The sequence below is a fragment of the Carcharodon carcharias genome, chromosome 2 (assembly GCF_017639515.1).
Source record: "Carcharodon carcharias isolate sCarCar2 chromosome 2, sCarCar2.pri, whole genome shotgun sequence".
Lineage (NCBI taxonomy): Eukaryota > Metazoa > Chordata > Chondrichthyes > Lamniformes > Lamnidae > Carcharodon > Carcharodon carcharias.
Window position 1 is genome coordinate 96,508,090 of NC_054468.1, and position 72,089 is coordinate 96,580,178.

General features: G+C 47.2%; 1 protein-coding gene across 1 annotated transcript; it reads left to right on the forward strand.

The window, feature by feature from the left end:
* The first annotated feature begins 20,845 nt into the window (after positions 1-20,845).
* Positions 20,846-58,414, forward strand: LOC121291392 (lactosylceramide 4-alpha-galactosyltransferase-like). Its single transcript, XM_041212497.1, has 4 exons — positions 20,846-21,272; positions 37,486-37,615; positions 40,872-41,320; positions 56,578-58,414. Exons 3-4 carry the CDS (start codon positions 40,904-40,906, stop codon positions 57,199-57,201), a joined length of 1,041 nt encoding a protein of 346 aa, XP_041068431.1. The 5' UTR covers positions 20,846-21,272; positions 37,486-37,615; positions 40,872-40,903; the 3' UTR covers positions 57,202-58,414.
* The last annotated feature ends 13,675 nt before the right edge of the window (positions 58,415-72,089 follow it).

The following is a 72,089-nucleotide window of genomic DNA, read 5'->3' on the forward strand; positions in this document are numbered from 1 at the left end:
TTCCTCCTTATCTCACTAAGCAGACTCCTGTTCACTCTTGTGGCACCAGCAAGATAGATGGCGCTCCCAGAAAGTGCCCCTTATCTCAGCAGTGCACTCCTCCTGCATTGCCGGAGACTCCTCCCAATCAGATTGGCTGGTACTTTCGATTTGAGACAGTGCTATTGCTGTGGTGCAGCAAGATGGTGGTCCTCCACTATTACTTCAAAACACAATTTGACGCTCCCTCTCTCACTGTCTGTGTCCCAGGACTCTACTTGGAGTCTCATGATGTGAAGGTCGAGCTCCCTCCTGTTATTCTCCAGCCTCCCCCAAAATATACTGAATACCATTGTTGTTGTGCTTGACATTCCTACACTCCCCCCCACCCCCTCTAAGCTCATCAATTGTGGTGTGTCCATGTCCCATGTGGGCCTCTACCCACCCCATCCACAGGTTGTGTGCATGGTCACCTGCAGAGGTGAATTCCCCCCAGTAGAACTTCACATACCCTGCCACCCGCCACCACACCAGCCCCCCAGCTACCCCACCACCCACCCTACAACAGCTACCCCCCCCAACCTCCCCCCAACAGCTCCCCCCCACCCTCCCCCAAACAGCTCCCCTCCAACCTCCCCCCAACAGCTCCCCCTACCCTCCCCCAAACAGCTCCCCTCCACCCTCTCCCCAAGAGCTCTGCTCCCACCCTCCCACCAACCCACCCACCCCCCCCCCCCCTCACCTTCCCACCAACAGCTTCCCCCACAACGCCCCCCACGACCCCACCCCTTCCCGGTCCCCCCATTTATTACGTGTTTCCAATCTACAGGCTGTAAATGCCTCCAGTTAACATCACCATTCCATCTGGAGACCAGTACAAAGACATCCAAGCCCAAGGGTAGCGATTGTGATAGAGCCCCTCACACCAAGCTATGCTTTTTCCTCTGGAGCACACAGCCCTTGCTGCTCTTGGCAGTTGGAGCATACTATACTCCCAATGGTTCCACCTGCAGCATGTTCGCCTCACTCAAGGATTGTTTCCTGTCTCTGACTTCTGATTGTGAGGTACACATCAGCCCTAGACTGTCTGTGCTCCCTGACTCCTGTACACATTGCCCTAGACTGTCTGTATTCTCTGACACCTTTCCACATTGCCCAAGACTGTCTGTATTCTCTGACTCCTTTCCACATTGCCCCTAGACTGTCTATACTCACTGACTCCTTTCCACATTGTCCCTAGGCTGTCTGTGCTCGCTAACTCCTTTCCACATTGCCCCTAGACTGTCTGTACTCTCTGACTCCATTCCACATTGCCCCAGTAATGTCTGTACTCTATGACTTCTTTCCACAATGTCCCTTGACTGTCTGTGCTCTTTGACTCCTGTCCACATTGCCCCTAGACTCTCTCTGCTCTCTGACTCCTTTCCACATTGCCCCTAGACTGCCTGTGCTCTCTAATTCCTTTCCAAATTGCCCCCAGACCCTCTGTGCTCTCTGAATCCTTTCCACATTGCCCTTGACTTTCTGTACGCTCTGATTCCTGTCCACATTGCCACTAGACAGTCTGTGCTCTCTGACTCCTTTCCACATTGCCCCTGTGGTGTCTGTGCTCTCTGGCTCCTGAATACAAGCCCCAGACCAAGGGTTTGGACTTTCACAGAGTTCCCCATTGCACTGAAGACTGAGCACTACAATTTCCCCTCCCAAACCAGCCCCCCACCTCCTGACTCTGTGGGCGACCCATCCCTTTTGTGCCACACTAACACCTCCCCCTTGCCTATTCAAGAGTCTCCCTACATCCCCTTCCAGTCAAACGTGTGTTGTCCCTTTCAACCCCTTGAATATCAACATTTCATATTCCCCTTTCGGCTCCAGCATCCACCACCACCCCCCCCCACCCCCCACCACCTCCCCTCCCACCCCCCGGCCCCCCACCCGCCCCCCACCTTGATCTACCCTCTGCCTTCCATTGTTCCCCATTTTCCTCCACCTCCTTGCCCCATTGTAGTCCTGCCTACCACAAAACCTACAGCAGAAAGGATGGGAAGATTCTGCCCAGTGCTCCTGGTTTTCTAGAAAGTTCTGTGTCTCCCTGTCTCTGTATTTCAGAGTTCCTGCCCATCCCATTCCATTGTTTTTAACAGTTCCGAGATGCTGGGCATTTGTCCAACAATGTGGAAAATTGTCCAGGTATGTCCTGTACGCAAAAATCAGGACAAATCCTATCCAATCTACTACCGCCCATCAGTCTACTCTCCATCATCGGTAAAGTGATGGAAGGAGCCATAAACAGTGCTATCAAGCAGCATTTCACTGAATCACAGAATCACAGTGGAGAAGAGGCCCTTTGGCCCATCAAGTCTGCACTGACACGTGAGAAACACCTGACCTACTACCTAATCCCACTTACCAGCACTCGGCCCATAGCCTTGAATGTTATGATGTGCCAAGTGCTCATCCAAGTATTTTTTAAAGGATGTGAGGCAATCCGCCTCCACCACCCTCCCAGGCAGCGCATTCCAGACCGTCATCACCCTCTGGGTAAAAAAGTTTTTCCTCACATCCCCCCTAAACTTCCTGCCCCTCACCTTGAACTTATGTCCCCTTGTGACTGACCCTTCAACTTAGGGGAACAGCTGCTCCCTATGCACCCTGTCTATGCCCCTCATAATCTTGTACACCTCGATCAGGTCACCCCTCAGTCTTCTCTGCTCCATCACTTGCTCAGCAATAACCTGCTCACTGGCACTCAGTTTGGGTTTTACCAAGATCATTAAGCTCCTGACCTCATTACAGCCTTGGTTCCAACATGGACAAAAGAGCTGAACTCCAAATGAGCTGAGAGTGACTGCCCTTGACATCAAGGCCGCATTTGACCGAGTGTGACACCAAGGAGCCCAAGCAAAACTGGAGTCAATAGGAATCGAAAGAAAACTGTCCACCGGTTGGAGTCATACCTAGCACAAAGGAAAGTGGTTGTGGTTGTTGGAGGTCACTCATCTCAGCTCCATCATCAGTGCAGGAGTTCCTCAGGGTAGTGTCCTTGGCCCAAACATCTTCAGTTGCTTCATCAATGGCCTTCCTTCCATCATAATGTCAGAAGTGGGGTTGTTCGCTGATGATTGCACAATGTTCAGCATCACTCGCAACTCCTCAGATACTGAAGCAGTCCATGTTCAAATGCAGCAAGACCTGGAAAACATCCAGGCTTGGGCTGACAAGTAGCAAGTAACATTTGCACCACACAAGTGTCAGGCAATAACAATCTCCAACAAGAGAGAATCTCACCATTGCCCCTTGACATTCAATGGCATTACCATCGCTGAATCCCCACTATCAACATCCTGGGGATTACTATTGACCAAAAACTGAATTTGTCTAGCTATATAAATACTGTTGCTACAAGAGCAGGTCAGAGGCTAGGAATCCTGTTGCGAGTAACTCACCTCCTGACTCCCCAAAGCCTGTCCACAATCTACAATGCACAAGTCAGGGGTGTGATGGAATACTCTCCCCTTACCTGGATGAGTGCAGTTCCAATAACACTCAAGAAACTTGACACCATCCAGGACAAAGCATTCCACTTGATTGGTATCCCATCCACAAACATTCACTCCCTCCACCAATGCCATGCAGTAGCAACAGTGTGTATCATCTACAAGATGTGCAGTAGGAATTCAAGGTTCCTTAGACAGCACCTTCCAAACCCATGACCACCACCACCTAGAAGGACAGGGCAGCAGATAGATGGGAACACCACTACCTGGAAGTTCCCCTCCAAGCCACTCACTATCCTGACTTGGAAATATATCACCGTTCCTTCACTGTTGCTGGGTCAATATCCTGGGAGTCCCTTCCAAACAGCACTGTGGGTGTACCTACACCGCATGGATGCAGTGGTTAGAGAAGGGATTCTCAACCTTCTCAAGGGCAATTAGGGATGGGCATTAAATGCTGACCTAGCCAGCAATGCCCATATTCATTGAATGAATAAAAAAAAGTCTTGATGTACAGGAAATGGGAATCCAATCCTGTCTCTATAACCCCGTCTCTTGTTCTTCTCTTGAATAATGCATCGTGTTACATTCTGCTTGATTGGATAAGGTTCAATTAATCTTTGTTCCGCCATCCTCCTGCTCTAAGATCCCAGTGATTTTTCAGGAATCCTATCTCTTGGTGAAATATCCCACAATAAATTTTGGTCCCGTTCACTCTCCCTCTAGTTTCAGGATATCTTCACCATCTCCTCCAGCGCAGCATCTGAAAATCTTGGTGTACACTCTCTCACATGGCCAGCCATTGTTAGTTCTTCCATAGCATAATATTCAGAATGATCTCGGCACCTCCAACACTCACAATGCACCTCCCCTTTCAGAGATACAGGCTGGCTTTAAGCAGTTCTAGTCACTCATGGTATTGGGTCCTCCATTGATGTGCGCAGGGAATGAACAGCACAGGAAATGGTGGCTGCATGCTGTAATCGTTGGAATGAACAGGCAGCACACAGTTAGCACCCGCCTGCATTGTAATCCATGGGTGTGGGTTCATCCCACTTTTCCGTACATGAGGCTGTTTTTTGATGTCATACAATTTAATACCCAATAGCTTCGGTCTTCCTAATATCTAATTGGAGGGTATTTCCTCTCATCCAACACTGGATGTTGGGACATGCTGCATGATATCAAAGGCCTGGGAGGTTGGTTGGGATCATGGGGCATGATGAACAGGTGAGAACCACCTCTAAATCCCCAGGCTCTTTCTATCTAAGTGTGACCTTCTGGTTGCTGATTAACATTGGGATCAGTTGTTCAGTGATAAGCAGTCTGGGTCCTTTCTCCCAGATTCACGCGGAGCCATTTACCATATGGGATTGTTATCCCCTCTTGATTCTAACATTCCTTCCCTCAGTTCATTCTGGGCTCTTACTACTGACAGATCTCATCCCCACTTCATGCTGGGTGCTTCCCTCCAGTTAACACCAGATTGAGTGTCCCTCCAGTTTACAGGAGCTCTCCATTTCCCCTGTCTTATTCCAACTGCTTTGTCACGATGCAAATCCCTCCCGTGGGAAGTTAAGCTTCTCTAAAACCCATCCATTGTAATCTCACTCCTGGAGCTCCCAGCAGGTGTGCAGTGAAGGGCCAGTGGTTGGTTCCACAGTCTTTTGGTTCCCTCCCATGAGGAACCTCCTGCTGTGGCTGCCCACCTCTGAAATTTCCTAGACCCTGGGAGTTTTGCGCCCACATGTACTCTACCTCTCCTAATGAAATTTAATCGATAGCTCAGTCATGAGACAAAGTGGTGTTTCTCAGGCATGAGAATTGTAGATGTTGATGTTCAGAATGACTTGGATGTGCTCATAATGGGAACAGAGAAATTAAACACAAAGAAGATACATCAAGTAATTAGGAAAGTAAATAGCAAGCTGGCCTTTATTGTAAGGAAAATGGAGTACAGAAATAAAGAAGTCTTGCTACAATTGTACAGGGCTGTGGTTAAACCACACCTGGAATACTGTATACAGTTTTAGTCTCGATATTTTTTATGCATTAGAGGCTGCCCAACAAAGGTTCACTAGATTGGTCCCTGGCTTGAGATGTTGTGCTATGATGAGACGCTGAGTAAATTGGGTCGATGCTGTCTGAAGATTAGAGGGATTATAGGTGATCTCATTGAGCCAGACAAGATTCTGAAGGGGTTAGACAGGGTAGACACTGAGTTGCTTCCCCTGTCTGGGGAGAATGACCGATCATTTAGGACAGGGATGAGGAGAAATTTCTTCACTCAAAGGGTTGTGAATCTTTGGAATTTTCTACCCCAGAGGGTTGTGGACACACCATCACTGAATACAGTTTGAGATAGATGGATATAAAAACTGAAAATGCTGGAAGAGGTCAGCAGGTCCGGCAATATCTGTGGAGAGAGAAATGGAATTGATGTTGCGAGTCCAAGATGACTCTTCTTTTGAAGTTCTGAATAAGAGTCATATTACACTGAAACGTTAACTCTGTTTCTCTCTCCACAGATCCTGCCAGACCTGCTGAGCTTTTCCAGCACTTTCTGTTTTTATTTCAGATCTCCAGCATCTGCAGTATTTTGCTTTTAGATTATTGAGACAGACGGATTTTTGTTTTCTCAGGGATCACAATTGGGTCAGCCATGATCTTAATGAATGGTGGCACAGGCTTGAGAAGACAAATGACCTACTCCTGTTCCTGATTCACATGGTTATATGTGGTGAGTGGTACGAAAGTGCAGTTGAAGCCCAAGATCAGCAATGAACATATTGAATGGTGCAGCATACTCAATGGGCCACTTGGCCTACTCCTGGCCTAACAAGCTGTATGCTCTACTCCAGGACTGATGGGCCGTATGGTCTACTCCAGGCCTGACTGGCTGCATGGTCTACTCCAGGCCCGATCAGCTGCACGGTCTACTCCAGGCTTGATGGGCAACATGGTCAACTTCAGGCCCGACAGGTCGCGCGGCCTACTCCAGGCCCGATGGGCCGTGTTGTCTACTCCAGGCCTGATGGGCTGCATGGCCTACTCCAGGCCCAACGGGTGGTGCGGTCTACTCCAGGCTCGACGGGCTGAATGGCCTACTCCAGGCCCAATGGGTCATGCGGTCTACACCAGGCTCAACGGGCTGCATGTTCTACTCCAGGCCCAACGGGTCACAAGGTGTACTCCAGGCTCGATGGGCTGCACAGTCTACTCCAGGCCCAATAGGCCATGCAGCCTACTCCAGGTTCGATGGACTGCATGGTCTACTCCAGGCCCGACGGGCTGCATGGTCTACTCCAGGCCTGACGGGTCACGTGGTCTACTCCAGGCCCGATGGGTTGCACAGTCTACTCCAGGCCCAAGGGCCATGCAGCCTAATCCAGGCCCGATGGGCTGCATGGCCTACTCCAGGCCCGACAGGTTGCGCGATCTACTCCAGGCCCGACGGGTTGCGCAATCTACTCCAGGCCCAACGGGTTGCGCAATCTACTCCAGTCTCGATGGGCTGCATGGTCTACTCCAGGCCCGATGGGTCGAGTAGTCTACTCCAGGCCCAATGGATCACGCGGTCTACTCCAGGCCCGATGGGCTGCATGGCCTACTCCAGGCCCAAGGGCCATGCAGCCTACTCCAGGCCAGATGGACTGCGCGGTCTACTCCAGGCCCGACGGCTCATGTGCTCTACTCCAGGCCCAACAGTTCATGCGGTCTACTCCAGGCTTGACGGGCTGCATGGTATACTCCAGGCCCGATGGGCTGCATGGTCTATTCCAGGCCCAATGGGTGATGCGGCCTACCTCAGGTCCAATGGGTTGTACGGTCTACTCCAGACCAACGGGTCATGTGGTCTACTCCAGGCCCAATGAGCTATGCGGCCTACTGCAGGCCCGACGGACTCTGTGGCCTACTCCAGGCCCAACGGGTCGTGCGGTCTACTCCAGGCCTGTTGGGCTGCATGGTCTACTCCAGGCAGGATGGGCTGCATGGTCTACTCCAAGCTCGACAGGCGGCATGGTCTACTCCAGGCTTGACGGGTCTTGCAGTCTACTCCAAGCTCGACGGGCTGCATGGCCTACACCCGGCCCGATGGGCTGCATGGTCAACTTCAGGCTTGAAGGGCGGCATGGTCTACTCCAGGCCTGATGGACTGCATGGTCTACTCCAGGCACAATGGGTCACGCAGTCTATTCCAACCCTATGGGTCGCATGGTCTACCCCGGTCCCAACAGGTCGAGCGGTCTACTCCAGGCCCGACGGGTTGAGCAGTTTACTCGAGGCTTGATGGGCTGTAAAGTCTACTCCAGGCTCAATGGGCCGTATGGTCTACTCCAGGCCCAACAGGTCGTATGGTTGAATTCAATAAGAAAATCTGGAATCACAAGTCTAATGATGGCCAGGAAACCATTCCTGATTGTTGTAAAAACTCACCTGGTTCATGAAAGTCCTTTAGGGAAGGATATCTTCTGCCCTTACCTGCTCTGGCCTACATGTGACTCCAGACCCACGCAACCTGGTTGACTCCTAAATGCCCTCTGAAATGGTCCAGCAAGCCACTCAGTTGTATCAAAGCACTACAAAGTCTCAAAAAAAGAATGAAACTGGACAGGCCACCCGGTATTGACCTAGGCACCAGAAACAACAACGGCAAACTCAGCCCTGTCGACCTTGCAAAGTCCTCCTTACTAACATCCCGGGGCTAGTGTCAAAATTGGGAGATCTGTCTCACAGACTAGTCAGACAACTGCCTGACATAGTCATCTCACGGAATCATAACTTGCAGATAACGTCCCAGACACCACCATACCACCGCAGGACAGACCCAGCAGAGGTGGTGGCACAGTGATATACAGTTGGGAGGGCGTTGCCCTGGGAGTTCTCAACATCGTCTCTGGACCCCATGAAGTGTTATGGCATCAGGTCAAACATGGGAAAAGAAACCACCTGCTGATTACAATGTACCACCCTCCCTCAGGTGCTGAATCAGTGTTCCTCCATGTTGAACACCATTTGCAGGAAGCACTGAGGGTGGCAGTGGCGCAGAATGAACTCTGGGTGGGGGACTTCAATGTCAATCACCAAGAGTGGCTCAGTAGCACCACTACTGACCGAGCTGGATGAGTCCTAAAGGACATAACTGCTAGACTGGGTCTGCAGCAGGTGGCGAGGGAACCAACAAGAGGGAAAAACATACACAACCTCATCCTCACCAACCTGCCTGACACAGATGCATCTGTCCATGACAATATCAGTAGGAGTGACCATCGCACACAGTCATTTTGGAGACCAAGTCCCAGCTTCACATTGAGGATACCCTCCATCATGTTGTGTGGCACTACCGCCATGCTAAACGGGATAGATTTCAAACAGATCAAGCAACTCAAGACTGGGTAATCATGAGGTGCTGTGGGCCAGCAGCAGCAGCAGGATTGTACTCAAACACAATCTGTAACCTCATGGCCCAGCATATCCCCCACTCTACCATTACCACTGAGCCAGGGGATTAATCCTGGTTCAATGAAGAGTGCAGGAGGGCATGCCAGGAGCAGTACCAGGCATACCTAAAAATGAGGTGTCAACCTGGTGAAGCTATAACACAGGACTATGCCAAACACCATAAGCAGCAAGTATTAGACGGAGCTAAATGACCCCACAAGCAACAGATCAGATCTAAGCTCCTCAATCCTGCCACATCCAGTTGTGAACGGTGGTGGACAATTAAACAACTCATTGGAGGAGGTGGCTCCACAAATATCCACATCCTCAATGATGGAGGCGCTCAGCACATCAGTGCAAAAGGTAAAGCTGAAGCATTTGCTATAATCTTTATTCAGAAGATTATAGCAAATGATCCATCTCGGCCTCCTCTGGAGGTCCCCAGCACCACAGGTGCCAGTCTTCTGCCAATTCTATTCACTCCACTGATATCAAGAAATGGCTGAAGGCATTGGATACTGCAAAGGCTATGGGCTCTGAAAACATTCCAGCAATAGTACTGAAGACTTCTACTCCAGGCTCGATGGGCCGTCTGGCCTACTCCAGGTTCGATGGGCCACATGGTCTACTCCAGGTTCAATGGGCTACATGGTCTACTCCAGGCTTGATGGTCCACATGGTCTACTCCAGGCTCGATGGTCCACAGGGTCTAGTCCAAGCATGATGGGCCTCATGGCCTACTCCAGGCTCGATGGGCCACATGGCCTACTCCAAGCCCGATGGGCCACATGGCCTACTCCAGGCTCGATGGGCCACATGGTCTACTCCAGGTTCGATGGGCCACATGGTCTACTCCAGGCCTGACGGGTCGCGCGATCTACTCCAGGCCCAATGGATTCCATGGTCTATTCCAGGCTCAATGGGCTTTATTGTTTACTCCAGACCTGACAGGCTGCATGGTCTACTCCAGGCCCAATGGTCTGCATGGTACACTCCAGGCCTGACGGCTCACACGGACTTCTCCAGGCCCGACGGGCCATGCGGTCTACTCCAGGCCCGACGGGCTGCATGGCCTACTCCAGGCCCAAGGGCCATGCAACCTACTCCAGGCCCGATGGACTGCATGGTCTACTTCAGGCCCGACGGGCCATGCGGTCTACTCCAGGTCCGACAGGCTGCATGGTATACTCCATGCCCGACAGGTCATGCGGTCTACTGCAGGTCCGACGGGTCATACGGTCTACTCCAGGCCGAGGGGTCATGCGGTCTACTCCAGGCCCAATGGGCTGCATGGTCTACTCCAGGTCCAATGGGCCATGGGGCCTACTCCAGGCCCGACGGACTCTGTGGCCTACTCCAGGCCCAATGGGTCGTGCGGCCTGCTCCAGGCCCGATGGGTCGTGCGGCCTGCTCCAGGCACGATGGGTCGTGCGGTCTACTCCAGGCCCAACGGGCTGCATGTTCTACTCCAGGCCCGATGGATCGCGCGGTCAACTCCAGGCTCAACGGGTCATGTGGTCTACTCCAAGCTCGACGGGCTGCATGGTCTACTTCAGGCCCGACAGACGGCATGGTCTACTCCAGGCTTGATGGGCTGCATGGTCTACTCCAGGCCTAATGGACTGAATGGTCTACTCCAGGCACAATGGGTCACGCGGTCTACTCCAGGCCCTACGGGTCACATGGTCTACCCCGGTCCCAATGGGTCGGGTGGTCTACTCCAGGCCCGACGGGTCGAGCAGTCTTCTCCAGGCTTGATGGGCCGTATGGTCTACTCCAGGCCCAACAGGTCATATGATTGAATTCAAAAATCTGGAATTACAAGTCTAATGATGGCCAGGAAACCATTCCTGATTGTTGTAAAAACTGACCTGGTTCATGAAAGTCCTTTAGGGAAGGATATCTTCTGCTCTTACCTGCTCTGGCCTACATGTGACTCCAGACCCACGCAACCTGGTTGACTCCTAAGTGCCCTCTGAAATGGTCCAGCAAGCCACTCAGTTGTATCAAAGCACTACAAAGTCTCAAAAAAAGAATGAAACTGGACAGGCCACCCGGTATTGACCTGGGCACCAGAAACAACAATGACACTCGCAGCCCTGTTGACCTTGCAAAGTCCTCCTTACTAACATCCGGGGGTTAGTGTCAAAATTGGGAGATCTGTCTCACAGACTAGTCAGACAACTGCCTGACATAGTCATCCTCACGGAATCATAACTTGCAGATAATGTCCCAGACACCACCATACCACTGCAGGACAGACCCAGCAGAGGTGGTGGCACAGTGATATACAGTTGGGAGGGCGTTGCCCTGGGAGTCCTCAACATCGACTCTGGACCTCATGAAGTGTCATGGCATCAGGTCAAACATGGGAAAAGAAACCACCTGCTGATTACAATGTACCACCCTCCCTCAGGTGCTGAATCAGTGTTCCTCCATGTTGAACACCATTTGCAGGAAGCACTGAGGGTGGCAGTGGCGCAGAATGAACTTGGGTGGGGGACTTCAATGTCAATCACCAAGAGTGGCTCAGTAGCACCACTACTGACTGAGCTGGATGAGTCCTAAAGGACATAGCTGCTAGACTGGGTCTGCAGCAGGTGGCGAGGGAACCAACAAGAGGGAAAAACATACACGACCTCATCCTCACCAACCTGCTTGACACAGATGCATCTGTCCATGACAATATCAGTAGGAGTGACCATCGCACACAGTCATTTTGGAGACTAAGTCCCAGCTTCACATTGAGGATACCCTCCATCATGTTGTGTGGCACTACCACCATGCTAAGCGGGATAGATTTCAAACAGATCAAGCAACTCAAGACTGGGTAATCATGAGGTGCTGTGGGCCAGCAGCAGCAGCAGGATTGTGCTCAAACACAATCTGTAACCTCATGGCCCAGCATATCCCCCACTCTACCATTACCACTGAGCCAGGGGATTAATCCTGGTTCAATGAAAAGTGCAGGAGGGCATGCCAGGAGCAGTACCAGGCATACCTAAAAATGAGGTGTCAACCTGGTGAAGCTATAACACAGGACTATGCCAAACACCATAAGCAGCAAGTATTAGACGGAGCTAAATGACCCCACAAGCAACAGATCAGATCTAAGCTCCTCAATCCTGCCATATCCAGTTGTGAACGGTGGTGGACAATTAAACAACTCATTGGAGGAGGTGGTTCCACAAATATCCACATCCTCAATGATGGAGGCGCTCAGCACATCAGTGCAAAAGGTAAAGCTGAAGCATTTGCTATAATCTTCATTCAGAAGATTATAGCAAATGATCTATCTTGGCCTTCTCTGGAGGTCCCCAGCACCACAGGTGCCAGTCTTCTGCCAATTCTATTCACTCCACTGATATCAAGAAATGGCTGAAGGCATTGGATACTGCAAAGGCTATGGGCTCTGAAAACATTCCAGCAATTGTACTGAAGACTTCTACTCCAGGCTCGATGGGCCGTATGGCCTACTCCAGGTTCGATGGGCCACATGGTCTACTCCAGGTTCAATGGGCCACATGGTCTAGTCCAGGCTCGATGGGCCTCATGGCCTACTCCAGGCTCGATGGGCCACATGGTCTACTCCAGGTTCGATGGGCCACATGGTCTACTCCAGGCCTGACGTGTCACGCGATCTAATCCAGGTCTAATGGGCTCCGTGGTCTATTCCAGTTTCAATGGGCGTTATGGTCTACTCCAGACCTGACAGGCTGCATGGTCTACTCCAGGCCCAATGGTCTGCATGGTACACTCCAGGCCTGACGGCTCACGCGGTCTTCTCCAGGCCCGACGGGCCATGCGGTCTACTCCAGGCCCGACGGGCTGCATGGCCTAATCCAGGCCCAAGGGCAATGCAGCCTACTTCAGACCCGACGGGCCTTGCGGTCTACTCCAGGTCCGACGGGTCATGCGGTCTACTCCAGGCCCAACGGGCTGCATGGTCCACTCCAGGTCCAATGGGCCATGTGGTCTACTCCAGGTCCGACGGGTTGTACGGTCTACTTCAGGCCCGACGGGTCATGCGGTCTACTCCAGGCCCAACAGGCTGCATGGTCTACTCCAGGTCCAATGGGCCATGCGGCCTACCCCAGGTCCAACGGACTCTGAGGCCTACTCCAGGCCCGATGGATCGTGCGGTCAACTCCAGGCCCGACGGGCTGCATGGTCTACTCCAGGCTCGACGGTTCATGTGGTCTACTCCAAGCTCGACAGGTTGCATGGTCTACTCCAGGCCCGATAGACTGCATGGTCTACTCCAGGCACAATGGGTCACGCGGTCTACTCCAGGCCCTACGGGTCGCATGGTCTACCCTGGTCCCCACGGGTCGAGCGGTCTACTCCAGGCCCGACGGGTCAAGCAGTCTACTCGAGGCTCAATGGGCTGTATAGTCTACTCCAGGCTCAATGGGCCGTATGGTCTACTCCAGGCCCAACAGGTCGTATGGTTGAATTCAATAAGAAAATCTGGAATCACAAGTCTAATGATGGCCAGGAAACCATTCCTGATTGTTGTAAAAACTCACCTGGTTCATGAATGTCCTTTAGGGAAGGATATCTTCTGCACTTACCTGCTCTGGCCTACATGTGACTCCAGACCCACGCAACCTGGTTGACTCCTAAATGCCCTCTGAAATGGTCCAGCAAGCCACTCAGTTGTATCAAAGCACTACAAAGTTTCAAAAAAAGAATGAAACTGGACAGGCCACCCGGTATTGACCTAGGCACCAGAAACAACAACGGCAAACTCAGCCCTGTCGACCTTGCAAAGTCCTCCTTACTAACATCCCGGGGCTAGTGTCAAAATTGGGAGATCTGTCTCACAGACTAGTCAGACAACTGCCTGACATAGTCATCCTCACGGAATCATAGCTTGCAGATAACGTCCTAGACACCACCATACCACCGCAGGACAGACCCAGCAGAGGTGGTGGCACAGTGATATACAGTTGGGAGGGCGTTGCCCTGGGAGTCCTCAACATCGACTCTGGACCCCATGAAGTGTCATGGCATCAGGGCAAACATGGGAAAAGAAACCACCTGCTGATTACAATGTACCACCCTCCCTCAGGTGCTGAATCAGTGTTCCTCCATGTTGAACACCATTTGCAGGAAGCACTGAGGGTGGCAGTGGCGCAGAATGAACTCTGGGTGGGGGACTTCAATGTCGATCACCAAGAGTGGCTCAGTAGCACCACTACTGACTGAGCTGGATGAGTCCTAAAGGACATAGCTGCTAGACTGGGTCTGCAGCAGGTGGCGAGGGAACCAACAAGAGGGAAAAACATACACGACCTCATCCTCACCAACCTGCTTGACACAGATGCATCTGTCCATGACAATATCAGTAGGAGTGACCATCGCACACAGTCATTTTGGAGACCAAGTCCCAGCTTCACATTGAGGATACCCTCCATCATGTTGTGTGGCACTACCGCCATGCTAAACGGGATAGATTTCAAACAGATCAAGCAACTCAGGACTGGGTAATCATGAGGTGCTGTGGGCCAGCAGCAGCAGCAGGATTGTGCTCAAACACAATCTGTAACCTCATGGCCCAGCATATCCCCCACTCTACCATTACCACTGAGCCAGGGGATTAATCCTGGTTCAATGAAGAGTGCAGGAGGGCATGCCAGGAGCAGTACCAGGCATACCTAAAAATGAGGTGTCAACCTGGTGAAGCTATAACACAGGACTATGCCAAACACCATAAGCAGCAAGTATTAGACGGAGCTAAATGACCCCACAAGCAACAGATCAGATCTAAGCTCCTCAATCCTGCCACATCCAGTTGTGAACGGTGGTGGACAATTAAACAACTCATTGGAGGAGGTGGCTCCACAAATATCCACATCCTCAATGATGGAGGTGCTCAGCACATCAGTGCAAAAGGTAAAGCTGAAGCATTTGCTATAATTTTCATTCAGAAGATTATAGCAAATGATCCATCTCAGCCTCCTCTGGAGGTCCCCAGCACCACAGGTGCCAGTCTTCTGCCAATTCTATTCACTCCACTGATATCAAGAAATGGCTGAAGGCATTGGATACTGCAAAGGCTATGGGCTCTGAAAACATTCCAGCAATAGTACTGAAGACTTCTACTCCAGGCTCGATGGGCCGTCTGGCCTACTCCAGGTTCAATGGGCCACATGATCTACTCCAGGCTCGATGGTCCACATGGTCTACTCCAGGCTCGATGGGCCACATGGCCTACTCCAGGCTCGATGGGCCACATGGTCTACTCCAGGCTCAATGAGCCACAAGGCTTACTCCAGGCTTGATGGGCCACATGGTCTACTCCAGGCTCGATGGGCCACATGACCTACTCCAGGCTCGATGGGTCACATGGTCTACTGCTTCTCCTAATTCTTCTTTTCTTGTTTTCTCAGGTGCTCAGTATCATGAGGGGTCTAGATGGAGTGGATAGAGAGAAAGCTTTTCACTTGGTGGGTGCACTCAGAAGTGGAGGGTTCCAACTCGGAGAGGTTGATGGGTAGGAGAACCTTTTTGTTACACAGCGAGTGGCTTACGACCTGGGATGCACTGCCTGACAGTGTGATGGAGGCAGTCAATCAAGACCTTCAAAAGAGAATTGGATAATTATCTGAAGTGTACGAATTTGCAGGGCCATGGGGAAAAGAGAGGGGAACGGGACACGGTGAGTTGCTTTTGCAGTGAGCTAGCAACAGACAGATGGGCTGAATGGCCTCCTTCAGTACTGTGATCATTCAATGATTCTAGGGTTAGTGCTAGGACAACTGCTCTTTTCGATGAGCTTTAATGACTTGGACATGGTATACAGGGCATCATTTCAAAGTTCAAAGATAACACAAAACCAGGAAATGTAGTAAACAATGAGGAGGTTCATAACAGACTTCAGGAAGGACATAGGCAGACTTAGAAATGGACAGACACATAGCAGTCAATACTTAACGTCGAGAAGTCTGAGGTGATACTTTTGGTACAAAGAATGGGACAAGATGATGTAAACTAATTGGTACAATTTTAAATGGGCCGCAGAAACAGACCTGGAGGTGTGTGTACATAAATCTGGCAGCAGGAGTTGAGAAGACTGCTAAGTAGGCACATTGGGTTCTTTGCTTTGTTATTCAAGGCAGAGAGCACAAAGGCAAAGAAAGTTATGCTAAATATTCATTGCCTGTATCTGAAGAAGGATCAGTAACTAGAGGCCACATATTTAAGAGACTGGCAAAGATCCAGAGACAACATGAGGAAACATTTATTTTTGCAGTGACTTGCTGTGATCTGGAATGTACTGAAACGCTGATGGAATCAGATTCAATAAGAATTTTCAAAGGACGATTTGATAAATAATTGAAAAGAAGCAATTACAGGGCTGTGGCTAAAAAGCAGGGGGGTGGGGCGAGCTGGATAGATTGCTCAAAGAGCCAGCATAGGCACAAGGGGCCGAATGGCATACTTGCGTGCTACAAGGTTCAGTGATTCTAGGATCCATTCCTTGCTCCTTATTGATTTCGTATTCTGCTTTCCAGAAGAGTTCCACTCTGTCTCTTTTGTCTTTCAATTCACATAAATCGGCCGGAATGGCCTATGGTATGTTTAAGATTCCAACTGATCTTAGCGTGAATTCCAAACACACAGGTTGGGGTTTTCCAATCCAGTCCACGGTAGGTTTTGAGGTGGGTGGGGGCAGCAAATTTGGAGTGTGGCTCGCCGTCAGGAAGACAGTTTGAAAGTTTCTGCTCACCACTTTCGTGGCTGATGGATGGCGGGTTGGCTTTCCCGCTGACCCAAGGCAGCAACTCCATTGGCATGCATTACCATCTTACCAATGTTCATTAAAGACGCTGCCACTGGAATCACGAAGCCCCTCCCCAATTATGTGTAACACCCGCGAGAAAACTGACCGGCCTGGAACACGTTTGGATATAAGTGGTGTGCGGCTGTCACTTTGCTCATGCCTTAGAGGTGAGTGCATTGTTTGAGCCTCCTTGCAGCAACATCGCTTCCAGGTTCTCAGCAAAGCCAGTGACACTATACCGGCAGGGGTGTAGGCTTGCTCCCTCCCCCCCACAACTGGCTTCCTCTGTTGTTCAGGAGGGTGTTATCTGGGGGCACCCAGACAGAGACCAACATTGCAGCTGATCCAGGGTGGGTGGGGGTGTGATGGGGGAATGGGTGGGGCAGGTTTTAATGAGGGGCAGAGGCAAGGAAGACAATGGACAAAGGTGGGGATGTCGGTGGAGGAAGGGGGATAGATGGCAAGCAGAGGGTAAAGCGAGAGGGGGGAGCTGCAGCCCAACATCAAAGCCAGGAGAGAAGGCACAGTAGGGGGTGGAATGGGGAGAGACCCGCACAAACTGGAGAGGAAGCACACAGACTCGGGAATATGGGGGGTGGTGTTAGCGTGGCACACGGGGGGAAGGCTTGCACAGCGGCTCATGGAGGTGGAGGAAGGGAAAGGATTGCACGTGATGGAGGGGTTGCACAGACACTCATAGAGAGATGGGTGAAGGAAGCACCCTGTGTTGTCAGCAGTAAGGAAGGAATGGGAGAACAAAGAGAAAGGCAGTCATAGTCCTTGGCCTGGGGCCCAAGTAGTCAGGGGGCCAGAGTGAAGTCAGTCCTGGGGATGGGTGCACCTCATAGTCAGGATTTGAGAGTCAACTCAGTCCTGGGGATTTGTGGGTTATGCTACAGGGCTATGCATGACACACACATCGTAGTTCTGCTGCAGGGAGGGGCGATGGCTGTGTGCACAATTGGGAAAAGGCACAGCTTGGTGTGCAAGGTGTGGTCATGGTCATAATGTCACTGGCCATGGTTTTGTCTTGCCAGGTGATGCTGCAGATGGGATGGTCAGAGTGAGGGGAAGCATCTGCAACCTATAAAGGGAGAAGAGGTAATACAGAGTGGGGGGTGTGTGTGAAGCTTTCCTGCGGGGGGCAGGGTTGCCTCTCCTCTGTATGTAACCATACCCACAGCCCCGAGATGGGAGGGGTGAGGCCCACAGTGGGCATGCACACATCAGCAGTTATGGGTTCAGGTGGGAGAGTTGAAATATCCACAAACAATGACTATTGCATCTAGGATTACTGGGGGAGGCTGGAGAATCACAGGAGGCATCTCTACCTGCATATCGTGGGGTTCGAGGAAGATTAGTGGCACAGTGAGAGACACAGGGGAGGCTCAAAGCTGGTCTTGAACTAAAACCTGAGCACCACGATCTTGTAAAGTCGATTTTATGGTGCAGGCATAAGAATCTGTACGGGAGGGGTCTGAGACGGTGTGGGAGGAGCCCAGGGCTGCACTAGGGGTCCAATTTCATGGACCTCAACCTGCTTGCACTCAAACCATTGAAATGAAGTCAGAGGTGAGAGAAAAGTGGAAACTCCTTGAGAATGTTCCATTGGAGCCATGGCGCTATTACAAGAGACTGCAGGAGTCATGGGTTTCACAATACATTCACTCCATAACAGCATTAACACACAAGAATGTGTAAAATGGGACGCAGGCAATTGTTAAGGAGGCACAGGTGCTTCATATCTGCCAGGTCATCAATGAAAGCCTCTAATGCGCTTTCTCTAATTGGCATGGATAACGGGCCAAAGGGCGTCCAGTCATAACTCACATGTAAATTAAGCATAATCAGAATGCCAGATCTGAGATTTGAGGAGTGAGTTTGATAACGTGGTGCATGTCATTCATGGCTCCAAACCTTTTCCAACCTTTGTGGGATTGAGCTGTTAACTGTGAGGGTTGGCATCTTGTTGACCTCGCTCTACATGGCTGTATCAGTGATAAGGCTAGTAGAGCAGGTGCAGCTTGAGGCCATGACAGGGGCATGTTGTTTGCGAGTGGGAGCTTAGCCATCTTTCCCCGTGATCCATTATTCTGTTCTATCATTCCACAGAGACAAGAAGCAAACAAGAATGGAGCCTGGGCTCAATGCTGCTTTCTTGAGGTCACTCTTTGAATGGAGGAGGAGGAGAAGGGCCTGGTGCCACTGAGTGAAGCCTTGAGAGGAGGCCCCACCTGAGGTTCAGGGCACAGGGGAGCCCCAGCAAGAATCAGAGATGAGGAGGTTAGATCACAGAGGCGACTTGCTCGACCGCGGGTCTACCAATGAAGGGTCCCTTAACTGCAGATGAGCAAGGAATAATGTTGTGCTCATCTGCATTTGTCCATAGAGATGGTAGATCACATCTGCCGTATTCTGCGGGAGGATCTAACACCCCATGGACTGGGAGGACAACCCCTGCCAGCGCCCCTGAAGGTCACCACCATGCTCAGTTTCTTTGCTTGACACTCGTTCCAGGGATCCACAGGGGACCTATGCAGCATCTCCCAGGCTGTCACACGTAAATACATCAAAGATGTGACAGATGCCCTCTACAGTAAGGTTCATCATTATGTCAGGTTCAGACTTGATGAAGCTAGCCAGGCTGCTAGGTTTAATGGTTTTGCCGCTATCTCAGGCTTCCCTAGTGTTCAAGGTGCAGTCAACTGCACATATGTGGCACTGAGAAATCCATGGCATCAGTCCCTGATGCTCATCAACCAGATAGGGTTCCACTCCATCAACGTTCACCTGGTGTGCGATCATCAGAAGCACATCATACATGCTTGTGCCAGGTATCCTGGGAGTTGCCATGACTCATACATCCTGAGTCACTCCCAGGTGCCTCACAGATTTGAAGGCCATCAGCGATTACAAGGTCTCCATGGTGATCGTCAGCCTTCCAACTATTTTTTCTGTGGTGGGCAAGCTTGGGCTGCACGAAGACAAAAGGAAGGAATGTGATGAGACAGGATGGAGCAGAGGCTGGGTAGCATGCGTGTCCCTTGTGTGTGGTGAGTCCTCGGCAGAAAGGGCTGAGGATGGAGCATGAGCAGCATGATAGATGAAATTGTGGTGATGTGAAAGTATCTGTGATGATACGTGTTCCCCAATAATGCTGTGTGAGATCCCTGAATAGCGTAATCCTTTGCGTGGATGTTGCCATGATGAGAGTGTGAAATTGGAGTGAGTGAAAGGCTGACTTACCCTGGTGGAGCGGGTGAGATCATTCATCCTCTTTTTGCACTGGATGGCGTTGTAGACCAGCCATGCTGACCTGACGTACATTGCTTCCCAGGGTGGGGAGGTGAAGCTGGTGTACTTCCTGGAGCCATCTTTTGGGTAAAACACATTCCGATGTTGGCATACTCCTCGTATCTAAGCCAAGAGGGAGTTGTGGCTAAACGAGAAGAGAAGAATTTTTTTCTCTCAGAGACTAGTGAGTCTTTGGCACTCTCTTCCTCAAAAGGGTGTGGATGTAGAATCTTTGAATATTTTTAAGGCAGAGGTAGTTCGATTCTGGATAAGCAAGGGGTTGAAAGGTTATTGAGGGTAGGTGGGAATGTGCAGTTGAGGTTACAATCAGGTCAGCCATGATCCTATTGAATGGTGGAGCAGGCTCAAAGGGCCGAGTGGCCTACTCCTGCTCCTAATTTGCATGTTCGTATGTAATTAACATCAGCAAAACAGATTATCTGGTCATTGCTATTTGTGGGATCTTGCTTTGCACAGATTGGCTGCCACATTTCCAAGGTGGCAACCGTGTCCAAACTTGGCTGTAAATAACTTTAAAATGTCTTGAGATAAAAACAAAAAACTGCGGATGCTTGAAATCCAAAACAAAAACAGAATTACCTGGAAAAACTCAGTAGGTCTGGCAGCATCGGCGGAGAAGAGTTGACGTTTCGAGTCCTCATGACCCTTCGACCGACCCTTTCCGCCGATGCTGCCAGACCTGCTGAGTTTTTCCAGGTAATTCTGTTTTTGTTTTAAAATGTCTTGAGTTTGCGGCAGTTGCTACGTAACTAAAAGTGCTTTCTTCATCTAAAATTAGCACTGACATCCTGCTCCACCCTTTATGTACAGTTTGTCCTTGGCCTCATACACTGCTTAACTCCGCAAACTTGCTTGCAGCACCCATAGTAGAGAGAACCAGACTGTTTATGCTGTCACTCCTTTCAGGGCAGCTGCTCTTCTTCTACCATCTCTCCAGAGTTTTGTGCATTGTAAACAGCCTCAGGATCGGTTAGCAGATGAATGCTGCTGCGGTATCAATTTACGGAAACCGGAGCTAAGAAGCTGGCTGAATCACTGCTCGGATACCAGTTAGTGCTGAGCCAATCCATTGCTTTTCTCGTAGTCAGGCTCCACCCTCCCAATCCAGCAGCGGAATTTTCCTTAGTCGCATCAACTTGTTTCTCTCTGCTTGGCGCAATGGTTGAAGGAACAGTTTGAGCGGCAGGCTGCTGAAGAGGACCTCAGCATAAAGGAAATAGAACAGCTGTTCATAAGATTGTCCCTGAAAAGTAAGTTAAGTGAATGTTTCTGTCTCTTTAATACGCCAGTCGTGTCATGTTTTGATTCATGTAAGCTGTGCTACGTTCCCAGTGACTATGAAAATTCCCAGTGCTATCCGTGATTCCCTGATCCTCAGCTGGGTTTGATATTCAAATTCAGGCTGATTGGAACTCAAGGCCCTGCAGAATGTTTCAAAGCCCCGGAAGCCTGTATAGAAGGTTTCAGTGAGGTCACACCTACTCGTATAGACCAGCAGCTCAACGTTTCCTGCAGTGCCTGACACACTCTGGGACATGTCAATAAATTTCATTTGCGAAAATAACATGACAGGTGATTGTGAAAGTAATATGACATAACAGCCTTCTGTCTGCTCGAGATTTTAACGTGGGAAAATGTGATGCTGTCCACTTTGGCAGGGAGAAAAGAAATTCAGGATATTATTTAAATGGAGAGAGAGAGACTGCCAAATACTGCGGTACAGCGATCTGGGTGTCCTGGTACATGAATCACATGTAGGTACAGCAAGTGATTAGAAAGACAAATATAGTGTGGACCTTTATTGCAAGGTGAATGGAGTACAGAAGTAGGGAAGTCTTGCTACAACTGTACAGCGTGTGGTGAGGTTGAACCTAGAATACTGTATACAGTCTTGATTGCCTTATTTAAGGGTGGATATGTTTGCATTGGAAACAGTTCAGAGAAGGTTCACAAGGCTGATCCCTGGGAGTAAGTATGTTTAAGGTAGAGATTGATAGATTTCTGATTAACAATGAGGTAAAGGGTTATAGGGACAGTGTGGCTAAAAGGCATTGAAATGTTCGATCAGCCATGATTGTACTGGATGGCAGAGCAGGCTCAGTGGGCTGAATGGCCTTCTTCTGTTCCTATGTTCCTATGAAGAGGTTGTCATATGAAGAAAGATTGAGGAGGTTGGGTCCGTACTCATTGGACTTTAGAACGATGTTATGGACAGGAGAGGAGGTCATTTAAACAGCACAAATTTCTCCTCTCACCACACGTCCATAAACAGAAAACAAAAATAAAAACACCTGGAAAAGCTCAGTAGGTCTGGCAGCATCTGCGGAGAGGAATACAGTTAATGTTTCGAGTCCGTATGACTCTTCAACAGAACTAAGGAAAAATAGAAAAGAGGTGAAATATAAGCTGGTTTAACGGGGGAGCTGGATAGAGGGCCAGTGATAGGTGGGGATAGACAAAAGGATAAAGAGGTGTTGAAGGTGGTGATATTATCTAAGGAATGTGCTAATTAAGGGTAGAAAGCAGGACATGCAAGGTACAGATAGCCCTAGTGGGGGTGGGGTGGGGGGAAGGGATCGAAATAGGCTAAAAGGTAGAGATAAAACAATGGATGGAAATACATTTAAAAATAATGGAAATAGGTGGGAAAAGAAAAATCTATATGAATTATTGGGAAAAAAAGGGGGGATCAGAAAATGGGTGGGGATGGAGGAGAGAGTTCATGATCTAAAATTGTTGAACTCAATATTCAGTCCAGAAGGCTGTAAAGTGCCTAGTTTGCATTGAGCTTCACTGGAACAATGCAGCAAGCCAAGGACGGACATGTGGGCATGAGAGCAGGGTGGAGTGTTGAAATGGCCAGCGACAGGGAGGTCTGGGTCATGCTTGCGGACAGACTGAAGGTATTCTGCAAAGCGGTCACCCAGTCTGCGTTTGGTGTCTCCAATGTAGAGGAAACCGCATTGGGAGGAACAAATGCAGTAGACTAAACTGAGGGACGTGCAAGTGAAATGCTGCTTCACTTGAAAGGAGTGTTTGAGCCCTTGGACAGTGAGGAGAGGGGAAGTAAATGGGCAGGTGTTGCACCTTCTGCGGTTGCATGGGAATGTGCTATGGGAGGGGGTTGAGGTGCAGGGAGTGATGAAGGAGTGGACCAGGGTGTCCCGGAGGGAATGATCCCTGTAGAATGCCACCGGGGGGGGTGAAGGGAAGATGTGTTTGGTGGTGTCATCATGCCGGAGTTGACAGAAATGGCAGAGGATGATCCTTTGAATGTGGAGGCTGGTGGGGTGATAAGTGAGGACAAGGGGGACCCTATCATGGTTCTGGGAGGGAGAGGAAGGTGTGAGGGCAGATGCGCGGGAGATGGGCCGGATACGGTTGAGGGCCCTGTCAACCACTGTGGGTGGAAAACCTCAGTTAAGGAAGAAGGAAGACATGTCAGAGGAACTGTTTTTGAAAGTGGCATCATCAGAACAGATGCAACGGAGGTGAAGGAAGTGAGAGAATGAGATGGAGTCCTTATAGGAAGCGGGGTGTGAGCAGCTGTAGTGAAGGAACTAAGAGAACGGGATGGAGTCCTTACAGGAAGCGGGTACCCGCATTGGCCCCAGTTATGCCTCTTTCTTTATGGGGTATGTGGAACATTCCTTGTTCCAATCCTACTCTGGCCCCCTTCCACAACTTTTTCTCCGGTACATCGATGATTGCTTCAGTGCTGCTTCATGCTCATGTCTGTCCTGGAAAAATTTATTAATTTTGCTTCCAAATTCCGCCCCTCCATCATTTTCACATGGTCCATCTCTGACACTTCCCTTCCCTCCTTGACCTCTGTCTCAATTTCTGGTGATAGACTGCCCACCAATATCCATTACAAGCCTACCGACTCCCACAGCTACCTCGACTATGGCTCCTCACACCCCGCTTCCTGTAAGGACTCCATCTCATTCTCTCAGTTCCTTTGCCTCTGTCACATCTGTTCCGATGATGCCACTTTCAAAAACAGTTCCTCTGACATGTCCTCCTTCTTCCTTAACCGAGGTTTTCCACCCATGGTGGTTGACAGGGCCCTCAACTGTGTCTGGCCCATCTCCCGTGCATCCGCCCTCACACCTTTCTCTCCCTCCCAGAACCATGATAGGGTCCCCCTTGTCCTCACTTATCATCCCACCAGCCTCCGCATTCAAAGGATCATCCTCCGCCATTTCCGCCAACTCCACCATGATGTCACCACCAAACACATCTTCCCTTCACCCCCCGGCGGCATTCCGCAGGCATTGTTCCCTTCATCACTCCCTACACCTCAACCCCCTCCCACAGCACCTTCCCATGCAACCGCAGAAGGTGCATCACCTGCCCCTTTACTTCCCCTCTTCCTTACCGTCCAAGGGCCCAAACACTCCTTTCAAGAGAAGCAGCATTTCTCTTGCACTTCCCTCAATTTAGTCTACTGCATTCGTTCCTCCCAATGCGGTTTCCCCTACATTGGAGAGACCAAACGCAGACTGGGTGACCGCTTTGCAGAACACCTTCAGTCTGTCCGCAAGCATGACCCAGACCTCCCTGTCGCTTGCCATTTCAACACTCCACCCTGCTCTCATGCCCACATGTCCGTCCTTGGCCTGTTGCATTGTTCAATGAAGCTCAATGCAAACTGGAGGAAAAGCACCTCATCTCCTGACTAGGCACTTTACAGCCTTCCGGACTGAATATTGAGTTCAACAATTTTAGATCATGAACTCTCCCCTCCGTCTCCACCCCCTTTCTGATCCCCCCCCTCGCCTTTTTTCCAATAATTTATATAGATTTTTCTTTTCCCACCTATTTCCATTATTTTAAATGTATTTCCATCCGTTGTTTTATCTCTACCTTTGAGCCTATTTCGATCCCTTCCTTTCACCCCACCTCACCCCCAGTAGGGCTATCTGTACCTTGCTTGTTTTGCTTTCTACCCTTGATTAGCACATTCCTTAGATAATATCACCACCTTCAACACCTCTTTGTCCCTTTGTCTATGACATCTGTCGGCAATCTCCACCTATCGCTGGTCCTCTATCCAGCTCTACTTGTCCCACCCCCCCTTAAACCAGCTTATATTTCACCTCTTTTCTATTTTTCCTTAGTTCTGTTGAAAAGTCATACAGACTCAAAACGTTAACTGTGTTCCTCTCCGCAGATGCTGCCAGACCTGCTGAGTTTTTCCAGGTGTTTTTATTTTTGTTTTGGATTTCCAGCATCTGCAGGTTTTTTGCTTTTATCCATAAACAGAAAGGTGTTTTGGGTTGTTTCCCCCTTTATAAGTGGTGGCGTATGTCCCAGCCCCTTGGCTTTAGTGTGATCCAATTTTCTATTAATAACCTCACAGCAAACTCGAGATAGGATGAACTCAGAGTTGATTTATTTGCACACTCTCAACGTGTGGGAGGAGGGTTGTAACATCACCTCCACACTCAGACAATAAAGAGAGAGATAGAGAAAAGAAAGATTTACAATGCAGAGACCACAGAGAAAATAAATATAGGGCCATAACTTCCTCGGAGTCGTAATCACTTGATTGCCACTCGTGTTCAATTACTTACGGGACTTTTCTTCCGAGCCTGTTTCGCCTGACTTTTTGACTCAGGCTGGGTGAGATCCAGGCAGTGCATCTCGTCCCTGTTGCCCAGCTTCAAAATTCAGCTCCATTGAAGAGAAGGACAACAGGCCCCATTTTTTTACAGCACTAGATGCCATAAACCAGATAAGTTAAAGATCTCATTGAAATTTAAAGGTCCCTGACGGGCCACTGAGAAGGTAAGCGTCTAAGGCGACTGGATAGGATTTGGGGCGTGGTGGTGGAGGCGGTGTTGGGGGTCTGGGGCGGAGTGTGGGTTGGGCCTGCGGCGGGGCAGGTCAGAGGTCCAGAGCTGGGTTGTGGCGGGGGTGGGGGGGCGGCGGTGGGGGGGGGGGGGCGGGAGGGTGGAGGGTGGTGGGGGCGGTGGCGGGGTTCAGTTGGACTTCGGGAGGTGGTCAGACCTTGGGGCGGGGGGATCAGACCTCGGGTTGGGCATGTGGGGGAGGATCAGGTTGGGTGTGGATGGTGCTTGGGTCGGGAGATGCGGGTCGGGCCACGTTGTCGTGGGGAGGGTTTGGCCTGTAGGTGGGGTGGTGGAAGGTCGGGTTGGGTGCTGGGGGTCGGGTAGGTTCTTGGGGCAGATGGGGGTCAAGCCGCAGGTGGGTGGGGGCGGTGAGAGTTGGTCCTGGGGGAATGAGGTGGAGGCGGAGTCCTGTGCTTGTTGGGGGAATCGCAGGGGGGTGAGCTTAGGGGTGTGAGGAATGCTGTGAGGATTGGTTAGTCAGGGTGTGGCGGGGGAGTCCCATGGAGGGGGTTGTGAGATAGCAGTGAGTATATCTCTATATATTTTATGGAAAAAGATATACAGGGCAAGGTCTTAGTCCCTCACAAGAATGAGAGGTGATCTTAGTGAAACATAAAATTTTGAGGGGGCTAGACAGGGTAGATGCTGAGCGGATTGTCTTCTGATGGGGGAATCTAGGGGGCACAGTTTAAAAATAAGGAGTCTCCCATTTAAGATGGAGATGAGGAGGAAATCTTCTTTCAGAGGGTCGTTAGTGTTTAAAATTCTCTTCCCCAGAGAACAATGGAGGCTGGGTCATTGAATATATTCAAGGCTGAGTTAAACAGATTTTTGATTGCCGAGGGGAGCCTAAGGTGATAGGGAATCAGGTAGGAAAGTGGAGTTGAGGCCACAATCAGATCAGCTATGATCTTATTGAATGGCGGAACAAGCTCGAGGGGCCGATTAGCCTACTCCTGCTCTTATTTGTTGTGATCTTACTCTTCTGCTAACGAGAGATGCAAGATTGAAAACATCTGCTTAAATGGTGAGTTTGCACAAAAAAATGTCATCTGACTTGCTCAGATAGTTACTTGCTCATGGGGTGTGGGCATCACTGGCTGGGCCAGCATTTATTGCCCATCCCTAATTGCCCTTGGGAAGGCGGTGGTGAGCTGCCTTCTTGAACCGCTGCAGTCCATGTGGTGCAGGTACACCCACAGTGCTGTTAGGAAAGGAGTTCCAGGATTTTGACCCGGTGACAGTGAAGGAACGGTGACATAGGCTGGAATTTTGTTGGGGACAGCTTGCTTTGGTGGGAAGCTGGACTTAGCCGCGTGTTGCCAGTGGTAACCAATTGAGGGTTGCTGTCCTGTTATGGAACGCTGGCACCTTAGGAGCCCTCGCAGTGCTACTGGGACTGTACCTGCAGATGAGGCCAGCCAACCGGACAGGCAGGTAAAAATTCAATTGAATTCATTTATCAAGGGGCTTAACAGCCCTCTTGAATGTCGATAGGTGCGTTGCCAACTCCCATGTGTGCCTGCCGAGCAAAATATCGCACGAGTGCACGATGACGTCGGGACACGCGCCTGCTATTTCACACTGGTGCGTGTTCGGTGTGCTCCCGCATGCCGAGGTGAAAATTCAGCCTTATCACGCTCCTGACTTGTGCTTTGTAGATTGTGGACAGGCTTTGGGGAGTCAGGAGGTGGGTTACTCGTCGCAGGATTCCCAGCCTCTGACCTGCTCTTATAGCCACAGTATTTATATGGCTGGTCCAGTTCAGTTTCTGGTCAATGGTAACCCCAAGGATGTTGATAGTAGGGGATTCAGTGATGGAAATGCCATTGAACATCAAGGGGTGATGGTTGGATTCTCTCTTGTTGGAGATGGTCATTGCCTGACATTTGTGTGGCGCAAATGTTACTTGCCACTTGTCAGCCCAAGCCTGGATATTGAGCAGGTCTTCGTGCAATTAGTCTTGGACTGCTTCAGTATCTGAGGAGTTCCAGTAGCATGTGGGCTGATTTGGGGATAATGGGCTTGATAGCAATCAGATAGATGATTGAACAAACTAAATGGAATTAAAAACAAAAAAACTGAGGATGCCGGAAATCCAAAACAAAAACAGAATTACCTGGAAAAACTCAGCAGGTCTGGCAGCATTGGCGGAGAAGAAAAGAGTTGACGTTTCAAGTCCTCATGACCCTTCGACAGAACTTGAGTGAGTCCAAGAAAGGGGTGAAATATAAGCTGGTTTAAGGTGTGTGTGTGTGGCGGGGTGGGGTTTGGGTGGGGGGAGAGAGAGGGAGAAGTGGAGGGGGTTGATGTGGTTGTAGGGACAAACAAGCAGTGATAGAAGCAGATCATCAAAAGATGTCACAAACAAAAGAACAAAAGAACACATAGGTGTTAAAGTTGGTGATATTATCTAAACGAATGTGCTAATTAAGAATGGATGGTAGGGCACTCAAGGTATAGCTCTAGTGGGGGTGGGGGGAGCATAAAAGATTTAAAAATATTTAAAAATAATGGAAATAGGTGGGAAAAGAAAAATCTATATAATTTATTGGAAAAAACAAAAGGAAGGGGGAAACAGAAAGGGGGTGGGGATGGAGGAGGGAGCTCAAGACCTAAAGTTGTTGAATTCAATATTCAGTCTGGAAGGCTGTAAAGTGCCTAGTCGGAAGATGAGGTGTTGTTCCTCCAGTTTGCGTTGGGCTTCACTGGAACAATGCAGCAAGCCAAGGACAGACTTGTGGGCAAGAGAGCAGGGTGGAGTGTTAAAATGGCAAGCGACAGGGAGGTTTGGGTCATTCTTGCGGACAGACCGCAGGTGTTCTGCAAAGCGGTCGCCCAGTTTACGTTTGGTCTCTCCAATGTAGAGGAGACCACATTGGGAGCAACGAATGCAGTAGACTAAGTTGGGGGAAATGCAAGTGAAATGCTGCTTCACTTGAAAGGAGTGTTTGGGCCCTTGGACGGTGAGGAGAGAGGAAGTGAAGGGGCAGGTGTTGCATCTTTTGCATGGGCATGGGATGGTGCCATAGGAGGGCGTTGAGGAGTAGGGGGTGATGGAGGAGTGGACCAGGGTGTCCCGGAGGGAACAATCCCTACGGAATGCCGATAGGGGGGGTGAAGGGAAGATGTGTTTGGTGGTGGCATCATGCTGGAGTTGGCGGAAGATGATCCTTTGAATGTGGAGGCTGGTGGGGTGATAAGTGAGGACAAGGGGGAACTCTATCATGTTTCTGGGAGGGAGGAGAAGGCGTGAGGGCGGATGCGCGGGAGATGGGCCGGACACGGTTGAGGGCCCTGTCAACGACCGTGGGTGGAAAACCTCGGTTAAGGAAGAAGGAGGACATGTCAGGGGAACTAAATGGAACACCAATCCCACAACTATTGGATCAGATTTAAGCTCCGCAGTCCTGCCACATTCTGTTGTGAATGGTAGTGGACAATTAAACAACTAACCAGTGGAGGAGGCTCCACAAATATCCCCATTCTCAATGATGGGAGAGCCCAGCACATCAGTACAAAAAGCAAGGCTGAAGCATTCACAACAATCTTGAGCCAGAAGTGCAAAGTGGATGATCCATCTTGGCCTCCTCCTGAGGTACCCAGCATCACGGATGCCCTGGCAATATCCCAGCTGTAGTACTGAGTGTTTAGCTAAACTATTCCAGTACAGCTACAACACTGGCATCTACCCAACAATATGGAAAATTTCTCAATATATCATGTCCACAAAAAGCAATTGCCGCCCCATCATCTACTCTTGGCCATCAGTAAAGTGATGGAAGGGGTCATCAACAGTGCTTTCAAGTGGCACTTATTCGGCAATAACTGAGCACTGATGCTCAGTTTGGGTTTCATCAGGGCCACTCAGTCCTGACCACATTACACCTTAGTCCAAGGACAAAAAAGAGCTGAGTTCCTGGAGATGAGGTGAGAGTCACTGCTCTTGACATCAAGGCAGCATTTGACCGAGTGTAGCATCAAGGAGCCCTAGCAAAACTGTTGTCAATGCAAATCAGGGGGGAAACTCTCCGCTGGTTAGAGTCATACTTAGCAGAAAGGAAGATGGTTATGGTTGTTGGAGGTCAATCATCCTGCTCCTTCATCCAAGTCATTGATATTGATTGTAAATAGTTGTGGGTCTGGCACTGATCCTTATGGCACCCCACTAGTTACTGCTTGCCAAACCAAAAATGACCCATTTATCCCTACTCTCTGTTTCCTCTTAGCCAACCAATTCTCTATCATGCTAATATGTTACCCACTACACCATGAGCTCTTTTTTGTGTAGTAACCTTTGATATGGCACCTTATCAAATGCTTTTTGGAAAACCAAATATACACATCTACAGATTCCCCTTTATCTACATTGTTTGTTACTTTCTTGAAGAAGTATAATAGTAGTCACAGGAACATAAGAAATAGGAGCAGGAGTAGGCTATTCAGTCTGTCGTGCCTGCTCCTCCATTCAAACAGATCACGTCTGATCATCTAACTCTGCATCATTTTTTCCCACTATTCCCATATTCCATAATGTCATTGGTATCCAGAAATCTATCAATTTCTGTATGCTCAGTGATTGAGCTTCCACGGCCCTCTGGGGTAGAGAATTCCAAAGATTCACCGCCCTCTGAGTTAAGAAATGCCTCCTCATCTCAGTCTTAAATAACCTGCCCTTTTCTCTGAGGCTGTGTTCCCTGGTTCTAGACTCCCCAACATCTTACCCACACCTACCCTGCATGCCCTATAAGAATTTTGTAAGTTTCAATGAGATGACCTCTCATTTTTCGCAATACTCCAGGCGCAGTCTCACCAATGTTCTATACAATTGCTGCATGACGTCTTTACTCAAATCGTCCAATGATGAAGACCAACATACCTCTACCTTCTCGTTCTTCACACCTCCCTCACTTGCAGTCACACATCCATGACCACTGACCAATCAGAAGACTCTATCCAAAGGGGTGTGACTGCCTTCTGGAACAGTTGTCCTGCTAACATCGCCGCTTCCTAATGCATCGTAGTATCTGTAGCTCGGCATCCAGATCGTTGCCTACAGCTCAAAGAACCATGGCTCAGAGTTGCTTACTGTAGACGTGTTTGCTGTGGATCACACGGGTGTCTACGATTACCTCATACTGCAGCTTCAACGCATCACCTGCCATCCTTATTGCGTTTTAATTATTTTACTCCTAATTTTATTTTCTTTAATGCATCTCACCACTTACTGTACTGATTAAACCCTTAATAATACAATAAATCTTACCAATTAAAATAAAATAGTAGACTCACCAATTTCTTACTTTCTTCCTGCTGTGTCTCTTATTTAATTAAAAGGTAGCTTAAGGATTTTTAATTTGTTTTAGCATTTTTAAATTTCTAGCTATTTACACATGAACCCTAACAGCAGTACAGTAACTGAGCTGTTTACAGACACTCCTAGCAGTTACGCACCAACTAATAAACTTACAGCTTTCCTGCGATGTCACTGATTTTTTTCAAACTCAGCCATCATGTGTTGACACCTGAAGGCCCTGAGCCTCGCTCTCTATTTATTCACTCCCAATCCTAGGTGCTCCCTGGCGTGTACAATTTCCCTCTGCTCCCTGAAGGTAAGTGATGTGAATTCTTCGAGATGTCTGCATTCCTCCAACTCTGGCCTCATGCACAATCTCTATTTGCAAATTGCTCTGCCATTGGCAGCCGTAAGATCTGGAATTCCCTCCCTAAACCTTGACACCTCTCCCAAGGTGCTCCTTGAAACTTAACCCTTTGATCAAGCTTTTAAGCATCTGCCCTGATATCCTCTTCTATGGTTCAGTGTCAAATTTTCATTAACTTTTGTGAAGGGCCTTGTGATGTTTTATGATGTTAAAGGCGCTGTATAAATGTAATTTGTTGATGCTGAAGTCCCACTTCTGGAATCTTGAGCATAGCATTGACCACAACTTGAAATACCAAAGGAAGAAGAATTAAATAATCTCACTAACCCATTCCTGTAGTAAATGTCAGACTGTGATATGCTGGTGCCTGGTAGATTTCGTACGCTAAGATGCCACAAGAAGATTATTTTAAGTCTTTATGGGTTTGCTGGTGAGTTCAGTCACTCAGTCAAGTTCTTCAGTAGAGACAAAGAACTGGGTTGTGATGCCATCAACATGGCCGACCATCAGAATTAAAACATACTAAATTTAAATTGGTGGGGAATCTGCACCCGGAAATGTGTGCAGAAAATGAGTTCTTTCCAGAAATAATGTAGCCCATCAAAATGTCTAAGGTCCCTAATGCCACTTCCCCCTTCTGGAGTTAGGATCTCCCTCACTCCTGCAACTGAATTAAACAGGTTGACTAAGCCTCCAGAGGTTTAACGCTTCATTGGATAAATTAACCTGTCTGTTATTTCAAAGGGTTCCAGTTAAAAACCTCCCTTTGCAGCTGAGCCAGAGAGCAAAATGAACTCTATAGAGCTGAAAGAGAATGTTAGTGGACCAGGGGTTAGGGGGTTGTGAGGGTCGAAGAGCCCAGTGTGGTCATGTGGTGGGGAATTGCTAATAAAAGCTACAGGCAGCTCGGGAAAGATCCACACTGAGTGACTGGGTTTCCTGTGACAACTGGAGCAAAGGCATTTGTGAGTTAAATTTATATTGTAAGTGCAATTCTATTTGCAAACCAGAGGCATGTGATATGTGATCAGACATCATGTGGTTAAACTTCCAGGATAACATCCAATTCAAGTTAGCAATCTTCCTAAGCAGAACTTGCAAAGAGCAGAAATCAGCAATCATCAGAATGGAAGAAAGCATGAGGGGATATTGTAATCAGAAATGCCTGTGTAGGGACAGAACAGAGAGAGAGAGACAGAAAAATACTTGAAGCTCTGTGTGTGTGTGTGTGTTTGTGTTTCTGTGTGCGTGCGAGCATACCAATCTGCCTCTGCTTATGTCTTTGTCTCATGATTTCTGCTTCCAAGCTATAACTGAGGCTGTTTTCTTTGTCATACAACAGTGAGAACCTGATGTTTGGAATTTGAGAATCAGGAACAATAAAGACTAACATGGAATAGATTTGTCATCCTTTCCCTGCACGTTCCCTAGAGAGATAAAGCATTCTTTATAGCCTGGCTCATTGGCATTGATCTCAGCTATTTACAACGGCCCAGATCTTCTGGTTAGTGTTGTCCTGATAATAGCTGATTGTGGTAGCAGGCTCCAGTATTAGACACTATAAGGGACTCTGTACTAGATATGGAGTCACCTGACCTGGGGATTGAAGATCGGTTGAAGGCTCCAACATGCGCTGTTTTGATAGAATTCAGTTACTGGAGATATATGTTCATGTTGGTAAAATGTGTTATCAACAAAGTTAGCTCAGCTACAATGTTGACAACCTGTGTACATCATTGAAATAAAAAAAACGAGACATGGTGTCAGAAGTAAACTAAACACAACAACGCAGGTTCTGAAACCACCAACAGGGTTCAGTTTGGAGGGCAATCTTGCTGAAAACTGGAGGAGTTTCTGGCAGCGATTCGAGCTGTGCCTCGCAGTGACGGGCAGTGATAAAAAACACCCTCGGGTACAGTCTCCCATCCTTCTTCATGTAGCAGGGAAGCAGCCCCAGAAATCTATAACACATTCACGTTTGAAAGTGATGAGAAACGAAATGACTTGAAATAAATAATGGGAAAATTCAAAGTCTACTGCAGCCCTAAGAAAAACATCATGTATGAAAGATATCGATTTTTTTTTTACGTGCACGCAAGGCAGTGACAGCATTGGTCAATACGTAACGGAGCTGAGAAAACAAGCTAAATTGTGTGAATTTGGAGAGCTTGGAGAACGGATTTTGAGAGAAGTTGATCTCACGCTGGAGAAAGCAATAAATATCTGCAGAGCGGCAGAGACAATGAGATGCCAGATTAAACAGATGACGGAAGATGATAAGCTGAATGTGGTCAAGCAGTTAGATGCAGTTAATCAGAAACACCCCTGGGAAAGAACAAATTGACAGGCTGAATATAAAAAGAACAAAACAGCTATTAAAACATTTAAATGCAGCTGATGAAGGAACAGAGCATTTACCACGTAGTTGTCCAGCCTATGGAAAGCAGTGTAAGAACTGCGATAAACTAAATCACTTTGCTAAGATGTGTAAATTGAAGAAAAGTGCACAGGATTGACACAGACACTGAAAAGGAACTTTTTGTTGGTGCAGTAACAACAAATTCCACAGAAGACGAATGGAAGGTTGATTTAAAAATTGCCAACATGATGGTTAATTTCAAGTTTGACACAAGCAAATGTCATTCCCATAAACCTGTATCGCAAGATAAGCAAAGAAAAACAGCTGACTAAAACAAAAGTGAAAAAATTGCAGTAGACGGGAAGTGCACACTTAAAGTGAACTACAAAAAAGACAGTCTCAAGCACTTTCATTCATAGTGGTGAAAACTGATGCAAAACCCATTCTTGGAATCAAAACTTATGAAAATCTGAAGTTAATCAAGAGAATAATGACTGTCACCACTGATGACATCCTGAGTGAGTATAAAGATGTGTTCCAGTGGATTGGCTGCGTAAAAGGAGAACACACCAACAAGACTGATGAAACTGTGACACCCAAAATACACCCACCCAGGAAAATCCCAGTAGTGCTGAGAGACTGACTGAAAGTAGAGTTGGACAGAATGGAGAAACTTCACATCAAGAAAACTGAAGAACCAACAAAGTGGGTTAATCCAACTGTAATTGTAGAAAAATCAGATGGGAATCTGCAAGTCAGTCTGGACCCCAGAGACCTAAAGCAGGCAGTACAAAGAGAGCATTACCAGCTGCTCACAGTAGAAGAGATCACGTGTAAGCTAGCTGATGCCAAATACTATTCAGTCTTGGACGTGAGTTCAGGCCTCTGGCAGGTCAAGCTGGATGAACGCAGTTCCTATCTCTGTACCTTCAACACACCATACGGGTAATATAGGTCTTTACACTTGCCTTTTGGTATTAATTCAGCTCTGGAGGTGTTCCACAGAACAGTGAAGCAGTTGTTTTGAAGGGTTAGTGGGTGTGGAAACCTATATCGACGATGTGCTGGTCTGAGGAGCCTCATGAGATGAACACGACCACAGACTTTGGCAGGTGCTGGCCAGAGCTGGAGAACGGAACCTCAAGTTGAAGAAAAAGTGCAAAACAGGTCTTCATGAAATCAAGTACATGGGACATGTGTTAACAAGTGAGGGACTGAAGCCGGACCCGACTAAAATTGAAGCAGTCGTGAGCATGCCACCCCCAGAATGTAAGAAAGACTTGGAGAGGTTGTTGGGAATGGTGACCTATCTTGGGAAATTCATTCCAAATATGTCAGACCTGACAGCACCTCTCAGAGAACTTCTACAAAATGATGGGAAATGCCACTGGGAGCAAAGTCACCAGGAGGCTTTGACCAGTCTGAAGAGAACACTGACACAGGCACCAGTGTTAAATTATTACAATATCATTCAGCCAGTCAAGGTCTCAGTGGACACTTCAAAGACTGGCCTGGGAGCTGACCTCTTGCAAAATGAGGCACCAGTGGCATAGGTTTCAAAGGCAATGACTAAAACACAGCAGCAGTATGCCCAAATAGAGAAAGAAATGTTAGCAGTTGTGTTTGGCCTAGAACGCTTCCACCAGTTTGTCTATGGCAAAGACATGGAGATAGAGTCTGATCATAAGCCTTTGGAAGCTAAACTTAAAAAGCCCTTGAACTGTGCACCACCAAGAATCCAAAGATTTCCAATCGGTCTACTGAAGCGCCAGGTCAGAAGTAAATACAAACTGGGCAAGGAACTGTACTTCGCAGATACTCCGTCATATGAATATCACCCATCACAGAGGAAGAGGATAAAGAAACAGAAGCACAGGTTCACACGCTGACAAAGAACTTACCTGTGGCTATAACCAAACTGGATGAGATCAGGGAAGTGACCCTGAGAAAGCTTCAGCAGATAGTGCAAACTGGCTGGCTCACACATCGGACTGTACAAGAGTACTGGAACTTTAGTGAGAAACTTCATGTAGCAGAAGGAATATTTTTCAAAGGAGAAAAGATCATAATTCCTGCAACACTGAAGAAAGAAATGCTGCAGCGCAAACATGAAAGCTACCTCGGCATAGAAACATGCAGGAGAAGCGTGCAAGATGTAATGTATTGGCCTGGAATGGGAGCACAAATCGGGGAAATGGTGAATGCGTGTGCAGTGTGCCAAAAGTACAGTAAATCACAACAAAAAGAAGCACCTCAACCACACCGTGTTCCAAAGAGGCCCTGGCAGAAAATTGGAGTGGACTTGTTCACATTTGACAACAGTGTGTACTTACTAGCAGTAGATTATTACTCTTAGTTTTGTGAGTCTGTTTTGCTGAGAAATGAAAGTAAGACCATCACTGTAATAAATCATTTAAAATGAATGTTAGCTCACCACGGCATACATGAAGTGCTCATCTCAGGTAACGATCCACAATTCTCAGGCACTGAGTTTCGCAAATGTACACAGGACTGGGAGTTTTGCCACACCACTTCAAGTTCCAAATATCCACAATCCAATGGAATGGTGGAACAAACTGTGCAGACCTTAAAACACCTGTTGAAGAAGTGAAAGGTGGACAGAAGCTAGCCCTAACTGGCTCTGCTGCATTTCAGGAATACTCCATCAGAGGGCATTGGATCATCTCCAGCATAGCTTCTGATGGAGAAAAGACTAAGAATTAAGCTTCCAACTGCACTCCAACTGTTATTTCCACAGACAACGTGCTACAGTGAGCAGGACCTGCTCAAACTGAGACAGCAGAAGCAGAAACAGTACTTTGATCGAGGTACTGACCTCTGCCTGACCTGAACTTGGGAGAGACAGTGAAGGATTCAGCATGAAGGGATCTGGAATCCTGCTGTTGTCATAGGAATCATTGGAGAACCAAGGTCTTACATAGCGCAGACTCCAAACGGACAACAGTACAGGGGAAACTGGAAATTCTTATGGAAAACAAATGAAATGCAACCCTGCTCTGAACCAGAAAGAGTAACTGAAGATCAAAAACCAGAATGCACCACTGAAGCAACAAATAATCAGACAAAGCCTGAGAGCCCTGATAACTATCCAAGGGGTGATAGTGACGCAGAGCTGGAGAAGGCCCCTTGTCCTTCAAAATCACCTCTGTCACCATTCAGAACATTCAGTAGAAGAATTCTGGAAAAAAACAGAGATACAGCGATGAGTAAAAGACAAATCAGACTGATCAAAACAGAGTGAGAAAGAATAGATAAGAGACTTTGTGTACTTGGATTGTATAAAAGTTTATTTTTTAAAAAGGGAAATGTCATGATAGCTGATTTATGGTGGTAGACTCCAGTATTAGATACTGTATTGGTTTTCTGTACTAGAAAGGGGGCCACCTGACCTGGGAGTTGAAGGTTAGATAGCAAGTGTTGGAATCTGTATTGATAGAATGTCGACGGCCTGAGTGCATCATTTGAAACAAAAAAACAAGCCAAGTGTCAATGCTGACTGGATTGACGCTGCCCGTGAAGATTTCTGCAACCTAACCCTTTTCTTTTTACATTCACTTTTAAGACATATCGTCCAATCTGGCTGGAGTATCAAAGGGTCAGCGCAGATTCTCCGGAGAAGATCGTCGGACGCAAGAAGAGACCGAGGAAGGGAGGACGCACCCCCTTTTCACAATAGTAGCTTTCATATTCAGGTAAGTTTTTTTAAAGGCTAAAGTCTGTGGCAGGGCGGTTGAGTGGCAGGGCGGTTGAGTGGCAGGGTGGGACCAGCTATTAAACTGTGTAATATTTCCAGGATAAGTATGCAGGTATGTCTGTGAGTCTCTGCCCTACGCTCAGGATTGGAGACACGTGCAGAGGGTCCCAGGCAGCCAGGAATCAGCCCATCGGACACTTAAATTTCTTGGGAAGTTTCCATGCATGTCTGTGTGTCCAGCTTTCCACAGTGTCCTGACACATCTCTCCCAGATCCAGGAGACTGGAAGATTTTGGCCAGTGGATATCAATGACTTAGATGAGTGCTTTTAATAATGCAAGTTTGATACAAAGCTACAAAGAAAATACTGAAAGGGCTATAGACAGTTTAAGTGACTGGCAAATAAGGTGGCATATTGAGTACAGTATGGGAAACGTGAAGTGAACCATTTTGGTAGGAAGAATCAAAAAACATTTTTTTGAAAGGTGAGACTGGGAAATGTTGGTGTTCAGAGGGATTTGAGGGTTCCTGTCGACAAATCCCAGGAAGTTAACATGCAGGTTCAGCAAGCAATTAGGAAGGTAAATTGTATGCTGCCCTTTGTTGCAAGGGGTTTGTAATGTAAGAGTCATTGTATAGGGCTTTGAGACCACACCTTGAATTCCATGAGCAGTTTTGATGTCCTTAACCAAGGAAGGATGTACTTGTCTTAAAGTGGGTGCAACAAAGATTTCACTAAATTGATTCATGGGTTGAGAGGTGACTGACCTATGACGTGTGGCTGAGTAAATTGGGTCTGTACTCATTGGAGTTTAGAAGAATGAAAAGGGATCTTATTGAATCATAAAATTCTGACAGGGCTTGACAGCAGAGATGGTGAGAGGATGCCTCCCTCTGGTTGGAGAGCCTAGCACCAGGGATCGTAGTCTCTGGATAAAGGATTGGCTATTTAGAACTCATGGAGAGAAATGTTTTTAATTCAGTGTTTAGCTAATCTTCAGATTTCTCTACTCCAGAGTGCTGTATATGCTCAGTTAATGATAGATTTTTGTGCATAAAGGGAATTGAGGGATAGGGTGACAGAGTGAAGCTTGGCTATGATCTTATTGAATGGTGCAGCAGGCTCAAGGGGCCAAATGGCTGACTTCTGCTCCTATTTCTTGTGTTCTTATGATAGACAAGTGAACTTGAGCAGAAACACAAATATAAGAACATAAGAAATAGGAGCAGGAGTAGGCCATTTGGCCCCTCAAGACTGCTCTGCCATTCGATAAGATCATGGCTGATTTGATTATGGCCTTAACTCTATTTTCCTGCCTGTCCCCATAACCCTTGATTCCCTTGAAGATCAAAAATCTAACTCAGCCTTAAATATATTCAGTGACCCAGCCTCCACTGCTCTCTGAGGAAGAGAATTCCATAGAAGAAAATTCCAAAGACTTTTAGCGAGAAGAAATTCCCCCCAACTCAGTCTAAATTGGAGACCCCTTTTGAAACTGTCCCCCAAGTTTGAAAGTCCCCCATGAGGGGAACCATCCCATGTATTTACCGTGTTAAGTTCTCTCAGAATCTTATGTTTCAATAAGATCACCTCAAAGAACCCAAATAAATATGTCAGATAAAATTTCCCTTTCACAAAACCATGTTGACTCTGCTGAATTGTATTACGATTTTCCAAATGTCATGCTGTTACATCCTTAATAATGGATTTTAGCATTTTCCAAATGACAGATGTTAGACTATCTGGCCTATAGTTTTCTGTTGTCTGTCTCCCTCTTTACTTGAATAGAGGTGTTACATTTGCAGTTTTCCAAACGGCTGAGACCTTTTGTGAATTTAGCAAATTTTGGAAGGTTACCAAAACGCAGCTACTTCTGCAAGACCCAAGGATGAAGGCCATCAGGTCCAGGGGACCTGCCTTTAGTCCCATTAACTTTCCTAGAACTTTTTCTCTAGCAATAGTGATTGTCTTAAGTTCCTCCCTCCCTTTTTCCTCTTGATTTTCTATTATTCTTGGAATACTTTTTATGTGTCTTCTACCATGAAGATGGATACAAAATATTTATTCAAAGTCTCTGCCATTTCCTTGTTTCCCATTATTAATTCCCTAGACTCATCCCTTAAGGGACCAAAGTTTAGTTGCTTGTCTCTTCCTTTTCCTCTTTGTTGACACTCTTAGTGTCTTTTTATATTTCTTACTAGTCTACTCTCCCATTCTAAGTTCTCCTTTATTTTTAGTCTATCTTTGCTGGTTTCTAAAATTTTCCCAATATTCCCATCTGCCACAAATCTTCAGAGCTCTCTACGCCTTTTTTCAATTCAGTATTATCTTTCATTTCCTTAGCCACAGATGGTGTATCCTCATTGTATAATCTTTCTTTCTCAATGGAATATCTTTGTTGAAAATTATGAAATATCTCCTTAAAAGTCTGCCAGTGCTTTTCTACGTCTTACCTTTTAACCTATTTTCCCAGTCTACTGTAGCCAACTATGCTCTCATACCCTTGCATTTGCCTTTATTTAAGTTTAAGACACCAGTTTAAACTCAAGTTTCTCACCCTCAAAGTATATGTGAAATTCTATCATGTTATAATCATCCTTGCTTCGAGGATCCTTTACTATGAGCTCATTAATTAATCCTATTTCATTACATTCCTATGAACTCATCCTCCAGGCTACCTTTGCCAAGTTGATTTGTCCAACCTATATGATACTGCAATAATCATGAGTGATTTTAAGCATCTTTCTTACAACCCCCCATTACATTTTGGTTAATACACTGTCCTATACTGTAGTTATTGCCAAGAGCCTATAAACTACACCCAGCAGTGACTTCTTTCCCTTTCTATTTGTTTTTGCATCCAAACTGATTCTATATCCTGATCTTCTGTGCCAAGATCATTTCTCACTACTGTACTGGTCTCATCCTTTGTTAACAGAGCTACCCCACCTTCTTTCTCTTTTTTCCTATTTTCAATGGTTGATGCCTCCACTAAATAAACCCGGGAGAAATGTCCTAGGAATGCATTAATTTCATCCGTTAATGTTACCTGTGGTCACTTTGATGTTAATAGTTGTTGGCAGCAGTGTGGCTGGTTAACAACATACAGAAATCAGGCTTTTGGACCTTGGGCCCTGAGATTCTGAATTCTGCCATTTTATATGTGGGGTTCTTTAATGTCATTTTCCATATCGCAAAATAGCCTGAGATTTTTCTTTACTTCACAAATCATTCCTTAATCTTTTTGTTTCAGGAAAATATTTGAGGAAGAATCTGCTTAAAGCAATGAAGAAGCTTCAGAAAGTTCTCCTGGCTGGTCTTGGCCTTCTAGTTCTCGTTACTTATATTCTGCATCACATTCGCCTCAGCTGTTATTTCCTGACCTGCTATTCAAAGGATGAGTTCTCTTCAGATTTTGATGACACAAAGCTCATGGAAGTTCCTGGCATTATGTTTGTGGAGACCACAGATGCCTTGCAGCTCTCGGCACTTGCTGTTTGCTCAGTGGAATCGGCAAGCCTGAGAAATCCGGACAAGCATGTTTATTACTTCCTGAAAGGATTCAGTGGGAACTTGTTGCACTATCCGCGCCCTCAGCATGAAGCCATTCACCTGCTTTCATCACTGAAAAACGTTACAATTTCCCCTCTGAGTCTAAAAGCACTATTTCAGGATACCCCTCTCAGCTCTTGGTATGAACAGGTAAGGAGATATGAGTAGATCGAGCTATTGGTTACACTTAATAAATGTTAGTCATGGCTCAGTGGGTAGCATTTTTGACCCTGAGTCAGAAGGTGTAGGTTCAAGCCCCCACCTCAGAGATCTGAATGTATAAACTGAGCTGACATTCCAGTGCAGTACTGAGGGGTTGCTGCAGTGTTGGAAGTACAGTCCTCCAGATGAGATGTTAAACCAAGGTCTTTTTTATCCACTCAGGTAGATAGAAAGGATCTTATGGCATAATTTTGAAGTAGGGCAGTGGAGTTCTTCCAGGTGTCCTGACCAGACTATCTGTTTTGACTGATTGTGCATGCACCGCAGTTTCTGACACTTTTAGTCAGGAGTAGGAGTTACAATGCTCTATCATCTGTCCTGTACCATCTACTTGTCACAAGTCTTGTGGCAAAGGGTGAGTGACGTCACAGCAGGTGTGGCGTCAATGGGAGCTGTAGCCACGAACCTGCACACAGGTAGTTCAGGCCATAGGGTCATTTTCACTGGAAGGAAGCTGAAGTGGAACTCGTCAGCCTCCTGAGTAACTGAGCAGCTCTTTTCAGGACCACACTGCTCACCTCCCTAGTATGAAGAAGAGGCTAGAAAAGGTGCCCAAAACTTTGTCTGCTTCAGCTCCCTGGACAGCAAGCCATGGCTGGCAGAAATCCCATCAACATGGTTGTAAGTCATTCTCAAAAAAGAAACAAATGTGACACCGATCACCACTGGGACAGGGAATGTGTGCACCCTGGTGGGCAATGCCACAACACATAGACTTGAGCAAAAAACTGCTATTGGTAGGGAGCTGGCTAGGTACAACATCCAGATGGCCCTCTAGCGAGAGAGACTTATCTACCTGAGCAGGGTCGACTCCAGGAAATTGGTGCAGTTACACATTCTTTTGGAGTGGCTGTGGAAATGAAGAACTGTGCGAAGCTGGAGTAGGCTTTGCTGTCATGAACCATCTTGTCAGTAAGTTGACTTGCCTTCCCAAGGATGTTAATGATTGTCTGATGGTGCTTAAACATCCCTTGCAGGCAACAGGCAAGCAACTCTAATCAATGTGTACATCCCTACCATGATCAACCCTGTGGAAGTCAAGGATAACCTCCACTCCATGATTGCTGCTGTGCCAAAGTCAGACAAGCTTCTTGGTGACTTCAGCATAAGGGTTGATGTAGATTATTGTGGTATGTCTTTAAGAGGTATGGTCATGTTTCTCATGTACAGCAGTGTAATGGATGTGATGTAACATGCCATGTAACTTCTGTATGTTAGCAGTCTGAAAAAGGTATCTGTGCAGTGAAGACTTGTGTGTACTCGCAGAACCATCCTTGAATAAAGAATCCACGTTATTGTGTTACTGATCCCGGTTTGAGTGGTCAGTGCCTCATAGCCATCACAGAGATTAAAGAATCACAACCTAGCAGCAGCTTGTGGGAATTTCAGTACAGATCACCAGACATGGAAAGGGGTCATTGGGAAAAACTCAGGATTGGCAGTTGTAATGGCAATGGCCTCCTCTTGCTGAAGATGTGTCCAGAGCATGCGCTCTTAATCAGCAACACAGTTTCCTGCCTCCCGAATTGCAACAAGACATCTAGGATGCACCCCATTCTATGTATTGGCATCTAATGAACTATGTTATCACCAGGCAGAGGGACAGGCAGGATGTGTGTGTAATGAAAGCCATGTGAGGTGCTGACTGATGGACTGACCAGTCTTATCATTTCAAAGCTAAACATCAATTTCCATCCCCCTACGTGCCCCCAGGGCTTGAAGATCCAGAGGAGTCTCAATGTTCAAACAGGCAGTCATCAAGGAATCTTGCTCAGAGAAACTCGAGAGTTTCCTCTGAAAAGTGAAAATGGACACATTGCATTGAGAATTACTCGTTCACCTTCGGGGGATATAGTGTATTCCGCTGCTCTAGAGACCCTTGGACCTACCCCTCATAAGCATCAAAATTGATTCAGCAAAACCAATGAGGTAATCTAGAAGCTACTGGAGGAGAAACGTTACCTTTACAGGGTTTAATTCAAGGACAAGTGATCACTATCCAAGCATGATGCCTACCGAAATATCCATAGGACTGTCCAGTGCAAGCTCGGAGAGATGCAAGACATTTAGCTGAATCACAAAGCAGATGAAATTCAGTCATTTGTGGAGCACATAAAGACTGGAAGAGATTCTATGATGCTTTGAAATGTGTTTACGGGATCCAGTCTACTGTTCCATCATCAATCCTCAGCACTGATGAGTCAACATGCTCACAGAGAAAACCTAAATTCTACAAAGATGGGCAGAGCACTTTAATCAAGTCCTCAGTCAGCTTTTATCCATCAATATAGATGCAACAACAGGCTGCCGCAGGTTCCCATTAACTGTTGTCTTGATGACCCTCCCAAGCTGTTCGAAACGACAAAGACTATCAAAACTCCTGTCCAGGAAAAGCTCCAAGAGCTGATGCTATTCCAGCTGAGGGCTACAAGGCTGGAGGTCAACGCCTGATCAAGAAGCTTATTGAACTATTTCAGTCTATGTGGGAGCAAGGAACTATCTTGCAAGAATACAAAGATGCTTCCATTGTCCACCTGTGCAAGGAGAAAGGAACTTGCCAATCTTGTGACAATCATCGAGGAATCTCACTCTTTATGGTTGGCAGAATCTTCAGAATCCTTCTGAACCGCTTAAATGTTCTTCCAGAGATTCATTGCAGTTTCAGAAATTTCTAGGAACCACTGATAGGGTGTTTGCAGTTCGAGAGCTGCAGGAGAAATGCCAAGAACAGAACATGGATCTCTATGCCATGTTTGTTTATCTTACCATGGCCTTTGACACAGTCAGCCATGAGGCCTTTGGAAGATAGTGGAAAAATCTGGCTAACCTGAGAAATTCAACACAATGGTTCAACAATTCCATGATGACATGCTCACACGTGTTCTGGATAGTGTTGAGCCTTCCCAACCCATTCCCAGTCACTAACGGAGTTAAGTTGGGTTGTATGCTAGCACCAACCCTTTTCAGCATGTTTTTCTCCACCGTGCTCTCCAATGTCTTCCATGATGGTGATGTGACGACTAGCCTTCCAATCAACATGAAGAAAACTGAAGTAATAATGTACCAGCCTGTTCCAGGAAAGCCCAGTCTTGAGCTCAAGGGTTCAGTGCATGACCAGAACCTGTCAGTAGTGGATAAGCTCACTTATCTCAGCTGCATACACTCTCAAACTGTCTTTGTCAATGAGGAGACACATGCAAGAATTGTGAAAGCGAGTATCACCTTCGGTAGACTTCGAACATCAGTCTGGGAATGCAGAGGAGTAAGTCAGCCTACTAACTGGAAGTTTAGAGAGCAATAGTCCTGCCCACACTGCTCTACACATGTGAGACTTGGACTGTGTATCAGGGTCATGCCAAGAAACTCAACCACTTTCACTTAAGCTACCTTCAGAATTATCTGAAGATCAGATGGCAGGGCAAAATATCAGACAGAGATGTTCAGCCGAGCTGGCATGCCAAGCATCCACACCATATTGAGACAGTCACAACTGAGTTGGGTTGGTCTTATAGCCAGAATGCCTGATACTCACTTACCAAAGCAAATCTTCTATGGCGGTCAATGGAAGTGCTGCAAAGATACACTGAAGGCTTCATTTAGGAGTTTTGACATCAAAACCCTGAGTCCTAGGAGAAAATCATCCAGGATTGTTGCACCTAGCACATTCAAATTAAAAAAAAAAGTGCAGCCTCCTTCAAAAGCAAGTGCGGATCAGAGGCAGAGAGAAAACGCAAAGAGAGGAAATCCTGAGCCAACAGCTCATCCAAAACTGAGTTGTCTGCAGTGTCCTGTCTCATTTGCAGCATAATCTCTTAGGCGCAAATTGGCCTTAGCAGTCACCTACATACCCACCAGAACCCTGGCAAAAACCCTAAATGTGCTCAAGTGTCTGGATTTGCAGCATTTCCTGGGTTCTGACCATCTCCAGGGTGTTTTTCAGATTGTGACAAATCTGCAATGTTTTGGGAGATGTGTATAATGGATGTCTCCCAACACTCCATCTCAATCACACTCATGGAAACCATCTTTGCCTACTGCATGTAAAATCAATACTCCCTAATCAAAACTCTTTGGTCTGCACCTTGAAAGTGCTGAAAAGATTTACGAAGATGAAACCAGAGTTTTTAATTTGTTCATGGGATGTGAGCATTGCTGGCAAGATCAGCATTTATTGCCCATCCCTAATTGACTTTGAGAAGATGGTGGTGAGTTATTGCCTTGAACCACTGCAGTCCACATGTTGGAGGTAAGAGTGCTGTTATGGAGGGAGTTCCAGGATTTTGAGCCAGCAACTCTACACCCCGTAGACTGCACCGGTAGATGAAAGCAGCTTACCATCACCTTCTCGAGAGAAATTAGAAATGGACAACAAATGCTTACCATGCCAATGACTCTCACATCTATGTACAAAGTATAAGCCCCTGAGGAACTCCTGCGGTGATGTTCAGGGAATCAGATGAATGATGTCCAACAACCACAACCATCTTCCTTTGTACTAGGTATGAGTCCGACCACTTGAGACCTTTCCCCTAATTTTCATTTGGCTTGAACCTTACTAGGGCTCCTTGATGTCACACTTGGTCAAATGCTGCCTTAATATCAAGTGCAGTCATGCTCATTTGCCCATGTTTGGATCAGGGCTGCAACAAAATCTGGAGCCGCTTGGTCCTGGTGGAACCCAAAAAAACATCAGAGAGCAGGTTATTGGAGGTTCAGTGTGACTTGATAGCACAGTTTACAGTACTCTCTATCACTTTGCTGAGAGTAAATTGAAGTGAGGTGAGAGTGACTGCCCTTGACATCAAGGCAGCATTTGACAGAGTGAAGCATCGAGAAGCCCTAGCAAAACTGGAGTCAGTGGGAATCAGGGGTTGGAGTTATACTAATACAAAGAAAGATTGTTGTGGTTGTTGGAGGTCAAAAATCTCAGTCCCAGGACATCAGTGCAGGAGATCCTTGGGATAGTGTTCTAGGCATAACCATCTTCAGCTGTTTCATCAATGACCTTCCTTCCATCATAAGGTCAGAAGTGGGGAAGTTCGCTGATTGTAGCACCATTCACGATTCCTCAGATATTGAAGCAGTCCATGTCAAAATGCAGCAAGAACTGGACAATATCCAGGCTTGGGCTGACAAGTGGCAAGTAACATTCGCGCCACACAAATGCTAGGCAATGACCATCTCCAACAAGATGGAATCTAACCATCGCCCCCTCGACATTCAATGGCATTACCATCGCTGAATCCCCTACTATCAACATCCTGGGGGTTACCATTGACCTGAAACTGAACTGGACTAGCCATACAAATACTGTGGCTACAAAAGCAGAGCGGTGATTAGGAATTCTGTAGGGAGTAACTCACCTCCTGACTACCCAAGGCCTGTCCACTATCTACAAGGCACAAGTCAGGAGTGTGATGGAATATTCCCCACTTGCCTGGATGGGTGCAGCTCCAACAACACTCAAGAAGCTTGACACCGTCCAGGACGAAGCAGCCTGTTTGATTGGCATCCCTTCCACAAACATTTACTCCTCCAGCACTGACGCACAGTAGCAGCAGTGTGTACCATCTACAAGATGCACTGCAGGAATTCACCAAAGCTCCTAAGACTGCACCTTCCAAACCCGTGACCACTACCATCTAGAAGGACAAGGGCAGCAGAATGATGGGAACACCACCACCTGCAAGTTCCCCTCCAAGTTACTCACCATCCTGACTTGGAAATATATCACCATTCCTTCACTGTCGCTGGGTCAAAATCCTGGAACTCCCTCCCTAACAGCACTGTGGGTGTACCTACACCACATGGACTGCAGAGGTTCAAGAAGGCAGCTCACCACCACCTTCTCAAGGACAATTAGGGATGAGCAATAAATATTGGCCTAGCCAGTGAAACCCACATTCCGCAAATGAAGAACAAAACAAATTGTAGTTGACCGGATTGGATTTGTCCTGATAAAAGCAAAATACTGTGGATGCTAGAAATCTGAAAGAAGAACAGAAAATGCTGAAAAAACTCAGCAAGTTTGGCAGCATCTGTGGAGAGTAAAACAGAGTTTGAGTCCATATAACTCTTCTTCAGAGCTACAGAAAAGTAGAAATGTGATGAAATTTATGCTGTTTAAGGGGGGTGGAGCAGGTGAAGCTGGATAGAAGGCCAGGGATAGGTGGGGACAAAGAACACAAGCTCCAACACCTCATTGAAACCCACGCCCACCCAGGACCCTCCACCCCTTCCCATCCCTCTGACCACATCCCACCTTCTAATCCCAGCCCCAGCCGTGTATTCACCAGACCCTTTGACCTTCCCCTCTCTGATGCTGAACGTTCAGTGCTCAGCAAAGGACTCAGTTTCATACCCGTACGCTCTCATCTCAATGAACTTCGGGCTCGGCACGATGCTGAACTCTTCTTCCGCCGCCTTCGTCTCCGTGCTCACTTTTTTGGGCAGGAGTCCTCTCCCTGTTCAACAGATCCTTTCACTCACCTCCAGTATTCTCCCTCCACCTGGACCCCTCCCTCTGGCCTCTTACCTGCTCTTGATCTTTTCATTGAGAAGTGTCGGCATGACATCGGCCTTCTCAATTTCTCTGCTCCTCTCACCCACTCTAACCTGTCTCCTTCTGAACTCACCACACTTCATTCCCTTAGGTTCAACCCTGACTTTGTTATCAAGCCTGCTGACAAAGGTGGTGCTGTTGTTGTCTGGCGCACTGACCTCTACCTCGCAGAGGCTGAGTGCCAACTCTCAGACACTTCTTCCTATCTCCCCCTGGACCATGACCCCACCACCGAACATCAAGCCATTGTTTCCAGGACTGTTACTGACCTCTTCTCCTCTGGAGATCTTCCCTCCACAGCTTCCAACCTCATAGTCTCCAAACACCCGACAGCCCGCTTCTACCTCCTCCCCAAAATCCACAAACAGGTCTGTTCTTGTAAACCAATCATGCCAGCCTGTTCCTGCCCCACAGAACTCAGTTCTTCTTACCTTGATTCCATTCTCTCTCCCCTTGTCCAGTCTCTTCCCACTGACATCCGTGATTCCTCTGATGCCCTACGTCATATTAAGAATTTACAGTTCCCTGCCCTAACTCTCCTCTTCACCATGGAGGTCCAATCGCTCTACACCTCTATCCCCCACCGGGATGGTCTGAGGGCTCTCTGCTTCTTCCTTGAACAGAGGCCTGAACCATCCCCATCCACCACCACTCTCCTCCATCTGGCTGAACTTGTTCTCTCACTGAATAATTTCTCCTTCAACCTGTCTCACTTCTTCCAAATAAAAGGTGTGGCTATGAGTACACCCATGGGTCCCAGTTATGCCTGTCTCTTCATGGGGTATGTGGAACATTCCTTGTTCCAGTCCTACTCAGGCCCCCTCCCACAACTCTTTTCTAGATACTTTGATGATTGTTTCGGTGCTGCTTCATGCTCTCATCTGGACCTGGAACACTTATCAATTTTGCTTCCAATTTCCACCCCTCGATCATCTTCATATGGTCGATTTCCGACACTTCCCTCCCCTTCCTTGACCTCTCTGTCTCCATTTCTGATGATAAACTGTCCACCAATATTCATTACAAGCCCACCGACTCCTAGAGCTACCTCGACTACAGCTCCTCACACCCCGCTTCCTGTAAGGACTCCATCCCATTCTCTCAGTTCCTTCACCTCCGTCGCATCTGTTCCGATGATGCCACTTTCCAAAATGGCACTTCTGACATGTCTCCCTTCTTGCTTAACCGAGGTTTCCCACCCACTATGGTTGACAGGGCCCTCAACCATGTCCGACCCATCTCCTGCGCCTCTGCCCTCACACCTTCCCCTCTCTCCCAGAACCATGATAGGGTCCCCCTTTTCCTCACTTTTCACCCCACCAGCCTCCACATTCAAAGGATCATCCTCCGCCATTTCCACCAAGTCCAGAATGATGCCACCACCAAACACACCTTCCCTTCACCTCCCTGTCGGCATTCCATAGGGATTGTTCCCTCCTGTACATCTTGGTCCACTCCTCCATCACCCCAACACCTCATTCCCTTCCCACAGTACCTCCACATGCAATCGCAGAAGGTGCAACACCTACCCCTTTACCTCTTCCCTCCTCACCGTCCAAGGGCCCGAACACTCCTTTCAGCTGAAGCAGTGCTTCATTTGCACCTCCTTCAATTTGATCTACTGCATTTGCTGCTCCCAGTGCGGTCTCCTCTACATTGGAGAGACCAAATGCAGACTGGGTGCCGCTTTGCAGAACACCTTCGATCTGTCTACAGGCATGACCCAGACCTGCCTGTTGCTTGCCATTTCAACACACCACCCTGCTCCCATGCCCACATGTCCGTCCTTGGCCTGCTACAATATTCCAGTGAAGCCCAACGCAAACTGGAGAAACAGCACCTCATCTTCCAATTAGGCACCTTACAGTCTTCCGGACTTAACATTGAGCTCAACAACTTCAGACCATAAACTCTCTCCTCCATCTTCACCCCTTTTTTAAATCCCTTTTTTCAAAATTCACATCTTTATCTGCTTATTTTAATTTTAGTCGTTCATTTATTCATTGTTTCATCCCTTTTTTTTAATCCCCTCTTTTTATCCCATTTTTGATCCCTTTTTTCCCTACTACCGCCCCCTACCCCCACTAGGGCCATCTGTTACTTGTTCATGTTGTTCTTTCCAGAGTGCTTACCCCTGTCCTGCTATTATCACATTCTGCTTTCTTACCTTAATGCCACTATCAGCACCTCCTTTAGCCAGCACCACCACCATTAACATCCCCTTATCCTTTTGTTCATACATCTTTGTCAATCTCTCCTTTGCCCCCATCTATTGCTGGCCTTTTATCCAACTTCACCTGCTCCACCCCGCTTAAACAGTATAAATTTCATCACATTTCTACTTCTTGACAGCTTTGAAGAAGGGTCATATGGATTCAAAATGTGAACTCTGTTTTTCTCTCCACAGATGCTGTCAGATCAGCTGAGTTTTTCCAGCATTTTCTGTTTTCCTTCTCTTGGATTTGTCCTGCTCAAGTGGGAAGGACATAACGGGGTAGTTTTCCACATTGCCAGGTAGATGCCAGTGAAACAGCTTGGCTCACAGTGTGGCTAGTTCTGGAGTACAAGTCTTCAGCACTGCAGCTGGGATTTTGTCTGGGCCCATAGCCTTTTCTGCATCATGATTCTTGATATCATATTGAGTGAATTGAGTTGTTGAAGACTGATGTCTGTGACATTGGAGACCTCGGGAGGAAGTCGAGATAGACCATTTACTTGGTAATTCTGGCTGAAGATATTTGCAAATGTCCTGAGCTCTGCCCTAATTGAGGACAGGGATGTTTGTGGAACCACCTCCTCCCATTAGCTGTTGTTCTTGTCTACTGGATGTGGCAGGGCTGCAGAACTTTGATCTGAATCTTTGATCATAGGATTGCTGCTTCCACTGTTCAGCATGTGTATAGCCTTATATTGTAGCTTCACTAGGTTGGCACCTCATTTTTAAGTATGCCCTGTGCTGCAGTATGCTCTTCTGCACTCCTCAGCTGGCTTGATGTTAGCATGAGGTATCTGCCAGAATGGCAGATTGCATAGTGTGGTGGAATACAGTTCTGCTTCTGCTGTTGGTCCTTAGAACTGAAACGTTAATTCTGTTTCTCTCTCCACAGATGCTGCCGGACCAGAGTATTTCCAGCATTTGTTGTCCAGTATCAGCAGTAATTTGCTCGATCCCTGTGGCAGGTTATCAGTGTAATACGATGGAAATGTTGCCTGTTGGAGATATCCAGTTTCATGTTTTTGTTCAGTCACAGCATGTTGATGTTACTGGTAAAGCCAGTGTTTACTGCTAATTGCCCCTTGAAGATGGTGAGCACCTTCTTGAACCATGGGTTTCATGGAGGAGTGGTACCCCCATTCCCATTGGTCCTGGAAGCCCATACAAGACCTTATGTTGATCAGGCAGGTAATTGCCTGCAGTCCTTTAAGGAAGGTTGTCCTACCCACCCCCCACCCCAAGACAGCTGCTGGGCCAATCAGAGGGCCAGCAGCTGTTTAGTCTCAGCAATGCCAGCAGGAGTGGAGGCCACTGCTGGGACTGCAGCAGAGCTGGACAAGCCACAATGGAGGAGGCCCTGGAGTGAAGGTAAGCTTGTGGGGGTCACCAGGCCAAATCAGGGAGGCCCCAGTGATGAGGCAGGGGAGGTCTTTCACTGGGGGAAATTATTTCCATCCCAGGGCAGGGGTGGGGTGCCCTAGGCAGCCTGCTCGATCAGGTGGGTGCCCTCAAGGAGGCTGCTGATGTATAGCAGCCTGAGTAAGAGAGCTTGGAGCAGAAACCTGACAGAGAACACCAAGCCACATCCTCAGTGCACTCCTCTCCAGTTGTGAGACCTGTATAACACATGCTGAGCAGGCGAAAACACTGAACAGCCTCCACCCTCGCTGTCTCAGGCATATCCTCAACTATACTTAGAAGTCCTGGAACGTGCTAATTCCATCAACATACACTCATTATCAAGTCAACAATGTCTCAGGATAAGAGTTCAGTCACTTAGGTCCAAAATCAGGAGAAATGTCTTCACTCAGAGGGCCGTGTACCTTTGGCATTCTGTATCCCAGAGAGCAGAGGATGCTCAGTTGTTGAGTGTTTTTTTTCTTTATTCTTTCAAGGGATATGAGTGTTGCTGGCAAGGTCAGCACTTATTGCCCATCCCTAATTGCCCTTGAAATGAGTGACTTGAGGACAGTTAAGAGTCAACCACATTGCAGTGGGTCTGGAGTCACATGCAGGACAGACCAGGTAAGGACGGCAGATTTCCTTCTCTAAAGGACATTAGTGAACCAGGTGGGTTTTTATGACAATCGATGATAGTTTTGTGGTCACAATCACTGAGGTTAGTTATCAGCGTGTCCCCAGAACATTTGGCCAAGACTCTGGATGACTAGTCCAGTGACATTACCACCATGCTCCTTTATATAGACTCAGATTAATAGATTTCTGAAAATTGAGGGGGTCAAGGGATATCGGGATACAGCAGGAAAATGGAGTTGAGGTGGAAAATTGACCATGACCTTATTGAGTGGCAGAGCAGGCCCTGTATGACCTACTCCTGCTTCTTTGTCTTATCTGTTCATACACCCCTAGGTCTCTCTGTTTCTTTAATATAAGACCATTTAACTTAACTTCCTACCAAACTGAATCACATTACACTTCTGTGCATGTCCATTTCACTAATCTTTCTCCGTTTCTCTTAAATCTGTTATTGGCTTTCCTACAGTTTCCTACATTTCCAAATGTTTGAGAACTTTAACATCATGTTCCTGTATTTCCTAATCAGTTCATTAATATATATCAAAAAGAGGATTGATCCTAATATTAAGCCCTGAGAGATACCACTATATTTCCTTCTGATCTGAAAAGAACAACCATTCATCACTGCTATCTGCTTTAAACAGTTTTGAATCCTCATCGCTATGTCCATTTACCTTGATCTAACAGGTACAGGTTTCTTACTGCTTCTGTGGATGGTGGTAAGGGCTGCTAGATGGACAGGCAAACTAAAATCAGTATGGGAGATGAGAAATAAAAAGGGGAAGGGGATGCTGGTTGGGATAGCTTATAGACTTACTATCAATAGCTATACTGTTGGACAGAGTATTAATCGAGGAACAGATAGAGTTTTTAACAAAGGCAGTAATCCTGGAGTATTTTTATCTCCAATTAGATTAGACAATTCAAATTGACAAAAGTAGTTTGGAGAACAAATTCACTGCGTTCATTTTGTTGCTTTGTAATAAAGATCTTGAATAGTGCTGAAAAGTGAGACATGTTGTTGAAACTTTTTGTCTTTCACTCATCAGGATAAATGCAAGAATGCCAAATTTCAAACAAGCACAACAATTTATACCACAGGAGCAAAGGGTGCTGATTGGTTGGCACGTCGGCTCTGATTAGCTGAGGTGTTGCCATGGAGAAAGCACAGGGGAACTATAGGCTCTCTAAGCTCCCAGCTAATTCAAATAGGGTGCAAGGCTTGAACATATTCCTTTTGTTTGCAGAGAATAGGTCCCTGTGTATGATGTATGTCACTTCTGGCAAGTGTGGTCGATTTCAGTTTTAATGTGTCCACATATGGTGTAGCCATGAAATCCCCACTAGGACCAGCGCTCACTAATATTTTTGTCAGTTTCCATGAATAACACATTTTTGAATGAGCCCTAACCTCTTACCCTGTGCATATTTCCGATGCGTAGATGATACGTTTGTGATCTTTGAATCTACAGCCATATGTAAGGATTTCCTTGCACACCTTAATATGCGCCATCGCATGCACAAATTCACAATCCTAACATGCTCCTTTTCCTTAATGGGCTTTCTGCTAATGGGTTCTCCACTACTGTCTACCACAAGCCTACCTTGGTCAGTATGCACGTTGGGATTCATATGGCTCCACGTGCTATAAGATTGGCCTTATCAGCAATGTTGTAAATAGGCTCCTAGCCATTTGTATACCTTGCAAGCTTGGTGCAGAAATATATGCATCAAAGCTGTCCCACAGGACAATGGCTATCCTGATCGTATCATTGTTCACTGTGTATCGTATAAACTGATAAATAGGTCAAAGGCCACCATTTTCAGACCTGTAAAGTGCCCCCGGTTTACATCAAATCACCCTGGAAAGGTAAAATATCTCAAAAATTCAAACACCAGATTGAGCAAGCCATTTCACACTGCTACTATGCAGTGTTTACACGAATGGGTGTTTTCCACTAATAGCTTGCTGCCGTCAGTCCAAAAATACACTCTGCCCACCACACAACTGAGCAAGGTTGTGTATGAATTTCATTGCCGGTGTGATGCCAGACACATTTTCTTGTGTTTGTCCCGATGAGCACAAGACAAAAAGATTCAGCAACATGTCTCTCTTTTCAGCAATATTCAAGGAAAACATTTAAGGCAGAACCAAGCAGGGAAGGAATTATTTTAGATATTGTTTTGCGTATAAGATGGGGTTGATTAACAATTGCACAGTGAGGAATCCTCTTTAAGTTTGCAATTCTCCGATTCTCTGCCAACAACCCCATATCTAAGGTGGATTGAAGGATGCATCCAGAGCCTTTGCAATTTCCACCCTTACTTCCCTCAGTAACCAGGATGTATCCCATCTGGACCAGTCGCCTTTTTCATTTTGATCACACTAATCATTTAAGTATCTTTTTTTCATCTATTTTGTCCTATCCAATTTCTCTACTGCCTCCTCCTTTACTGTGATGCTGGCTTCATCTTTACCTTAAAATGGATAATGCAGACCTGGCTTACCCATTACAATGTCATTGTCACATCATATCTTAATTTCTTTTGCAACCTCCTAAACTCCAACCTTTTCACCTTTCAACCACTTCATTCTCTCCCACCTTTCCTGCCTCCCTGTTGAAGTTTTCCTGGTCCAACCTCTTCTTGAATCACCATATTTCAGAGCTTTGCCTTGTGACTGGTGCTTTTGAGGCTACAAATCCTGACACGTTAAACATGTGGTGAAGTTCAAATACCCCAGACAACTGGTGTGTTTACCAGTATAGGCCTGAGCTATATTCTCTCTTCGATCTCAACTGGATGTTCCTTACTTCTGATGCTTTTAGGGGGAGACTATATACACCTGATTGTAAGTTTATTACAGCACAGCTTTTGGTCACTGCCTGTTAGCTGCTCTTTGAGCTATGATTCCGTGCTGTCAGCAGGGAGCTCACCCATCAGGAGAACAGGTCAGGAAATCAAAGGGATGGTAATGGCCTATGGAAGTGTTTTATTTGCAATGGACTTTAATAATGGCTCTTCTGTAGACTTCTCTTTAATCCAATATCCGGTTGTCCATCCTCAGCCAAAATTCCCACTGATTCACTATCCAAACACAGTGCCAACCCAGCACGTCCTTGACCTCAGGTGGATCACCTAATGGGTCTGTACTGTTCACTCACCCCTGCACAGCCTCTTCCGTGTATTTGTTCCACAAGTTCTTCTCCAAGGCGATTCTTATGTCTGTTGCAGCGGTCTCTCTTGTGCAAGTTACCTGCATCTTGTGATTAAATGGTTTAAAAAAAACATTGAGTTATTTTCTCAGCATTTGGGCATCAAAGTGGCACCCAAAGGGTTCAACTCTGGTACTGAGCTGGAGCTTGTGATCAAAGGTTTATTCCTTACTTCCTCACCCTCTTTTCCTTTTCTTCTCACATTTCCAAAGTTTGTGTGTGGGTCGAGTTCCTTTGGCCACATTGCTGAGACTGGACTCCTTGACTGTTTCCCCCCCCAACCCTGCCAATGTTTCCTAAGAGGTATGGAACTGGCTTTAGTCAGTGAACAAAGCTCGTGCGCTGAACACCTCTCTCCCTTGGTCAGAGCAATAGGAACACCAATGTGAAAACCCAGTAATGCTACTTATTTAAAAACTCATTATTGATTCAGCATGATCATAGGTTTCATGATTCAAGCTATCCCATCTGGCATTCCAAACAGCTATTGGGTGAAGTATGGGGAGTTAACAACAGAGAAAGCTCTTGTTCAATCCATTCTGCTGGTTTCTCAGGTAAAGGTACCCTTCCCTCTTCAGACTGTGGCGTAGTGGTAATGTCACTAGATTATTAGCCCAGAGGCCCAGGCGCATGGCAGCTGGTGGAATTTAAATTCAATAAATAATTTTTAAAAACTGGAATTGAACGCAGTAATGGTGACCATGAAACCATCATCGATTGTTGTAAAAAGGTATCTGGTTTGCTAGTGAAATCTGTCATCCTTACCTGGCCTGGCCTACACGTGACTCCAGATCCACAACAATGTGCTTGATGCTTAAATGCTGCCTGAGATGGACCAGCAAGGCACCAGTTCAACAGAAATTAGGCATGGACAACAAATGCTGGCCTTGCCAGTGATGTCCACATCCCATGAAAGAATTTTTAAAAAATGCTCTCTCATACGATGGCTGAATTCATGTTACTCAAACACCTGCTGGAGGAGTCTTAGGAGGAGGTGGTGGCATCAAGGGAAGAGTGGGAAAAGGGAAGAAATTGGAAAACAAGTGAGTGGCATTAGCATGATCCTGGTCATGATGTGTTTGTTGAATTCAACAGGCGGAAATGCAGGAAGAGGCACTTATGAGGAATGAATCATATTGTTTTATGTATGTTTCAGGTCAATCCATTTTGGGAAAAATACTGGGTCCATGTGTTGTCTGATGCCTGTCGAATTGCATTACTGTGGAAATATGGAGGCATCTATCTGGACACAGATATCATATCTCTAAAACCTTTGGAGTTCCAAAACTTCATCTGTGCTGAAGGATACCAGACAGCGAATGGTGCAGCACTGGGGTTTAAGAAGCATCATAAATTTATCTGGGACTGCATGGAAGACTACGTCAGGAACTACGATGGAGACACTTGGGGTTACCAAGGCCCAGCTTTGGTGAGCAGAGTTTTGAAGCGGTGGTGCGAATCTAATGACCTGGGTGAATTTTTCAACTTGGAGTGTAAAGACATTTCCTATTTGCCACCCAAATATTTCTACCCAATTTCATACACAAGGTGGGAAAGTTACTTCCAACACTGGAGAAAATCTGATATTGAATCGGTTTTTGCGGAGACGAAAGGGGTGCATGTCTGGAATTATAAGAACATTTACCAGCAAAAGCAAGTCACTGCAGGAAGTGGAACCCTAATGGAATACTTCTTCTCAAAGTATTGCCCTACGACTTACAAATCTCTGGTAAAACGTGCCAGTCAAGGAGAACAATTTCAGGAATTTGTTGGGGACTGAGTATGAGCGAGCAACGGAGAAGGGGCCCTACAATGCACCCCTGCCCCTCTCTGTGATTTTGAAGACCTGGCCTCCATTTAATTTTGGCAGGTGCACTGTGGAGAGCCAAGCACGCAGCTCGCCAGATTGAGGCCTCAGGGTCAGACTGGGTCAGTCAAATTGGAGGTGTGGAGATTGTGGGTGTTCCCGGAGCGTCAGTGGATCCCATTATTTTTGTAGTCATCCCTGCTGCGCTTGGACCCGCAACAATAATTCGACAGTTTATGCTGGGTCTCTTTTCTTGCCCCTCCTGTGGAATTATCTAGACGGGGCTCAATGCAGACTCAGACCAGTCCCCACCTAAATTGGCAATTGGGGTGCTATTTACAACGTGGGGCCTTGATTTACATATTAAAAGGGATGCATCACCTGAAACAGGCAGATATTTTGGACACCAGTGAATAACCCTTCAAAATGGCAGCAGCTACATTCCCAGTATTAACGGAATTGTAAGGTGACCGACCCCATTTTGAGATGACTAGCATCTCACTAACACCAGACCAGGCCTGTGAGCTTTGACCCTGCTGTTACCACAATAGCCTTATATCATGAAACCTCTTACTGATTGTGTGGGTGATGATACATTTTGATATAACTTACATTACAAACCCAATATCGGAGTGTCACAGCACTGAGCTAATTGGCCGTCTTCAATCTGTTGCTGATTCCTGATTGAATAGTATCTGTGTCTGTTCAGTTGATGGTGCAGTTCCCTCTCCTCCACAACATGAAATTCCACAAGCTGTGCCAACCTGCCAACACTTCAACAAGATGGTGATTGATCTTGTATGTAGCCAGGCAGTTCAGTTGTGAAATGCATCACATCCTCAAGCTGGATCCTGCTCTCACCAGGCACACACGCTTCACAGTATAGATGTTAGTGAACAACACTAAACACCTTTTGACGATTGGTTTTCCCCTCCTTTGGTTCAGTAACAATGACCTTTGACTTGAGTCTGGGATTTCCCAGGAGTGTAGAACATGGTGCTCCACATAGAAGTGCCTTCTCAAACTAGGTAATCTGTAGAATTCATGGGGAAATTTAGTCCTGGTTAAAATTTGACCTCAACCCACCACAAACCTGCCACATCTGGGACTGCCAGCCAAGGACCAATCCACACTAAGGATGTATGACTCTCATTTAACTATTTTAATAAAGCAGTGTTCCAAAGTGTTTTTTCTGTGTTCCTGCTTTAATACTGTCCAGCCACTTTTCCGCGCCTGAAGGAGGCAAGGGCTACAAGATGGAACAGGCAATTGCCTATCCAGCGCTGCTTGTGGGCTAGGAGAAGGAGGAGGAGGAGTGCCTCCTCTGCCTGCTACATGCTACCCTGTTAACTTCCCCACTGATCTGACCCCCTCCTCCCCTACTGAACTCTTTGGCCCCTGGTCTATCTCCCTGGGCTCTCCGATGTTTCAAAATTCATGACCCTAATTCTCGCCAGCCCCTCATGTTTCATTCTTCCATTTATCTCAAATGCATCAATCATACAGCAAGGATCGGTAAAACAATAATGTGGGTTCTTTATTTGAAGATAAACGATATATATATAAAGAAACTGAGAGGCTATGTAGACATGTCTGACCCGTTGCATTCTGTCCACAGAGTCCCGGAATGATATATCACATCCTGTCTTGTGAATAGTGATGGGCAACTGTTTAATATATGCACCCTTTAAGGTACATCACATCACAACACCTCCCACCCCTGATCCTGAATCTGTCCTTCCCTCCTTTACACTCCACAGCTGCAGCACCATTTTGCAGGTTTACATGCCTGAACATCTGGGATTCCTGATCATTAAACGCCCCCCTCTGCTAGACATCCCCCACCCCTTACTCTCAGTCTCCCTGTAAATATCGGAGCCCATATCTCACAGTTTCAAGGATCAAGGGAATTCCCCTAATTCAGTTACAAAAGCAAAATACTGTGGATCCTGGAAATGTGAAGTACAAACAGAAATGCTGGAAAAGTTCAACAGGTCACACAATAACTGTGGAGAGAGAAACAAAACTAATGCTTCATGGTTTAATCTGATGAAAGGCTGCCTTCAGTTATTGCCTTGTAATTCACTGATATTCACTCAGTTTTTTCTGACTCATTCACTCATGGACTGAATTTATGGTTTAATTTGTTCTGTCTCTGTGTGTCTCTCTCTCACTATCTCTAATCTTGCTATCTCTATTTTACTGAGCTGTGCTTAGGGCTTCCTGATGGGCGTAGACATCATATATATCATTGCCTCAATATCTGGAGCTATCAATATCAGAGAAGCCTTGAGTAGGAGAACTTCAGAACTGAATTATAGCCTTCAATCAAAGTTGGCAGTTTGGTTCAAAACAAGACCAAGGGCGGAATCATTCAGATTTGCCAAAGCATGGAAGCGGGTGGGAAAAAAGGTGTTTTACCCACCGAATGCAATGGCGGGTTTTCACGCCATATCCCATTCCCACCGTGTTCTGCCTCATTAATAATGCATTCCTGGGGAACACGCCGGATTGCTGGCGGGGTGGCCTCTGATTCACCCGCCCCGCCCCACCGTCACCTCAGGCTTTCAGTAATCTGGGCATCATTACAGCACTAACATTCTCGAAGGGATCGGAAGCTACTGGAAAGTCATGGCTGCCAAAGGGAGGAAACATGCTGCCCCCAAATTTAGCGACGCCTCCCCCGGGCACCTATTGGACGCAGTGGAGGCCCACCGTGAAGTCCTCTACCCCGCTCTGAGTGAAGACCAGCAAGGTCGCTAATCCAGCATGGGAGGCAGTGGCAGAGATGGTCAGTGCCAACATCCTGCAAACGAGGACAGCCACCCAGTGCCACAAGAGGATGAATGATCTCCTCCTGGGTAAGTCACTCTTCTCATCACTCCAAACTCACACCCTCACAAACCCATCACATATCCACAGGGATCTCACTCGCTGACAGATCAAAGGACATTACCATTCACTCTCTCCCGCTCACCTTTATCTGCCCTGTGGATCATGTCCTCATCCTGTCCATGGCACCACTCAGCACCACATTTGTCAGGCATCCTTCTCATCTGGCCTGGCAGGCAGCCTGCTTACACTCTCCCCAACTGTATTCATGCAGGACAAGCTGGCAGACAAAAGGAGAGGCCGCAGACTGGTGGAGGACTGCCTGACATCAAGGTCCTCACAGACTTTGAAAACAGAGTCATCCAGCTGACTAGCGACAATCTGAACCATTCCTGTGCTGACGGTGAGGTTGGCGCTGCTCTACCAAGTGAGGATCCAGCAGTACAACATCCCTCAGACAGCCATGCTGTGAGTCAGTTCCCCTGTTCCACATTCCCCTGCCAGGCCACCGTCTTAAGCCCTGAAGACACTGCGGAAGAAGAATCTGATGACACCCCAATTGAAGACCCATCAGAGCACTCACCCACAGCCTCCATCAGAGCAGAGGCACATACCTCGGTGGGACCTGGCTCTAGAGTAGCCTCAGGATCACAACCTGGTGAGCACATCACACTGTCTGATCCACAGCAGGCAGAGGCAGGGACTTCCCATGTTTCTGGCACTCAGAGGACTGCTGGAGGCCAGAAACCTGAGTCCGAGTCAGATGACGAGCTTCTGGACTCGGTCTACAAAGGCAAGCTTGGGAACATCAGGAAGGGATGTCCACATTCAGTCTGATGTTATAGCGCCAGCATGCGAACACACCGAGGTCACCGAGGTAGGATGGTGGCCCCATGGACTCCTTGGTCAGGGACATTGGTCCTGCACTGCTGCGCGGGCTCACTGATGCCGGATTTGGCCTCCAGCAGTGGTAACGTGAGAAGGGTATGGGGCAGCTCGATCTCACTTCAGCTTCCTCTTCTTCTCAAGGAGTCAGCCCAGGGTCCTCAGGCACCGATAGGGAGGAGGATCAGCCACAGGAGTCAAACATTCACAGATGCAAGGTGAGGATGTCAGCACTGCCCTCATTGTATCTTGTCATCATCCTCCATGAATCAAGCAGCTATGAGGGCCTCCCGAGCGCACCTGGCCAGTGCAATGGCCTCATCACCAGCATCCTCGACCTTGAGGACCTCATCACTGTCATCCCCTTCGATGTGTCCTGGAAGATGGTTGTGGTTGTTGGAGGTCACTCATCTCAGCTCCAGGAGTTCTTCAGGGCAGTGTCCTTGGCCCAACCATCTTCAGCTGCTTCATCAATGACCTTCCTTCCATCATAAGGTCAGAAGTGGAGATGTTCGCTGATGGCTGAACAATGTTTAGCACCATTCATGACTCCTCAGATACTGAAGCAGTCCATGTCCAAATGCAGCACGACCTGGACAATATCCAGGCTTGGGCTGACAAATGGCAAGTAACATTCGTGCCACACAAGTGCCAGGCAATGACCATCTCCAACAAGAGAAAACCTAACCATCGCCCCTTGATGTTCAATGGCATTACTATCACTGAATCCCCTACTATCAACATCCTGGAGTTACCATTGACCAGAAACTGAACTGGACTAGCCATATAAATACTGTGGCTACAAGAGCGAGTCAGAGGCTGGGAATCGTGTGATGAGTAACTCACATTCTGACTCCCCAAAGCCTGTCCACCATCTACAAAGCACAAATCAGGAGTGTGATGGAATACACTCCACTTGCCTGGATGAGTGCAACTCCCACAACACTCAAGAAGCTTGACACTGTCCAGGACAAAGGAGCCCGCTTGATTGGCACCACATCCACAAACATTCACTCCCTCCACCACCGACACACAGTAGCAGCAGTGTACACCATCTACAAGATGCACTGCAGGAATTCACCAAGGCTTCTTCAACAGCATCTTCCAAACCCACGACCATCTAGAAGGACAAGGGCAGTAGATAGCTGGAAACATCACCACCTGCAAGTTCCCCTCCAAATCACTCCCCATCCTGAGTTGGAAATATATCACCGTTCCTTCACTGTCGCTGGGTCAAAATCCTGGAACTCCCTCCCTAACAGCACTGTTGGTGTACCTACACCACATGGACTGCAGCAGCTCAAGTCAGTTCACCAGCACCTTCTTACGAGCAATTAGGGATGGGCAATTAATGCTGGCCCAGCCAGCGATGCTCACATCCCTTGAATTAATAAAAAAAAAGGTCCTCCCCCCTTTGCAGTGCCAGGTTATGGAGTGCACAGGAAGCGACGATGATGCGCGACACCCACTGGGGACTGTATTGCAGCGCTCCACCGGACTTGTCAAGACATTGGAACCTCATTTTTAAATGCTTATCATTTGCTCCACCTAAGTCTGAGTTTTGTCATGGGCCTCGTTATACTTTCTCTCTGCTCCAGTCCGAGGCCGTCGCATGGACATCATCAGCCATGTCCTCTGGGGGGAGCCCTTTGCTCTGAGGATGTTTTTGTGACAGTCACACACCAACTAAACATTCAGCAAGTGGAAGCCGTTGCGGTTTACATAGTTGACTGCTTGTTGCCATGGAGATCTAAGCGCCACGTGAGTGCAGTTGATAGCACCCTGTGCCTGTGGATAATCAGAGATCTGTGCAAATCCCAGCGCTCTTGCTTCCTGGCTTTCCTGATCCCGGTCGAAATTCGCAAAGTTGTGTGCCTTCACGAAGATGGTGTCCTTGACCTCCTGGATACACTTGTGGGTGGAGCCTTGTGACATCCCATATAGGTCACCTGTGGAGCCCTGGAAGGAGCCACTGGCGTAAGAATTAAGTGCCTCAGTCACTTTCATGGCCGCTGGCAGTGGATGCCTTCCATGTCCCTGTGGCAGCAAATCCTGCAGGAGTTGGCAGGTGTGACTGAACAGTTCCCTAGACATGCGCAGTCTTCAGCAACACTGGTTCTCAGTCACCTGCAGGAATAACAGGTGGCATCTACTGACCGTGGGTCTAGAGCGGCACCTAAGAGTCTCAGCTCACTGTGCATCTTCATCTTGAGGGTAGCGCTCCTCTCTTTGCTGAAACAGGCGCCTCTGATGCTTTATTCTCTGCTCCCTGTAAGTCATGAGGCTCCAGGATGCTGATGTTCTCCTCCTGCAGGATCAAAGAGAGACACATGGGTTAGCGTGGGTGTTCTAAGAACCTCTATTGGTCAAGTCTGAAGGCGCCTTCACGCATGCAGGGGAGTGCTGGCCACCACTTGGATGACCAATGTGTGGTGCACTTCATGGCTGCCCGAAACCCCACCCACACCCGCCCCACTCCATTTGACCGTTTGAGGCAGCTTTGCCCATTGGACTGCATGCTGTGCTCTCAGCTCAGGCACAGGCATTCTCCTAACCCACACTGCAAGGCTGCACTGTTAACTTCACCCATGATGGAGACAGGTCCAATCCTTAATAAAGACGTTGCCGGGGGCTGCAAGCGCCACCACCAGTGACTGCACCACAGCCACCTCTCGCAAAAGGATTGTACATCCTGCCCAGTTATCCAATTGTTCTGCTGCCTTGTAAAACGCACAATAATTTGCAGTTTGTGCCCAAGGGTTGAAAGGTTCTGGAGCATTTGGTGACACATTCACGCATTTGCGTTGCTTGAGTGGGCAGAAAAGCTTCAGAGACCCGACTCCAAGCAGGTCAATGGAGCTGCAGCTGAACGGTCTCAGCTGTGGAAGAATGCTCACTTTTGACAAACGTTTCCAAGTGTGTGGCCACTTCCCTCACCTCTGCCCAACCTCACCCACACTGGAGCTCCTGTCTCAGCATCACACTGAAAGCCAGCTGGGAAACAGTGACTTGCCTATGCCACCCCCACCCCCAATAAGTGTGCCTCGCATCTTCCTTGATGTCCCACAGGGGATGCTGACGAGTGCTGCACAAGGTTGTGTGCACTCACCTCTGAGTTCCCCTCAAAGTTCAGGTCGCCAGGTGCACACCTTTTAAAAGCAGCCGTGAAGCACACCGTCCTGAAGCCACACCCACCTGCCGGTAAATTAGACATCGGAGGATGATTCTGGCGAACAGGGTTTATAATTATATGCAACTGTATTAAAATGACGTTTCTGATGTGTGGCGGTGAGAAACGGGACCTGCCGTTGACGGGCAGAGTATCTTAAAGCTGGGATGTGAGGTAGAGAGACGGAGCAGGGAGGGAGTTCTGGAGCTTAGGGCCACACAAAGATGGAACAACTAAAACTGAGGGTGAGAAATGTCAGAATTGGAGCAGCTCTGATACCTTGGAGGGCTATAGGGCTGGAGGTGATTACAGAGATAGGGAGGCATGAGGCCATAGAAGGATTTGAAAGCAAGAATGAGAAATTTAGGATTGGTGTGTTGCTTATCAGTGAATCAGTGAAGGTCATCGAGCAAAGGAGTGATAAGTGAACGGGATTTGGGGCCCAGGTCGAACACAGGCAGCAGAGTTTTGGATGATCTCTTTGTGGAGGGTGGAAGGTGGGCGGCTGAATCAATAACTTATGTTTATGTAGTTCTCTTAATGTGGAAAAATATAAAGAGAAATTGGCTGGAGTGTTTGAAGAATTGTAATTAATATAATATGCTTACCATTTTCCCTGTTTTCTCTTTCACTTTCTTTCTCCTTCACTTTCACTCTCTCTCTCTCACTTCCCTCATTCTTACTTCCCTCTTTTTTCTCACTTCTCTCTCTTTCTCACTCCTTTCTCTCTCTCCCTCTCCTCTCTCCCCAGACCACCCAGCTTCTGCATTTACTCGTGATTTTCCTTTCCTGTTGCATTGTCAGATCTGAGTCATCAAAAACATCCAGTGTAATTTTCTATAATTACCAAGCATTGGTTTGTGTTTTTTGGCTTTTCCAAAAAAAAATTACGTAGATTCCTCAAAAATGGAAGTTAAGAAGCTTACGGTTCCATCCATTGAAGCAGTGCTTCATTAATTAAATTATTATAAGCTAATGGCTGCTTACACAGGTTCGGAGAGTGAGCCTGCTGAACAGTAAATAAACTTAATTACTTTTAAGCTTGGGAGAATGGTTTTTCTTTTAGTGTGATGATGTCACTGCGTTGGGCCTAATATTATGGAAGAGATAAGCTGGATTGGGATGAACTAGATGTTGTTGGAGGGGAGGGGGTAGGGGGAGGTTGGGTGGGAAGGAGAGGTTGAGAGGAAGGGAGGGTAAAGGGAAGGGGAATGAGAGGGAGGAGAAGGGAGAGGAAAAGAGGGTAGGGAAAGTGGAGGGGGGACAGAAGAGGAATAAAGGGGAGTGGAATGGAAGGGAGGGTAGAGGCTAAGACAGGTGGAGTGGAGGGAAGGGTAAAGGAAATTGTGGGTCTGGGATTGGCAGGAAGCATAGGGAGAGGCAGAAGAAAAAGGAAGGGAATGGGGTGTGAAGGGATAGGGAGGGAAAAGGAGAGTGAACGAAGGGGAAGGGGTGAAGGGAAATGGAGGGGATTGGGGTGAATGGAGAGGGGAAAGTAAATGGATGGGATGGTGGGGGGATAGAAGCTGAGGTGAAAAGGGGGGAAGAATCAAAGGGAGGGGATGGGGAGAGCAAAGGATAGGAGAGAGGAGTGAGGCTAGGAAGAGGAGAGGACAGAAGGGAGTCGGGAAGAGTGGATGGGAAGGAAGAGAGGAGAGAAGGGGGAGGGTGAAAGGAAAGGGAGGAGGGGAAGGGAAAAAAGAAACTTGCATTTTAGTAGCCCTTTTCATGACACTGGACATCTCAAAGCTCTTTACAGATGACAGAGCATTTTTTGAAATGCATTCACTGTTGAAATGTAGGAAACACAACAGCCAATTTACACACAGAGAGCTTGAGGGATAAGTACTGGCTGGACACTACTTCCCTGCTCTTTGAAATAGTCCTACGGGATCTTTCACATCCAGCCGAGCTGGCAGATGGGGCCTTGGTTTTAACATCTCATCTAAGGGGCAGTATCCCCAACAGTGCAGCATTCCTTTAGTACTGCACTGGATTGTCAGCCTAGATTTTTGCATTCAAGCCCCAGAGTAAGGCTTGAACCCCAAGCCATGTGATTCAGAGACAAGAGTGCTATCAACTGAGCCACAACTGACACTAGGAGCAAGTTATAGGACAGAGAGGAGAGAAGGTGAGGGGAGTGGGGAGAGGGGAGGGGGAAGAGGATGGGCTGGGAAACAGATTGGGCGGTATTGTGTTTTATGCCTCAGCTATATGCAGAGATGGCACAACAGGTTGTGCTTGTGAACAGGAGTTTTATTTACAAATACTTTTTAAAATGTTTGCTCTCATGCTTAGAGGTTTTTGCTTCAGTTTAGTTTTTATCTCTTAGTATCATAGAAACCTAGAGGCAGAAGTAGGGCATTCGGCCCTTCAAGCCCACTCCCCCATTCAATATGATCATGGCTGATCCTCTATCTCAATACCATACTCCCGCTCTCTCTCCTGAATCCTTTAGCGGCTGGAAATTTATCTATTTCCTCATTAAATATATTAGGTGACTTGGCCTCTACAGACTTCTGTGGTAGAGAATTCCACAGGTTCACCACTCTCTGAGTGAAGATGTTTCTCCTCATCTCAGCCCTAAATGGCCTACCCATATCCTAAGACTGTGACCCCTTGTTCTAGACTCCCCAGCCAGAGGAAACATCATCTCTGCATCCGGTCTGTCCAGCCCTGTCAGAATTTTATACATTTCAATGAGATCTCCTCTCATTCTTCTAAACTCCAGTGAATACAGGTCTAGTTGGCCCAATCTCTCCTTGTATGACAATCCTGCCACCTCAGGCTTGACGAACGACATGGAGAACAATTAAATAATTGAAGCCTACATCTTTTCCCCTTGCAAAACTAAAATAGCTTTTATATAATTTATTCATTTACGAGATATGGGCTTCGCTGGCTGGGCCAGCATTTATTGCCCATCCCTAATTGCCCTTGAGAAGATGCTGATGTGCTGCCTTCTTGAACCCCTGCAGTTTTTGTGGTGTAGGTACACCCAAAGTGCTGTTGGCAAGGGAGTTCCAGGATTTTGACCCAGCGATAGTGAAGGAATGGTGATATATTTCCAAGTCAGGATGGTGAGTAGCTTGGAGGGGAACTTGCAGGTGGTGGTGTTCCCATCTATCTGCTGCCTTTGTCCTTCTAGATAGTAGTGGTCATGGGTTTGGGAGGTGCTGCCCAAGGAGCTTTGGTAAGTTTCTGTAGTGCATCTTGTAGATGGTACATACTGCTGCTCTTGTGCATCGATGGTGGAGGGAGTGAATGTTTGCGGAAGGGATGTCAATCAAGCGGGCTGCTTTGTCCTGGAAGGCGCCAAGCTTCTTGAGTGTTGTGGGAGCTGCACTCTTCCAGGCAAGTGGGGAGTATTCCATCACACTCCTGACTTGTTCCTTATAGATGGTGGACAGGCTTTGGGGAGTCAGGAGGAGAGTTACTCACTGCAGGATTCCTAGCCTGCGACCTGCTCTTCTAGCCACAGGATTTATATGGCTAGTCCAGTTCAGTTTCTGGTCAATGGTAACCCCCCCAGGGCGTTGTTAGTGGGGGGTTCAGTGATGGTGATGCCATTGAATGTCAAGGGGCGATAGTTAGATTCTCTCATGTTGGAGATGTGCATTGGCTGGTAATTTTAAATTAAACCATCATAAACAGCATATAAATCTTGAGTCAGTTCTTAAAGTTCAGCGTGTCCAATTTCTCTCTAAGTACAGATTAGAGAAGTTAATGTTGTTGATGATGACGCTGATATCTATGGACTTTGGACATTGGGATTTTGCATGGTTAGCTCGATGAGATAAATAATCAACATCACATGTTAAATGGATCCAAGCCAGATGGTGATATATGAAACAAGACACAGATCTTTTCCTCATTAATAGGCTTATTCATAGGATGCAGCGTTACAGGTCCCTGCCTCAAACTACTGACCCAGTGTCCCAGCCAACTCACTTTATACTCTTTTGAATATCAATAAAAATAAACAAATGGACAAATTAACTAATTAACTAACTGACAGCACCTAAATGGGACACTGTGACAGAAAGACAAAACTTTTAAAGGAAGTTAGCAAATCAAATTTAAATGTCACTTTGATGGTTGGCGATGCACTCCAGCCCTTGTGGTGCCCACTGATTGTGGGAGACCTCAAGCGTACCAGTGGACACTGCGTGTTCCCTCTCATGAGAGACCCAGGCATGGATGTAGCCATGGAAAACGGGCTAGCCGAATAACCTAATCAACCGCCCACTTCCTGGTCCTATCCATGGCCACCTTGGCCAGGCCCAGGAGCAGGCTAGCTAGGAGGTCCTCTGCCCTGCACACCCCCACCCTCCCCCCGCCAAGCCCCCACCCCCGACACTGGGTGGCCAAACATTAAGAGTGTGGGGCAGAAGTGCAACCAGAACCTGAGGACCAGCTCCCTTAAATAGCTGAAAAGGGGCTGCAACCTCACACAATCTATATACACATGGAACACTGACTCCTTGAGGCCGCAGAAAACACAGGTGGCCTGGGAGTCCATAAACCGTCTTAATCCATGGTTGCACAAGACTGCTGCGTACAACACAGCCCAGACAAGGTCCTCAATGATAAAGGGGGAAGGCTCCCACTTAGAGAGCCCTCCAGTGGGGGCCCCCACCGCCTCTGGAGAGCAGGACAGAATGCCACGGCATGTCTGGATAGTTGACGAGGGTGAGGAAGTGGAGGGCATGCAGCAGTAGCCCGTACAGGAAACCCCTCCGTGCAGAATGGTAAGGCACAGAGGGAATTTCCACAAGATGGCTCAAATTGTGCGGCCATGGCCCCCAGTGGAGGTTTCGGGGTTTGGGGCCAATGTGAATCTCAATCTGGATGGGGGTCAATTCAGATGGGAGTCCTCCGCATGCTTGAGCTGCCTCGGGGCCAAGCACCACGGTTTAAGGCTCTGGATGGCTTTGGCCATGAGCTGGACAACAACAGACATGTGACACGCACATTCTAACTGTCCTTATACTCTTTTGGTAGGACGTTAAACAAATGGGCAAATAACAAATTAAATTAAAGTGATAGCTCCTTAAAGGGGCACTGTAACAAAAGGACTAAATATTAAAGAAAGCTTATCCAAATAAGTCAAAATGACATTGTGGGGGGCTGATGAAACTCTCTAGGCCCCATGGCTGACTCTCTTTATATGCCCATTTGAGTAAAATCAAATTAACAAATTGGCAGATTAATAAATTCAATTAAGCTGATAGCCCTTTAAAGGGGCACTATAATAAAGGACAAAAATCTTAAAGGAAACTTATTGAATCAAAACAAAATGTAGTTTTGGGTGGTTTTGGGGGCTGAGGAAGCAATCCAGCCACCAGTCATGGCAGGGCTTCAAACATGCCAATGGACACAGTGTGTACCCTCTCCATGGACACTAGGCCTCAAAGGTACAAGCAGAAGAGGGATAGACAGTTGGGCCAGATGACCCCCTCAACCGCCCACTGCCTGGACCTGTTGATGGCCATCTTGGCCAGGCCAAGGAACAGGGCCACTAAGAGGTTCTCCTCTCCGTGCACCCCCCTCTCTACTGGGTTCCCAAAGATTAGGAGCGTGAGGCAGGGGTGCAACCAAAAATTAAGCAACAACTCCTGCAAAATACTAAAGCAGGAGTGCAATTGTCCACAACCTATGTCGCTTGGAACACAGACTCCTCGAGACAGAAAATACAGGCAGTCTGGGAGTCCGTGAACCATTGTAGCCGACTGTTGTTTGGGACTGCTGCATGCAACACCCTGTGCGCCAGGGCCCCGATGGAAAGTGGGAGGACTCCAACGTAGAGCACCCTTCACTGGGACCCCAGACCGTTGGACGGCAGGACATTAGCTGGCTAGCTGCTGTCACTCTGTATCCTAGAAAGTCAATCTCAGGTGCTGCGAATGTGCATTTGCCCTTGTGGCGCATCAAATTGTTTGGCGAATCGAGTGAGCGTTGCTAATAACCCCTGATCATGCTGTGTTTTGGCCCTTCCATGGACAACAAATAGGTTGAGGGTCTCCCCAGTGGCTAACAAGACTGAAGAAATGATCTGGAATGCACTCAATGTCGAGCTTAGTCCATAGGGTATTCTGCAGTACTGAAACACAGCTTCATGAGTAACAAAAGCTGTAAGATATTGGCTTTGCTCTACTAGTGGTATCTGAGACATCTCCATCACATGTCAAGCTTCTTGAAGACTATGAAGTCATAAAATGATGCTGATAGCTTTTGGATCTTTGGAAGTGGATACTTGTCTGGAATTTTTTGACTGTCTTAAGGTCACTGCATAGTCTAAGTGTGTTATTTTTGTGTCACACAATGACAGGTTCAATATCCACGGTGCTGAACTGATTTGCTCAATGACACCATCTGTTTCAAGTCATGTCAGCCCCTGTGACATTTCAGCACAGATTGCAAATGGCAACTGTCACAAATTTTGCAACATTGCAATACTGGCAGAATTGACATGTCAACTCAAGGAGCATGACAGTACCCCTTAATCTCCCCAAATCTGGTAAATAAGGAAGGATATGGGCATGTATAGTCAGTGTCGTCTGTTGCATTAATGTGTGCTCCAGTGGGGTCTTCAAGTTTGAGACTTATTGTACTGTGTAGCATCATGTGACAGTGCGAACAAATCAGCCTGAAGTGCAGGGAACCTTAGGGGTGGAGTTTGTGTCTAGTTGTGGATCATGATGGAAGAATGTAACTGCTGCTGAAGCCCTGTAAAGTTCACTGTTTCTTATGAGAAACCTGTCCGGAAAATCAAGTCTGTAACAACTGGTGACGAGGATAAATTGGTTCTAGCGCTGTCCCTTGATCAGTGAATGTGACTATCTTGTTTTAAACAGAAGAAAGGAAAAAATATACTCACCAGTTATGCCACCTTTTGGCAGGATCAACACCTTCGACTCATCCACAGAGGCTTGGAGTCAATATATAGAACGCCTCAGTATTTTTTCCAAGCAAATGAAATAACGGTGGAGGAAAAAGAGGAAAGCAATTCTCCTAAGTGTATGTGGGAGTAGAACTTATAATTTAATCCATAGTTTGACGGCCCAAATACTCCCAATTCGAAGACTTTCAGCGAATTGGTAGACCTCATAAAGGGTCATTTTCAACCCAAAACTTCCGTAATCATGCAGAGGTTCAAATTTAATTTGAGAGTAAGAGCCCCAGGGGAGACCATAGCAACATATGTAATGAAGTTGAAACAGCTAACTGAATATTGTGACTTTGGGGACTAAGCGATATGTTAAGGGTCCATTTGGTCTACGGTGTGCATGATGATGCCGTTCGATGACAGTTATTAGCTGAAACAAGTATCGATTTTAAAAGAACATTGGAAATAGTGCTTGCGATGGAAAGCGGATTCGCAGCTTTACAGGGTGTACAAAATGGTGCCGTTTTCCTGTTGGGGCAGGAATAGACCGACGGGCGTGGTGCAAAACCAAGGAGTCAGCTGCAAAGCGGGAGACAGTCCCTGATCTCCGAAAATTTAATAAGCATACAGGAGACAGCTCGGCAGCAAATCTGAAAATGAATTGTTACCGATGTGGAAGTCACCATTCCCTGAAACTTGCTGTTTTAAATAGGTGGAGTGCCGTTATTGTCATAAAAGAGGGCACATACTGAAACAATGTAAAGCAAGATTGAGACAGACTCCCAGTCAGCAAACTAAACTTATCAAAGTTCATAATGTGGAAGAACCAGAAACCACTAATTCCGATGTTTATTCTCCATTTAATGTGGAAGTAGGGAAAATAGAGCCAAGCACTGTTACTCTGCAGGTCAATGGAAAACCTTTGATTATGGAAGTCGATACTGGTACATCAACCACTGTAGTGGGGAAGCCCACGTACAAATATTTAAACAAGGATATTCAGCAACTGAAAATGGACAGACTTCAACCAAATTGAAAACGTATCCTGGTGAAGCCTTACAATGAAATGTATTACCACTGTACCTG

Coding starts and splice junctions, on each gene's coding strand:
- LOC121291392 (XM_041212497.1), top strand. CDS start 40,904: ATGAAGAAGCTTCAGAAAGTTCTCCTGGCTGGTCTTGGCCTTCTAGTT. Junction 41,321..56,577: donor TCAGCTCTTGGTATGAACAG/GTAAGGAGATAT, acceptor TGTATGTTTCAG/GTCAATCCATTTTGGGAAAA.